General features: G+C 46.5%; 1 protein-coding gene and 1 pseudogene across 2 annotated transcripts; both read left to right on the top strand.

Moving 5' to 3' along the window:
* The first annotated feature begins 41,302 nt into the window (after positions 1 to 41,302).
* On the top strand, positions 41,303 to 47,914 carry LOC100283980 (lipid binding protein). Its single transcript, NM_001156878.1, has 6 exons — positions 41,303 to 41,725; positions 42,945 to 43,084; positions 43,743 to 44,088; positions 46,853 to 47,101; positions 47,321 to 47,446; positions 47,606 to 47,914. The coding sequence occupies exons 1-6, from the start codon at positions 41,321 to 41,323 to the stop codon at positions 47,792 to 47,794; spliced, it is 1,455 nt and encodes a 484-aa protein (NP_001150350.1). The 5' UTR covers positions 41,303 to 41,320; the 3' UTR covers positions 47,795 to 47,914.
* Positions 47,915 to 52,688: 4,774 nt separating this feature from the next.
* Positions 52,689 to 55,658, top strand: LOC100275664 (uncharacterized; annotated as a pseudogene). The gene is made up of 3 exons (NR_157585.1): positions 52,689 to 52,992; positions 54,227 to 54,364; positions 55,446 to 55,658. The product of NR_157585.1 is annotated as an uncharacterized protein (transcript).
* Positions 55,659 to 72,089: the final 16,431 nt, after the last annotated feature.

Below are 72,089 nucleotides of genomic sequence, written 5' to 3'. Positions count from 1 at the left end.
TGGAGAATGCCTGAGGGGCTGCGGTGGTAGAGCTCCTTTTCATTACCAGTAAGACGAATGACTTGGCGCGCCGCGCCAGTCGCCGAGCTTCGGCTTTGTCGAGGGGTAGCTCTCCTCGGTGGAGATATTGCAGGTACGGGATCTGCCAGTTTCGATTAGGCGTGACCCCATTCCGCTCTCCCTCGACACACAGTGCCTCACCCTCGGCGGCCGAGGGTGCCTTGGGCTGGGCCAAGGCCTCCTCGGGCTGGGCCGAGGCTTCCCCGGGCTCGGGCGTGTCGTCGGTCTTGATGGAGGGTTGATGTATGTCTCTGGAGAAGACATCCGGGGGAACCGTTGTCCGCCTCGAGGCTATCTTAGCCAGCTCATCCGCAGTCTTGTTGTACCGTCGGGCGATGTGATTGAGCTCGAGTCCGTAGAACTTGTCTTCCAGGCGCCGAACCTCGTCGCAGTAGGCCTCCATCTTTCGGTCGTGGCAGTGGGAGTTCTTCATGACTTGGTTGATGACAAGCTGCGAGTTGCCACGAGCGTCGAGGCGCTGAACCCCTAGCTCAACGGCGATGCACAACCCGTTAACCAGAGCCTCATACTCGGCCACGTTGTTTGACGCTGGGAAATGGAGGCGCAACACGTAGCGGAGGTGCTTCCCGAGGGGTGAGATGAAGAGCAGGCCCGCACCTGCTCCTGTTTTCATCAGCGACCCATCGAAGTACATGGTCCAGAGTTCCGGTTGGATCGGAGCTGTCGGTAGCTGGGTGTCGACCCATTCAGCCACGAAGTCTGCCAAGACTTGGGACTTGATGGCCTTCCGAGGAGCGAACGAGATTGTTTCGCCCATGATCTCCACCGCCCACTTTGCTATCCTATCCGAGGTCTCTCGGCACTGGATGATCTCCCCCAGGGGGAAGGATGACACCACAGTCACCGGATGAGACTCGAAGTAGTGTCGCAACTTTCGTCGCGTCTGAATTACTGCGTACAGTAGCTTCTAAATTTGCGGGTAGCGGATCTTGGTCTCGGATAGCACTTCGCTGATGAAGTAGACCGGCCTCTGGACGAGCAGTGCATGCCCTTCTTCTCGTCTCTCGACTATAATCGCGGCGCTGACCACCTGAGTGGTTGCGGCTACGTAGATCAAGAGGGCTTCTCCTGCAGCGGGGGGCACCAAGATGGGCGCGTTTGAAAGGAGCGCCTTTAAGTTTCCGAGGGCTTCCTCGGCCTCGGGGGTCCAAGTGAAGCGCTCGGTCTTCCTTAAGAGGCGGTACAAGGGTAGACCTTTTTCGCCGAGGCGTGAGATGAAGCGGAGCCGCAAGGCATCCCATGACCCTTTGTACTCCTTTCAAGTCTTTGATAGGCCCCATGTTGGTGATGGCCGCGATTTTCTCCGGGTTGGCCTCGATTGTGGCAGAACCTCCCAAGGTATCGGGCCCACATGCACCTGTCCTTGTCTCAAAGACCTCAGACGGTTATGCATGTGCACCAGAAAACTTAACAGGATCCGTCCGATTGCCCCAAGGACACCGGATAAACCACTTACAACCAGGACCACAGGATTAAGTAAACACAAATCACACACTAACAATTTTGCAGTGGAAATCTTATTACCAAATTTTACAAGTTACATCAAGTTTACTTTATGATTATCGGAGTGATTACAAAAGTATAAGTTTGAAATATATGCTAGCTCAAGTGACCATCCTCAATAAGAAGTATAGAAGGGTTACTTAGACTTATAAGAAGGCCGAGCCCACCGGCACTTAACACCATCAACAGCATCACAAAGCTAGACCTGAAAAACAACAGGGAATAAAACCCTGAGTATGGAATTACTCAGCAAGACTTACCCGACTAAAGAAAAGACTCTCAAGGGTATGCTGGCTAGAGGGATTCAAGGTATGGCTTATCAAGAATCAAAGACTCTGTTTTGCAGAAAAGCTTACTATGAGTGGATCTTTATGCCAAAATTTTACTTCACAAGTTAAGTACTTTTCCTGAATCTAGATTTGCTAGATCTAGAGCATTCACTTGTCCTGGTCTAGCTTTCTTTTACCCAAATTCTTATTTCACTTATAAACTACGATGTGTGGTCAGTGAGTCGAGTCTCCATGACCGAGGAGCAACGACGATTCGAACCGATTATACCCAGCTGGGGATCCCTAACCACACGACATATGTAGCACTTAACCCTTGCATATGCCAATCGTTCCCACAGATCCTCCACAACGTGAACCGGTCCGCGCTACCCGGGAGCACAGTACTCCTCCATCCAGCCTCTAGCCAGGAGGGTACACGCTACTCCCACCATCTCCCATGCCCAGTGCGCGGTTGTCTTTTCACGTATGGAATAGCCAGGTTCAGGCTTACCGGAGCATGTGGCTAGTTGCAAAGTCTCACCTCATCAGGCCTACATCGAACGATCCTTAATCGACACAGACGGGCAAACTTTCCCGCTCTACGTCTGGTCTCCATTACATATTATTTCCCAAAACTTGATACCTGAGAGAGGTACCCTACTTGAATGATGAAATCATCGCGGCCACAATGGCTTCATCATCACAAGTCATTTTATTTCACAAACTCCCATATCCCGTGTTACACATCATCTTTTAAAAACAATCCTAAATTAATAAGCAGGGTAAGCATCACTAAATTTTCATAAAACGTGTATTAGGGTTGTTTAATCAAGGAAGGAAATGCACCAACGGTTTAGCACACAACTCCTATCACCTAATGCATCAAACAAGGTGATAAAAAATTTTAAAACAGCAAGGAGGTGGCAAATGCACCGGGGCTTGCCTGGGTAACACTAGGTTAGTGTTTGTTAGACGTCGATCACTTAACGATCAGTCTTTGTTTTAGCACTCTTTCAGATTATCCATCTTCAGGTTGGTCCGACTGACGACGTCATCTTGCGGAAATGTCCAATCTCTGCATTATCCTGGGGTTTACTTGGGTCGTCTTCTGCATCACGTGATTAATTATCGTACCTAAATGAAATGCATAATGCACATGTATGAATATAAGAAGAACTAGCACAATACTAGACAATCATACACGGTTGAGGATTACACACTAATAACAAGTTATTAGAACCAATTACAAGAAACGTCCGCTGTCGATATAAGACTAACTATAATATTCACGCTTCTTATTTAATCAGATCTAATTCAAACATTAAGCACTCATGAACCATGCTTAAGCTCTAAATCTTCTTAACTTTACCATAACTTAAACTTATCAACCTGGGGCATCTACAACTTAGAAGAAAAAGACTTGAAGTGCCTAAATACATTTCCCTACTATAAAATTCTCGGATTTGCATAGAAACAAATTTATCTATGTTACTCACTCCTAGATACTAGGAGGAGCAAGCAACATCTATCTATGATGTTTAACCAACCATTAAACCTCAAGTATAATGATGACTAAAACAGGACATTACATTCTTTTAATTCGTTTAGCTATTTATTACATGTATAATATGATGACAATTAAAGCAAAGCATCACTTTATCATACAAGCAAAATTAACACCATAACATTGACGGAGCCTGTCGACCACTTATTCGAGATACTAATCCTATTGTTAGCTTTATAAATCCTACCACACATATTTATTCAATCTATCTAACAATGCGACTAACAGCTTAACAGGAATAACAAATCGGCTCGCCATACTAAAATCCTACTTAAACCCACGAAATCGAAGACGCTTCCCGGTCCGCGCATAATACCAAATACGGGACGAGCGACGTACTAGACTTCACTATTCTACACGATCAAATTTTATTCTTGCACTAATTCACTACTGTGATTTACGCGCACGTCACCGGCACACATTAATAGCGCAAGCATACCAAACTGATGAGAAATATTAAAACGAAGAGCGAGAGCGACGACATATCACCAATAATTTAATACGTCCTGAAGGCCACGAGCACAACTATGATATCCAATTCTACCATTTTGTCGAGCACATGGTGAGCACCACGCGGACTTCACTGACTAAATTCGACGTGGTATCCGTGAACACGGCAAGGATTCCGGTTCAGCCCGGTGATGACGAGGCGGAGATCGAGCTGGGGCCGAGCAGGGGTTGGCGAGGATGAGAACCGGTGTCTGCTAGCAGCGAGATCAAAGACCAAAGTATGACAGAGACGCAGCTGCTTGAGGGATACGGTCTGACGTCCATAGACGCGAGCTGGAGTAGTGGCTGCCATGATGGCGAGGAGCTAGAGGACCACGACGAAGTTTGAATCTGGGCGACATGCTGCGCCATGGGCCAGTAGAGGCGAGCTCCAAAGCTGAACCATGACAGCGGCAAGGAGATTGAAGCCTGGATGTTGAGCACGGTGGAGCAAGGATGAACGACTGATGGCTAGAGATACAGAGCACGGCCATGGGTGACAGCGGCTAGGCACTTGCATGGAGGGAGCAAGAGACGTGAGACATCAAAGCCAACGTGAGACCTTTGGCTACTGGCACTACCGGAATCAGCTTCTTTGCCGTGTGTTCTAAACACACGGCAAAGGCTATTTTACACTCGGCAAAGGCTTTGCCGAGTGTAACACTCGGCAAAGAACGCTCGGCGAACTGTACATCGGCAACAGCTTCTTTGCCGAGTACTTTTTGTCGGGCACTCGGCAAAGTCTTTGCCGAGTGCCATTTGGCACTCGGCAAAGAAAAGTCACCGTCACGGCGCCAAGTAACGGTGACGGATCCTTTGCCGAGTGCCTACGGCGACACTCGGCAAAGACTGGTCCAGTGGACCCCACAGTCAGTCCCTGTGCCGAGAGCCCTAATGGCACTCGGCAAAGAAGGTTTCTTTGCCGAGTGTCTGGTGGCCTGGCACTCGGCAAAGAACCCTCCAGTGGGCCCCTTTGCCAGTATCTTTGCCGAGTGTCTTGGCAAAAGCACTCGGCAAAGATATCTTTGCCGGTTCCCAGGTTTCCTTCTTTGCCGAGTGCCACTGTCAGCACTCGGCAAAGATGTCTTTACCGGTTCCCAGGTTCCCTTCTTTGCCGAGTGCCATGGTCATAGCACTCGGCAAAGCCACCCTTTGCCGAGTGTTACACTCGGCAAAGTGACCAGGATGTCCCTTTTTTATTTGCTTTTGTTGTTCCATCCAAACAAACAAAAGATATATATCATTCACATCACATTATATATCAAGCACATCACAGAATGAACACATTTATCATCAACACCATATATATCACAAAGTCTCACAAAACAGATCACACTAAAGTCAGGATCATCACAAAACAGATACAAGTCTGCATCATCACTAACATCACCAAGTATCTCACAAGATAAAGTGTAACTAACATCACCAACACTCATAAAGGTAAGTCTGGATCATCACAAAACAAATCATCAACGAGGTGGGCATCTGGACTGGTTCGGCGAAGGGCTGGACGAAGCATGAGGGTTGTTCGACGCCGCCGATTGACCCTGCACAGAGAAGAGATTGTATGTGTGAGAACATATGAATATATATCATGCAGTACTAAAATTTTGATACTCACAGGAGTAGTGAACTCTGTAGGGTCAGCTGCAGGGAACAACGGAGGTGGTGGAGCATGACCCTGTGTGGCGCCAAGGCTCTGCATGTACACGAACATCTCCGCCATCCTCTTCTCTAGCTCCTCACGTTGCCTCCTCTCATCATCTAGCTGAGTCTGTAATATTTCGCCCTAATGTTACGATAATGCAAAGAGAAGATATATAAAAATCAATGAACGATGAATAGATAAGGAATAACCTGGAGTTGCTGGATACGATGCTGTGAGGTGTCCTGCCGAGGTCGTATGGCTGGGCTCGCGCTCGTGCTCCTTGCTCGCACCTGAGAGAGAGTGGGAGTGGAGGACGAGTCGATTGCCCCGTCGGCAATCCAGTACCGCCCATGCCTCTTGCCTCCTCCGACCCTCATGAGGACATCTCCGTCGATGTCCTCGGTCCTCGGATCGTAATCTGGCCCATGGACCTCCTTGGCCATGGCGGTGTACTCACTGAGTCGGCTGTGGATGGCGGGGTTGGTGTACGCCTCGGGCCCGTCATCCGGGTTGTAGGTGACGTCGGACGTCGCCTTCCCCTTGTGGGCCATGGCATATGCCGAGAACGTGGAGCAAGGCGCGCCACCATGTGCCGCCGACTGCGAGAAAACCAACGAGATGGTTAGAAATCATGTCTAATCGAAAGTTATATACCTAAATAAAAAAGAGCGCGTACCCATGCTTCCGCGTATTTGCCCAGGCTGCGGCTGCCTTGATGGTGGGAGGGACCTTGCATCAGCAAACGCCGTTCCCGGCTAGCGTTGTGCGCCTCATCCCACTCAGCCGAGCACCACCTCTGCACCATCTGCTCCCAGCACTCAGGATGCGCGGCGCACCAATGAGGAATCATCTAAAAAAATATAAGTACACAGCATATCAGAAGAAAAAAATAAGCATATTTAGTACCAATAATAAAGTTTTGTATTTACCTGCAAGTACTGGTCCGGAGTCAACGACATGGTTCGGGCATCCTTCTTGTTCACCTTCTCCCCAAGGACGGAGCCGTGGTAAGTGACGATGGCCTGGATGCGCGCCTCGTAGTGCATGTCCACGACGAGCTTCTTACAGCATGTCGTAGACACCACATCCGCCCTGGCCTCATATCCAGCATCGCACCTGAAGAAATCCTACATACACAAAGACGATGTATCCATACATTATTTCAAGAATATGCAACAAATGCGACTTATTAAACAATATAGTGCGATGAAGACTTACCCACAGCTCTTGCTTCACCCGCTCCGCCTTGTTGTTGAATTGTCTGCCGTCCCGATCTACTGCATCGGGGGCGACGGCGTAGTGGTCGAAGGTGTATGCTGGGCTCGTCACTCCGGCGTACTCGACAAGTCCAGGGAAGTGTTCCCGGCATAGAAGGCCCAGGATGCCATTGGGGTTGCGGCCGTGACCCCCTGCAGTCTCCAAAACCATCCAAGACCTGTCCAAGTGATTAAGATGAAGTATTAGTTTCTATTATTAATTTGAACATATAATATGAAAAGGCAGCAACAATATCTAAAGTTACCTACCTCTCTCCATCGGGTCGTATCAGCGGACGTCTGTCACGAAGTATGGGTCGCTTAGGGAGGCTCGCGGGACCTCGCAGGTAGATACTCCTCGAACCTGAGGAGCCAGAACCTGAGACGTCCTGCTGAGCGGCGTCGTCGTCGTCGTCGTCCTGCTGCGCCGCATCGTCGTCGTCCTGCTGTGCCGCATCGACAGCGGCTTGCTGCTCCACCTGCTGCTGTACGGCGTCGTCCTGCTGCGCCTCCTCCTCCGTCCTACGGGTGCTCCTCCTCCCCCTCCCCCTCCCCCTCCTCGTCCTCGTCCCACCGCCCACCATCTTTGTCCAACAACCTGCAATTAAGAGTAAACAATTAAGCACAAATAAAAAATATGTATTTAGAAACATATGCAAAATAAATGAAATATAGCATTACATCGATTAAAAATAATCTTCATATGTGTCCGGGTTAGCCGGATCATAAGTGTCATCATCACTATCAACCATTTCATAGTCGACATCATCAGAAGGCGCAATTTCTTCATTGGCATTGCCTTCAAGTATTTCTAAGTCATTCTCATTTTGCACCTCATCATCCTCGTCATCAACAACCATTTCAATATCTACTTCCATTCCGATCGCTTCGGTTAAGTCTATCTCAAATTGCCCTTCGAGCCCATCTTCTTGGAAGAACTCTCCGTCATATGTGTCCGGGTCTAAGTTATAATCTTCATCGTTTGGAACAGGTAATTTAGCGTGCGGTGATACCTTATACACAACATCCCAACCCTTAAGATGTTGTTTCGTTTGGCACGCATATGGAAGATAATACACTTGTGTGGCCTGTTGGGCCACAATATAGACATCGTCTCCTGGTAAGGTGGAATCCTGTCGAATTTCGACTAGCCCAAGATTAGAATGTGTCCGTCTCGTAACATCAGGGTCAAACCAATGACATTTGAATATCACTGGAGTAAGAGGTTTGGAACCATAAAAATTGAGTTCATATATATCTTCAATTCTTCCATAATACTCGACCTCGTCAAGCCCGGGCGTATAGACTCCAGAACACGTGGTTTTTCGATTGGGCCGGCTTTGGTCGTAGCTTGTTGTGCGAAAACGGTATCCATTGATGTCATACCCAGAAAATTTCCTGACCCTATAGGCAAAGCCATTGGCTACTTGTCTCAACTCGGCACTCATAGACGGCTCTCTTTGGCCCTGCAAGTTCAAACACGCTAGATTGTTATATTATTCGCACGTAAGAGCAACTTCAAATGACAAACTAAGCACGTACCTTACGTTTAAACCAGGAAATGAAATCGGGCAATCCATTTCCTGCACCCTTTCGAAGAAGGGTATCATATTCCTGTGGAGTTGGGTCCCTTGATCGACGCCAGAATTCATGAAGAAATTGCTCCATGTATGGCGTCACCTCTTCAAGGTTGGTCAATACATATAGCATGATATGGCGCCACTCTTCATGTCTCAGGGTCTTGGTGGTCGAACCACTTGCGCTTCCGAGTTGCCCTCGAAAAATGCTGAGATTCGATTCATTGTCGCCATCATTGTAACGAGGGGGTGGATTATGCACGCTCGGCAGTTTGTCACCATAGTAAGTTGTTGTGAAGTTTGACACCTCCTCCAGTATGTATGCCTCTGCAATGGAAGCCTCGATTTTGCATTTATTTCTACATTTCTTTCGGATAGTCTTTAGACATCTCTCGATTGGATAGCACCAACGTCCCTGCACGGGCCCCCCCATTCGTGCCTCATACGGGAGATGAATAATCAAATGCTGCATCGGATTGAAGAAGCCGGGTGGAAAGATCTTCTCCAGCTTACATAGTAACACGGGTGCCATCCTTTCCAAGTCTGCAATCATGGTCCGAGCTAACTCTTTTGCACAAAGCTGGCGGAAGAAATAGCTCAACTCAGCAAGCGCTAGCCAGACATGCTCAGGGACATAGCCTCGAACCATCGCCGGAAGAATTCGTTCAATCCATATGTGGAAGTCATGACTCTTCATCCCTAAGACTCGCAGAGTAGATAAGTTCACCCCCCTACTAAGGTTAGCTGCATACCCATCAGGGAACATTAACATCTTGATCCACTCTAGTACTTCCTTCCTCTGGGCCCTGCTCAGGACAAAATCAGCCTTAGGCCTTCTCCATGTCTTACCACCACTAGGCGGCTTCATCTCTTGGTTTGGTCTATCACATAACTCTGCCAGATCCACTCTTGCCTTTACGTTATCCTTTGACTTATCAGGAATCTCCATAATTGTTGCCCAAAGTGCCTCGGCGACATTCTTTTCAGTGTGCATCACGTCAATGTTGTGTGGAAGGAGCAGGTCATCATAATAGGGGAGCCGAGTCAATCCCGACTTATGTGTCCACATATGTTGCTCACCATATCCCACAAAACCACCTTCTGGGTTGGCCACGAGACCATCTATCTCTTCGTGAACTTCGGCACCAGTCATCATTGCAGGTGGGCGGTCTGTCACCACGACACCTTTCGTAAAGTTCTTGATGTCTAGTCGGAATGCATGGTCAGGAGGGAGAAATTGTCGATGTTTATCGAATGACGAATATTTGCCACCCTTCTTCAACCAAATGAACCTAAGAGCTTCCTTGCAAACTGGGCATGGGAACTTACCGTGAACACACCAGGCGCAAAATAGCTCGTACGCCGGAAAGTCATGCATGGAGTACTGGTACCAAACATGCATTTTGAAGTTTGTCTTCGTAGCTCGGTCGTACGTCCATACCCCTTCCTCCCAAGCACGGACCAATTCATCAATCAAAGGCTCCATGTACACGCCCATTTTATTCCCCGGGTGTCCAGGAATTATCAACGACACGAATATGTTCTGTCTTTGAAAGCATACGCCGGGGGGGGAGATTGATGGGGATAACGAACACAGGCCAACATGTGTATGGGGCAGCGGTCATTCCATAGGGATTGAACCCATCTGTGGCCAGCGCAACACGAACATTACGAGCCTCTTTAGCTTTCTCATGGTGAATGACATCAAAGTGGGTCCATGCTTCACCATCGGATGCGTGAACCATCTTGTCAGGATTGTAGAGGTTATACCTAGGGTGGCGGTGGAGTCAGGCTAGTGGGGCTGTGGCGGGTCGGTGCAGTGGCGACGCGAGGCAGACCCGCAGCGGCTAGGAAGACCTCTGCAAAAAAATAAACAAGTATGTCAACAAAAAAATTCGGCAGCACCTCCCCTGCACGGGGAGGTTTCCAAAACCTGCAAATAAAAGTAACAGCACGATGGCTGACATTCACACATATATCAACGGCACGATGGCCGACAATCACATTTAATCGACATCCATATCCACCATCACACAATCATATATAATCGGCATACAACTAAAACTAGGACCCGTACACAATCATATCTATCGCCACACAAACATTATATATAAACTTTATACGTACTGCGCTACTGTGCTACTATCGCTTTTATTGTGAGGTGGAACTACTTATGTATATCAACAAATGTGAATTAGTGCATATATATTCTCTATTGCCTAGTATACGTACCTGCTGCTGGAGTGCAAAGATGTGTGCGACGCAGACGGCGACGAGCGGGCAGACGACGCGGCGCGGACGGCGGCGAGCGGGCAGACTGCGCGACGGCGGGCGGACGGCGGGCGCGACGGCTGGCGGCTCGAGCGGCGCGACGGCGGGCGGCTCGAGCGGCGCGACGGCGTGCGACGGCGGGTGGCGCAAGAACGGCGGGCGGACGGCGGGTTGGGGGCGGGCTCCGGCGGGCGCGACGGCGAGCTCCGGCGGGCGCGACGGCGGGTTGGGGGCGGGCTCGGCGAGCGACGGCGGCGCTCCGGCGGGCGACAGCGGGTTGGGGGCGGTCTCGGCGAGCGACGGCGGCGCTCCGGCGGGCGGCGGCGGGTTGGGGGCAGAGAAAGAGAGAAAGTGAGAGTGAGAGAGAGACAGGGAGTGCGGGCGTTTTTACGGTATTAAAACGTTCTTTGCCGAGTGCCCGCGATCCGGCACTCGGCAAAGATTTTTTAAAAATTAAAAAATAAACTTTGCCGAGTGCTGGATCTCGGGCACTCGGCAAAGTCTCCTTTGCCGAGTGCTAGCTGTAGAGCACTCGGCAAAGATGTGTTGTACAGGCTTTGTCGAGTGCCCAAGGAGAGGCACTCGGCAAAGTTGTCTTTGCCGAGTGTTAACTGGACAGCACTCGGCAAAGTATTTTGTATTTTTTTTATTTTTTGCAACCAAACTTTTTGTGGTGTGTTCCTACACTATGTATACCTACATGTATCATTTGTGGACAATTTTAACAGAGTTTTCAATCGTTAGTAGATTTAGTTCGTTTATTTGAATTTCTTCGGAAAATTTAGATTTGAACTGTAGGTCACTCGAAACTTGGAAAACTGTGCATGCAAAAATGATATTCATGTTACTTAGCATAAGTTACGGCCGATTCCAGGAGCGGACCAGAAACTTCGAGCAACATGCTCACTAAACATGGCCGTGAACTTGCCATACACATGTTTAAAAATTGTATAAAACACAAACAAAGTCAGAAAATCCTGAAACTTGTTCACGTGTCATGATATCATATGTACAGGCTGCGATAAAAATTTTAGAATGTTTGGAGAAAGTTGTGGGACACTATGTGTAGAAACCTAAGAGAACTACACATGAAATCTGATTTCATGTGTAGTTCTCTTAGGTTTCTACACATAGTGTCCCACAACTTTCTCCAAACATTCTAAAATTTTTATCGCAGCCTGTACATATGATATCATGACACGTGAACAAGTTTCAGGATTTTCTGACTTTGTTTGTGTTTTATACAATTTTTAAACATGTGTATGGCAAGTTCACGGCCATGTTTAGTGAGCATGTTGCTCGAAGTTTCCGGTCCGCTCCTGGAATCGGTCGTAACTTATGCTAAGTAACATGAATATCATTTTTGCATGCACGGTTTTCCAAGTTTCGAGTGACCTACAGTTCAAATCTAAATTTTTCGAAGAAATTCAAATAAACGAACTAAATCTACTAACGATTGAAAACTCTGTTAAAATTGTCCACAAATGATACATGTAGGTATACATAGTGTAGGAACACACCACAAAAAGTTTGGTTGCAAAAAATAAAAAAAATAAAAATATACTTTGCCGAGTGTCCAGTTATGACACTCGGCAAAGTATGCTTTGCCGAGTGCCTGCTATGTGACACTCGGTACAGAACATCTTTGCCGAGAGCCAACGGCGGACACTCGGCAAAGACTAACAACCGTCAGTTTTGGGACGGTCGCTGACGGCCGTTTGCCGAGTGTTTGACACTCGGCAAAGTTATCTTTGCCGAGTGCCGTTCGGTGCCGAGTGTTCAGCTCTCGGCAAAGCACGATTTGCCGAGTGCCTAACTGTACCGAGAGCGGCACTCGGCAAAGCTTTCTTTGCCGAGTGCCCGACAAAAGGCACTCGGCAAAGAAGCCCACACTCGGCAAAGCCTCGGATTCCGGTAGTGTGGTGGAAGAACTGAGAACATTTGTACGTAGAGGGGATAAGGCTGGAGATGAATGCATACAGAGGTATTCCAAATATCTATGTGAAGGAGAGAGCGGTGGGGAGATAATCCAAAGAAACACACGCTAGAAAAATGAGTATGGCTAAGCATGCCCACATCAGGTGCCGAGCTGGGAAAAGGATAAGGAGAGGTGTGAGAAATATCAGGTTGGGGATGAGCACGCCACGTGAGAGCCTAATGCGGTGGGGATAAATAGAATTAGAAATTTTCTTTCCTTTTATATGTTCTTATCCTCTTTTAAAAAAAACGGAAACTATGAATATAAATATTATGAATATAAATATAATTAAAATCTAAGCTCCCAGATTAGGATTTAGAAGAATCAAAATGAGCCGTATCAATGTGTTGTCCGGACACAATGCCTATATGGGGTCTGATTTGGTGAGTATTCACGAAGTCCGATAAACACACAGATCGAACCCAACAAAAATTGGGACCAATATTTTAAACTGTATTTGATACGACTTAAGATAAAGATAACTTCATCTGTTCTGGTTTCATTTAGTTCAAGTTTGATTTATTCTAAACAGTCCACCATAATATTATCGCTACAGAGTTCGTAGAGATCGCTCGAACAAGAGCGAAATAATTAGGTGATGTTTCTAATTCGACTTAATCGATTAATTTTCATTTGCATTCGTTTCAGTTAAATTTAGACGAATTTTGCCCGCTATCCGAACATTCGACTAGAAAGCAATTCGATTAAAAATCCATAGACGCAATGTCTCGGATAACAAAAAGTGGACTAAATTATTTTACACTGAAAGCTTAGTCGTCGAGTTCATCTTAATCTGTTGGGATAAAATCATCCGAGTAGGTCGGGCTTCCGAATTTGTATTCGTACGAGCGACGATTTTAAATAATCACCGGATGCACCGATTTTCGGAACAACTATGTTCCGAACATCACGAAAATTTAGGACAAGCCCGGATAGATAAAAACGATGTCAAACTCGCGACCGACAAAACAGATGCGATATTAAAATCGCGATAGACGAAGATATTTAAAATTTAGCATCTGTTTTATCCACTGATATTACGTGCTTAAATTTATACTCGTTGTCGAGAGGAATATAAACACCAGGGGTGTTACAGCCCTTCCCCCTTAAAAGAATCTCGTCCCGAGATTTGGAGTGAAAGACTTTTAAGAGTACAGAAGCATGTAACCCATGTCCATACCAGCGATAATCGTGAGACATTTCCAAGCAAAGGCGAGTGTCTCAGAATATGGTTTCTCTAGCGGACATAACATGTATCGTCTTAGACTAATTTAAAGATGTCCACCATTAGAGACGATATCTGCCAGAAGAACACATAAGGTTCCATGTGTGCAGTTTGCTTTTTCTGATGACACTGTACTATCTGAGTGTGTTGAGCGAGCGGCAAATACGCGATTTTACCCAAACAGAACCAGATGCAACCTCCTGGGTAAAACACACAGAAAGAGGTTTACCAACAAGTGGTCATGATAAATTCATAGCGCACGAGACGGTTGTGAATGTCAGCAACCTCACAGTTGACGTGTGGTTAAGCCCAAGAATCCAAGTCCGTGAAAGGTGACATAGATTCGAGAAAATCACCAGCGGAGGGATTTGTAGATGTTGCCTTCACAACCAATCCATTTTATCGAGCACTAATCATGGATCTACTTGATCACACATGCTGGAAAAGCACATGTGAGGCGATCGAGGCATGACTAGGGCGATGATTAGGTGGTTATCGGTCGACTTAATTCTTGCAAATACTTCCTTATGATGGGTTGAACCAAAGTGAGTTTAGACAACTCGATAAAACGACCTCTAAACTCAACCTTTGTTCACAATGTAGTTACAAGTTAGTAAAACCAACTTGTTGAACTACTTCTGACATTGAGCAGGTCCTCTCAATACCATTGGTAAGCCAAGGGTTGAGAGTTCACTTTGGTTAACAGGAGATCATGCACTTGGATAGAAATCCATTTGGTCCGGTTGTTCATTCATTTCTTCATGCCAGATAAATCATCTACTAGGTTAGGGAATACATGGATTAAATAAAAGAGCGAATGAACAAACTCCTGCATCTCAGCAGCAGGGAAAGCCAAATCTCTATTTTGAGAGCTAATCAGTTGTTTTTCAACACTAAAAAGCTCCAAGGCTTCACCTTTACCCAAAAGACGTAAAGGGAACTTGTATGAGTAGTCACTACCAAGATCAAAAGAAATAAGACCACACATGAAAGTGGTATGCCCTTTTGATCTAATGGAGATGACAGATGTTGCTTGATCACCTCGACAAACAACACCAAAATCATTTCAAGGAAGGAGTCCACGGAAGATCACACGTCAGGGTAATTCCATAATGGATCATGACTAGAGACTTCGGTACCGGCACGCGCCAAGCAGCAAAATCCTGTGTGCGCATTCACAGGAGGCCCTCAGTTTCGCCGCGGTACCATAAGTCCTTAACCATGACACCATTACAAAACTGGCACCAATAATGAATCTCACGTGGTAAGTACAAGTTGTGCAAAGATAACATATTGATATAATCTCATAATGGATTATGACTACTAATTGTGATACTAGCGTGTACCGAGCAGTACAACCATGTGTGCGCACACACAGAAGGTCCCCGGTTTGGTCACAGTATCATCAATTTTAGTCATAACACCAATACCAGACATAACCAATAAGAAATCTCGCGTGACACCAATAAACTGATCAAGGATGACAATTTACAAAGAGTTACTCTACCTGTAAGAAAGGTTACAAGTAGAGAGTCAAAGAGATTATGGCCCAATGAAATGAACAAGGCGTGGCCATAACCTAAATTGGTTGATGAAGGGAGTATGATGGGAGACTGTTAATTCAGCCCCAAGCATATTTCTATGCCCATCATAGAGATTACAACTTTACAAGGTCAAGGATTAATATCTGATTAGATACGGAGGGAAAACAATCATCAAATTAAGTTGGTATGCCTTTGATAGATATGGGAAACCAAAGGCATCAAATTCAAGAAAATACTCGGACATGTCTTTTCTGGGTTAGGTTGATAAAGCAACATGGCGATCCTTAAGAACAGGTGAATTGAATAAGGTACATCAGCTTGCACCAACTGAATAAGGATATGGTTTAGGATGGAGACATGACTCGAGATTCTTGTTTCAAGTCCGGGTACACTTTAGGTCCAACAAAGAAATTATCTAGGCATCTATTTTTATGTGTTTGGTCATGGAGTGATAACGGAAAACTTGAATTTTGGGTCATGGCTCACTAAATAAGAACATAGCCTAGTTTTGAGTTTAGGCAAACAAGTCACCAACCTTCTATCGACACATCAAGCACAAGAGCAAACACCATATAAGACCTTAACAGGTTACCTAAAGAATGGAGGACAACTATTTCACTGAAGTCCATACTATAGCATTACACCACATTATCCACAATCACGGTTTACTGGAATAAAGATAAGAAAAGCATTTTGGATGTATAGGTGACAAACAAGATGCAACAATCAAGATGCATGCTCGTCTTATACGTCCTCACGAGTTTGCCAACTTACTGTGACAATAACGTTCTATATCGGTGGCATACTTACGACTCTCCCGGTATTTTGCTAGTCGTCAGCTACACATACGTTTTCGAGGTTAGTGTACCTGCAGAAGAATCCATCACAACCCAATTTCCCAATGATGCAATTCACACAAGACAGTTTATCACAGTTTATACTCCATATATTGCTATATGGAGGCCAGCTCTTCATTAAGCGCCGAGCCACGCATAGGCGCCGTTGCCACACTTTAACCATAGGGCAACTCATTATGGTAACTTACCTTCTTATCTGAGCGTAGGTGCGTCGTTACAAGTACATTACACTTCTCAGTATTCCCATGTCTGTATACCCGTACACATTCATGGGGTACTGAATTCCTAGAAAAGTAAATACTCCACATCGCAGCCTTCATATATACATATGGGAAACATGTATATAATCAAGCGCTACAATTAAGCACTCCCCTAGACCGACGTTTGTTCGGTCATGCTCTCACATGTCACCTTACCTTGAGCGTCGATCCATTCAAAACTGAATGGCCTCAAAAATAACAATACACATGTATGCAATACCCACCCGGTTGTGGGTTAGTAGTTTTAAACTAAGCCACCTGATATTCCTTAATTTAGGGCTTAATAGAGGATGTCGCTAGCATTATAGTTTTTTTTGCAAACCAAACCATGTGTTTAGTTGAAAATAGGTTTTCTAAAACCAAAACTTTGTTTTGAAAATATGTATGTGACTGTATTATACTTATTCTTGCTCCGATACCAGCTGTGGCAGAACCTCCCAAGGTATCGGGCCCACATGCACCTGTCCTTGTCTCAAAGACCTCAGACGGTTATGCATGTGCACCAGAAAACTTAACAGGATCCGTCCGATTGCCCCAAGGACACCGGATAAACCACTTACAACCAGGACCGCAGGATTAAGTAAACACAAATCACACACTAATAATTTTGTAGCGGAAATCTTATTACCAAATTTTACAAGTTACATCAAGTTTACTTTATGATTATCGGAGTGATTACAAAAGTATAAGTTTGAAATATATGCTAGCTCAAGTGACCATCCTCAATAAGAAGTATAGAAGGGTTACTTAGACTTATAAGAAGGCCGAGCCCACCGGCACTTAACACCATCAACAACATCACAAAGCTAGACCTGAAAAACAACAGGGAATAAAACCCTGAGTATGGAATTACTCAGCAAGACTTACCCGACTAAAGAAAAGACTCTCAAGGGTATGCTGGCTAGAGGGATTCAAGGTATAGCTTATCAAGAATCAAAGACTCTGTTTTGCAGAAAAGCTTACTATGAGTGGATCCTTATGCCAAAATTTTACTTCACAAGTTAAGTACTTTTCCTGAATCTAGATTTGCCAGATCTAGAGCATTCACTTATCCTGGTCTAGCTTTCTTTTACCCAAATTCTTATTTCACTTATAAACTACGATGTGTGGTCAGTGAGTTGAGTCTCCATGACCGAGGAGCAACGACGATTCAAACCGATTATACCCAGCTGGGGATCCCTAACCACACGACATATGTAGCACTTAACCCTTGCATATGTCAACCGTTCCCACAGATCCTCCACAACGTGAACCGGTCCGCGCTACCCGGGAGCACAGTACTCCTCCATCCAGCCTCTAGCCAGGAGGGTACACGCTACTCCCACCATCTCCCACGCCCAGTGCGCGGTTGTCTTTTCACGTATGGAATAGCCAGGTTCAGGCTTACCGGAGCATGTGGCTAGTTGCAAAGTCTCACCTCATCAGGCCTACATCGAACGGTCCTTAATCGACACAGACGGGCAAACTTTCCCGCTCAACGTCTGGTCTCCATTACATATTATTTCCCAAAACTTGATACCTGAGAGAGGTACCCTACTTGAATGATGAAATCATCGCGACCACAATGGCTTCATCATCACAAGTCATTTTATTTCACAAACTCCCATATCCCGTGTTACACATCATCTTTTAAAAACAATCCTAAATTAATTAGCAGGGTAAGCATCACTAAATTTTCATAAAACGGGTATTAGGGTTGTTTAATCAAGAAAGGAAATGCACCAACGGTTTAGCACACAACTCCTATCACCTAATGCATCAAACAAGGTGATAAAAAATTTTAAAACAGCAAGGAGGTGGCAAATGCACCGGGGCTTGCCTGGGTAACACTAGGTTAGTGTTTGTTAGACGCCGATCACTTGACGATCAGTCTTTGTTTTAGCACTCTTTCAGATTATCCATCTTCAAGTTGGTCCGAGTGACGACGTCATCTTGCGGAAATGTCCAATCTCTGCATTATCCTGGGGTTTACTTGGGTCGTCTTCTGCATCACGTGATTAATTATCGTACCTAAATGAAATGCATAATGCACATGTATGAATATAAGAAGAACTAGCACAATACTAGACAATCTTACACGGTTGAGGATTACAAACTAATAACAAGTTATTAGAACCAATTACAAGAAACGTCCGCTGTCGATATAAGACTAACTATAATATTCACACTTCTTATTTAATCAGATCTAATTCAAACATTAAGCACTCATGAACCATGCTTAAGCTCTAAATCTTCTTAACTTTACCATAACTTAAACTTATCAACCTGGGGCATCTACAACTTAGAAGAAAAAGACTTGAAGTGCCTAAATACATTTCCCTACTATAAAATTCTTGGATTTGCATAGAAACAAATTTATCTATGTTACTCACTCCTAGATACTAGGAGGAGCAAGCAACATCTATCTATGATGCTTAACCAACCTTTAAACCTCAAGTATAATGATGACTAAAACAGGACATTACATTCTTTTAATTCGTTTAACTATTTATTACATGTATAATATGATGACAATTAAAGCAAAGCATCACTTTATCATACAAGCAAAATTAACACCATAACATTGACGGAGCCTGTCGACCACTCATTCGAGATACTAAACCTATTGTTAGCTTTATAAATCCTACCACACATATTTATTCAATCTATCTAACAATGCGACTAACAGCCTAACAGGAATAACAAATCGGCTCGCCATACTAAAATCCTACTTGAACCCACGAAATCGAAGACGCTTCCCGGTCCGCGCATAATACCAAATACGGGACGAGCGACGTACTATACTTCACTATTCTACACGATCAAATTTTATTCTTGCACTAATTCACTACTGCGATTTACGCGCACGTCACCGGCACACATTAATAGCGCAAGCATACCAAACTGATGAGAAATATTAAAACGAAGAGCGAGAGCGACGACATCTCACCAATAATTTAATACGTCCTGAAGGCCACGAGTACAGCTACGATTTCCAATTCTACCGTTGTGTCGAGCACATGGTGAGCACCACGTGGACTTCACTGACTAAATTCGATGTGGTATCCACGAACACGGCAAGGATTCCGGTTTAGTCCGGTGATGACGAGGCGGAGATCGAGCTGGGGCCGAGCAGGGGTTGGCGAGGATGAGAACCGGTGTCTGCTAGCAGCGAGATCAAAGACCAAAGTATGACAGAGACGCAGCTGCTTGAGGGATACGGTCTGACGTCCATAGACGCGAGCTGGAGTAGTGGCTGCCATGATGGCGAGGAGCTAGAGGACCACGACGAAGTTTGAATCTGGGCGACATGCTGCGCCATGGGCCAGTAGAGGCGAGCTCCAAAGCTGAACCATGACAGCGGCAAGGAGACTGAAGCCTGGATGTTGAGCACGGTGGAGCAAGGATGAACGACTGATGGCTAGAGATACAGAGCACGGCCATGGGTGACAGCGGCTGGGCACTTGCATGGAGGGAGCAAGAGACGTGAGACATCAAAGCCAACGTGAGACCTTTGGCTACTGGTGGAAGAACTGAGAACATTTGTACGTAGAGGGGATAAGGCTGGAGATGAATGCATACAGAGGTATTCCAAATATCTATGTGAAGGAGAGAGCGGTGGGGAGATAATCCAAAGAAACACACGCTAGAAAAATGAGTATGGCTAAGCATGCCCACATCAGGTGCCGAGCTAGGAAAAGGATAAGGAGAGGTGTGAGAAAGATCAGGTTGGGATGAGCACGCCACGTGAGAGCCTAATGCGGTGGGGATAAATAGAATTAGAAATTTTCTTTTCTTTTATATGTTCTTATCCTCTTTTTTTAAAAAAACGGAAACTATGAATATAAATATAATTAAAATCTAAGTTCCCAGATTAGGATTTAGAAGAATCAAAATGAGCCGTATCAATGTGTTGTCCGGACACAATGCCTATATGGGGTCTGATTTGGTGAGTATTCACGAAGTCCGATAAACACACAGATCGAACCCAACAAAAATTGAGACCAATATTTTAAACTGTATTTGATACGACTTAAGATAAAGATAACTTCATCTGTTCTGGTTTCATTTAGTTCAAGTTTGATTTATTCTAAACAGTCCACCATAATATTATCGCTACAGAGTTCGTAGAGATCGCTCGAACAAGAGCGAAATAATTAGGTGATGTTTCTAATTCGACTTAATCGATTAATTTTCATTTGCATTCGTTTCAGTTAAATTTAGACGAACTTTGCCCACTATCCGAACATTCGACTAGAAAGCAATTCGATTAAAAATCCGTAGACGCAATGTCACGGATAACAAAAAGTGGACTAAATTATTTTACACTGAAAGCTTAGTCGTCGAGTTCATCTTAATCTGTTCGGGATAAAATCATCCGAGTGGGTCGGGCTTCCGAATTTGTATCGTGCGAGCGACGATTTTAAATAATCACCGGATGCACCGATTTTCGGAACAACTATGTTCCGAACATCACGAAAATTTAGGACAAGCCCGGATAGATAAAAACGATGTCAAACTCGCGACCGACGAAACAGATGCGATATTAAAATCGCGATAGGCGAAGATATTTAAAATTTAGCATCTGTTTTATCCACTGATATTACGTGCTTAAATTTATACTCGTTGTCGAGAGGAATATAAACACCAGGGGTGTTACATCGATGCCCCGCTCGGAGACGATGAACCCCAGGAGCATGCCTCGGGTGACCGAAGACACATTTCTCGGGGTTGAGTTTCATGCCCTTCGCCCTCAGACACTTGAATGACGTTTCAAGGTCAGAGAGGAGGTCGGAGGCTTTCCTCGTCTTGACTACGATGTCATCGACGTAAGCCTCGACCGTTCGGCCGATGTGCTCTCCGAACACGTGGTTCATGCACCTTTGGTATGTCGCACCTGCATTCCTCAAACCAAATGGCATAGTAATATAGCAGTACATGCCAAAAGGTGTGATGAAAGAAGTCGCGAGCTGGTCGGACTCTTTCATCTTGATTTGGTGATACCCTGAATAGGCGTCGAGGAATGACAGGTTTTCACACCCAGCAGTGGAATCCACGATTTGATCGATGCGAGGCAGAGGGTAGGGAACCTTCAGACATGCTTTGTTTAGACTAGTGTAGTCTACACACATCCTCCATTTCCCACCTTTCTTTTTCACAATCACAGGGTTGGCTAACCATTCGGGATGGAATACCTCTTTGATGAACCCCGCAGCCATCAGCTTGTGGATCTCCTCGCCTATGGCTCTGCGCTTTTCTTCGTCGAATCGGCGCAGAGGCTGCTTCACGGGTCGGGCTCCAGCTCGAATATCCAGCGAGTGCTCGGCGACATCCCTCGGTATGCCAGGCATGTCCGAGGGACTCCACGCAAAAACCTCGGCGTTCGCGTGGAGAAAGTCGACGAGCACTGCTTCTTATTTGGGGTCGAGCTCGGAGCCGATCCAGACTTGCTTGCAGGCATCGTTGCTGGGGTCGAGAGGGACAGACTTAATCACCTCTGCCGGCTCGAAGTTGTCGGCGTGGCGCTTCACATCTGGCACCTCCTTGGAGAGGCATTCCAGCGGACTCGGCGAGGGCCTCAGCGTACGCCACGCACTCCACGTCGCATTCATACGCGTGTCGGTACGTGGACCCAACGGTGATGACCCCGTTGGGACCGGGCATCTTGAGCTTGAGGTAGGTGTAGTTGGGGACGACCATGAACTTGGCATAGCACAGTCTCCCCAGCACCGCGTGGTAGGTTCCTCGGAACCCGACCACCTCGAATGTGAGGGTTTCCTTTCGGAAGTTGGAGGGAGTCCCGAAGCAGACGGGCAGATCGAGTTGTCCAAGGGGCTGGACGCGCTTCCCGGGGATGATCCCGTGAAAGGGCGTCGCACCGGCCCGGATCGTGGACAGATCGATTTGCAAGAGCCCGAGGGTCTCGGCATAGATGATGTTGAGGTTGTTGCCTCCGTCCATGAGGACCTTGGTGAGCCTGATGTTGCCAATGACGGGGTCGACAACGAGCGGGTACTTTCCTGGGCTCGGCACGCGGTCGGGGTGGTCGCCTTGGTCGAAGGTGATGGGCTTGTCGGACCAGTCTAGGTAGACTGGTGCCGCCACCTTTACCGAGCAGACCTCCCGGCGCTCCTGCTTGCGGTGCCGAGCCGAGGCGTTCGCCACTTGCCCACCGTAGATCATAAAACAGTCGTGGACCTCGGGGAACTCCTCTGCCTTGTTGCCCTCATTGTTGTTGTTGTCTTGGCCTTTGCCACCTTCCGCCGGGGGCCCGACCTTATGGAAGTAGCGCCGAAGCATGACGCATTCCTCAAGGGTGTGCTTGACGGGACCCTGATTATAGGGGCACGACTCCTTGAGCATCTTGTCGAACAGGTTGGCCCCTCCGGGAGGCTTTCGAGGGTTCCTGTGCTCGGCGGCAGCGACAAGATCTGCGTCGGCGGCGTCGCGCTTCGCTTGCGACTTCTTCTTGGCCTTCTTCTTTGTGCCGCGCTGGGCGGACGCCTTGGGGACGTCTTCCTGCTGGCGTCCCTGAGACTGCTTGTCCTTCCGGAAGATGGCCTCGACCGCCTCCTGACCAGAGGCGAACTTGGTGGCGATGTCCATCAACTCGCTCGCCCTGGTGGGAGTCTTGCGACCCACTTTGCTCACCAGGTCGCGGCAAGTGGTGCCGGCGAGGAACACGCCGATGACATCCGAGTCGGTGATGTTGGCAGCTCGGTGTGCTGCTTTGAAAATCGCCGGATATACTCCCGCAGGGATTCCCTGGCTGCTGGCGGCAGCTTCAGAGATCCCAGGAGTTCTCAGGGCGCACGTATGTGCCCTGGAAGTTTCCAGCGAAGGCTTTGACCAGATCGTCCCAGTTGGAGATCTGCGTAGGAGGCAGATGCTCCAGCCAGGCTCGGGCGGCGTCGGAGAGGAACAGGGGGAGGTTGTGGATGATGAGGTTGTCATCGTCCGTTCCACCTAGCTGGCAGGCCAGCTGGTAGTCCGCAAGCCACAGTTCCGGCCTTGTTTCCCCCGAGTACTTGGTGATGGTAGTCGGGGCTCGGAACCTGGTCGGGAACGGCGCCCGTCGTATGGCCCGGCTGAAGGCTTGCGGACCAGGTGGTTCGGGCGAGGGGCTCCGATCCTCCTCACTGTCGTAGCGTCCCCCACGCCTGGGGTGGTAGCCTCGGCGCACCTTTTCGTCGAGGCGGGCTCGACGGTCGTGGCGGCGGTGCTCGTTGCCGAGGCGACCCGGGGCTGCAGGCGTCACGTCCCGCGTGCGCTCGGTGTGGACCGAGGCTTCCCGCATGAATCGGGAAGTCGTGGCGCGATGCTCCGGGGGTACCCTTGCCTTCAGGAGGCAGAGCTCTCGGCCCATCGGACCGCGGCATCCTCCAGGAGATTCTTGAGTTCTCCCTGGATACGCCACCCCTCGGTGGTGGATGGCTCCGGCATCGCTCGGAGTAGTATTACCGCTGCAGCCAGGTTCTGGCCGACTCCACTGGAAGCCGGGGGCAACCTTGCCCTGACATCGTCAGCGATACGGCGCTGGACGTCCTGGGCCTGATGACGCGCTTCTCCGGCTAGTGCTTGGCCTGCCCACTCCTGCTCGATGTTTTGCCGGAGCTGCACAAGTTGTCCTGCTTCCTCGTCGAGCTTGGCCTGCATCTCGCGGATTTGCTCGAGCTGTGTGTCCTGACCCCCCGTAGGGACTGGGACCACAGCTAGCTCCCGCAGGATGTCAACGCGAGGCGCAGGCCCAGAGGGATCATCGTCCTCCGACATACCAAGGTGGTTGCCTTCGTCGTGACCCTCTAGATCGACGTGGAAACATTCGCGACTTGGGCCACAACCTTCGTCGTCAAGGCTGTGGCCATCATCGGAGCAATCGGAGAGGCAGTAGTCGCATGCGGTCATGAAGTCTCGCATGGCGCTAGGATTACCGAGCCCGGAGAAATCCCAACCAGAGTTGAGCTCGTCGTCTTCCTCGGAACCCGGGGGCCCGTAGGTCGAGACGGCCGTCAGTCGGTCCCAGGTTGACCACATATGGTACCCCGGAAGGTTAGGATATGCCTTTATGAAAGCACTCACCGAAGCGAGATCGCTTGGTGGATCGAAGCTAAATCTAAAAGGCACAGGGTGGAAAACGGACGGTACCTCTCGATCGATGGACGGTGACGAAGTCGCGTCGGGGACGGACTACACCGTTATCTCAGGTACGAGGCTAACGCCCAGCAAGCCCTTCGCGAGCGCGCTGGCGTCATCTGTCCGCTTGGGGTTGGCGTGTTGCAGGGAAACGACGCTCGTCGTCGTCTCAGGCGCGAGATCAACGCCCGACATGTCCCCCGCCGGGGTGCCGGCGTCGTTGACTCGCTCGACAGCCAACGAGGTGCCGCCTCCTGCTTGGCCACGGTTGCCCCGCCTCCTTCTCCTGCGGCGAGGAAGACGACGGGACAAACCCGGATGCTGCTCTTCCGCCACGAGGGGAAGACGTCGCCGAGTCCGCCGCCGCTGGGCGGGCTGACGGTCATCGTTGTCGCGGCCGCGCTGCGGAAAAAGGAGTACCATGTCGTAGCTGTCGTCGAGGGACATGAACTCGAGACTCCCGAAACGGAGCAGCGTCCCAGGCCGAAGAGGTTGCTGGAGACTACCCATCTGGAACTCGACGGGAAGTTGTTCGTCAACACGCAGCAGGCCCCTACCTGGCGCGCCAACTATCGGCGTTTCAACCCCGGGGGGTCCCTAGACCGACGAGTAAAATTGTCGCTGCGTGCCCCAGCCTAGATGGGTTGGCGCGAGATGGAACACAAAGGGGGGGGGGGGAAACCGCGGCTCGTGTTATCCTGCGCCAGAGTGGGTGCGCTTGCAGTAGGGGTTACAAGCGTTCACGAGGGAGAGAGGGAGTCCCGCACGACCACCCACCCGTATGAGGGCCCTGGCCCTTCCTTTTATAGATGCAAGGAGTGGGTCCAGATGTACAATGGGGGTGTAGCAATATGCTAACGTGTCCGGCAGAGAGGAGCCAGAGCCTTATGTACATGCCAACGTGGCTGTCGGAGAGGTGCTATAGCCTTGTGTACGCGATGTCGTGGCCGTTGGAGGAGCGTTTGAGCCCTGTAGAAGCACAGTTGTCGGGTGTAGCATCCCAATTTCTAACCCAGGTTTGAAACCCTAATCTAACCCCCCCCCTTCTTATTATCTATCCCAAAACTCCCTTAGATTCTTTCCAACATATGCATACACATTGTTTGAATATGAGCACCTCACTTAGATTTTATTTTTCAGCACCTAGATTATCTATTAAATTATTTGTTCAAAAGAAAAAGATGTAAAAAGAGAAATAGGAATTAGAGAGTAAAAAGAAAAAGAGAAAAGCCTCCTCCTCCCCCTGCTGGGCCGGCTCTCGGCCCAAACCCGCGGCTCCTCCCCCCCCCTTCCGCGCCCGCACTCCTCCTTTCGGCCCACTCCCGGCCCGCCTCCGCGCGCGCGCCAGCCCGCTCTGCACTCCGCCGCCCTCTCACTGACAAGCCAGCCCCACCTGCCAGCCGCTCTCTCTTACGCGCTCGCTTCCACTGGCAGACCGGTCCCACCGGTCAGCCGCTTCGTCATCCTCCCCGCATACGACGCCCTCTGTCCCTTCACCGCCGTCCTTCACCGCCGTCTCTTCATCGCCGTCTCCTCGCCGCACAGGGAAGTTTGGCACCGCTCCGTCCTCCTCCCCTTGACCAGCGTCCTCGCCAGTACTGCCCCGCCGTAGCGTCCCCTCGGCGGCGCTGTGCGCCATTAATGGCGGCACCGGGAAGCTCGCCGGAGTCAGGGAGCTCCACCGCTCCCCTCGCCCCCGCGCGCCTATAAAAAGCTCGCCCCGAGCCCCTTCTTCCTCGCACCAGCCTCGACCACCACCCTCCTCCCCTCGCCCGAGCCCAAGCCGCGAAGCGCCGTCGTCTTTCCCCTCTCCGGTGAGTCCCTCCCCCTCTTCTCTCTCCCTCTCGGTTAGCCCAGCAAGCAATTGAGTTAGCCTAGCAGCTTCCTCACCTTGCCGCGAACACAATACACCCCTCCCCCACCTCGACGGCTCGCCCAGAGCTCACCGGCGGCAACCCCGCCGTGAAGCTCCGCCACCTCCCCGCGGGCAGCCCCCTCCCGACCTCCTCTGACCAAATTAAGCCCACCTCTAGGTCCGCCATCCCCTCCCCGTGCTAAGACACCTGCGCATTGTCCTAGAACCGGGTCACCGGCGGCGAACCACCGCCGAGCTCACCGGCGGCCGGTCCTCCCCCGCGGACGGCCGGTTCACCCCCCCCGTCAACCGTAACGCCGTTCCTTCTCTCCCCCTCTCGCTGACAAGCGGGCCCCGCGCAACGCCGTCACCCCCCTCCCACGGCCGCGCCGTTCCCCCGCTCGTGGGCCGCCGCTGGGCCGAAAGCGCCTCAGCGCGCGCGCTCGCGCCCGGGGTGGGCCAGAATTCTTGCCCCCAGCCCAGATAAGGGGAAATCCCTTCTCCTTTTCTTTTTCACCCCCTTTTTCCATTTAATTAGTATTCTTCAATATTTTATGCACCAAAAATTATCCAAATAAGTTCTAAAGGTCTCATACAACATTGATGTTAGAAAATGACACACTATAATTTGTAAATCCCTGTTGATGTATTGTTTTATTGCCTGTTTTCCTAGAAGAAGCGGGGACCGTTGATCCGGAACCTGTAGCCCCGGAAGAGGGACCAGAGCCCGAACTTCCGGAAGTAGGACTTCTGTGCCAGGAAAGCTTCGACGAAGGCAAGTCCATCCTTCCCTTGATGCATAAATTACCTATTCTCTCTACTACTACCTAGGCCGGGAATCACGGGGAAATATTGCATTGTGAGTGAGAGATGGCCCGCATTATCATATACTTTCTGGGTACGAAATGTGGTTTGGAAAGAAGGGCAAAGTGTTTCCCCTAATAAAGTCTCTTCTTGAAAAGTTTTGCGATGAAGGGTGCTCACCCTCATCACCCTGGGAGTGGGATGATCAGGGACTCCCTGGTTTAGGGGAGGGCCTAAGGTGTTGGCTCAGCTGGTTTAGGCGTGAGCAGAAGGATTGTCCCCTCATATAAGGACCGGTTTGTCAATTTCACTACCTGTACTCCTTTGTCGTACAACCACTCGAGACTGTGTGGGCAGTCACTCAATCCGAACTCGTGAGGTCCGACCCCAGGGTTAAGAAGGCTGGGGAGCACCGGGAGGATAAGGAGGGGGAAAGTTTTGTCCGGTTTGGGCATGGTGGTGGCCTGACTCCTTCCGGATAACCGTTAAGGTTAGGATACACGAGTAAGGAAAGAGATCCGGCATTCGGGTCTCGCGACGGTGAGATCGCAGAAACCGGGCTAGTGGGTAAAGTGTACCCCTCTGCGCAGAGTTGAAATCTATTCGAATAGTCCGTGTCCACTGGTATGGATGGGTCTGGTATGGTATGGCAATTAGACCTTTTTCTCTAAATTTCTTAACAGGAAAAAAAAGGTGTGTTTAAAAAGGGTTTTGAAGAAGAAACAAAGCCACTGGAGCGGGAAGCTCAGTGGTGGTTGAGTTTTTGGTTACTTATAATATCATGGGAAAACCTTCAAGCAACTGCCTCTCTCTAAGAAAATGATGAGTGACTACAACTCCACCAAATTGAGCATGTACATCATAGGTCTCTTTCTCTCTACGGGAGCGGGGTGGGCTTGCGGAATACCTAGTGTATTCACCCAGATTTATTTATGTTTTTCAGCAGCCGAGGACTTCTTTTCTGCTATGCTTGATTAAAGGGGGCTGTGTCTGCACCCAGTTCTGCCTGTGGCTTGGGCTAGTGTATTTTCCTACTACGCTTCTCTATTTGGCTCTCTCGAGCTTGTACCCCGGTATTGTAATAAATTTATCTAAACTCTGTACTATTTGAAGTAAAGAATGTGTTTACTAGCCTCCTGGGACTAGTAATTGTATCACATTTGAGTCCCAAAGGATCGGGACGCTTCAGGTGGTATCAGAGCCCATAGGACTGGCCGTAGGTCGCAGCCCTGACCCTAAAACTTACCTTAGAAAGAAAATACCCCTTACCTCAGGAAAAGTTTTTCCTTCCCTTCCCCGGTTTAACAAGACCCTTCTTTTCCTATTCCAGATGGAAGACTCTCTGGCCATTAAGTCATCCTACTGCTCAGAAGTGGAAGGGTTCCCCCGCCTCTTGCGAAGCTGTGCGCTCCGCATGGGAATCCGCAAGAAGCCGGAATACGTCTGGACGGAACATTTCGAGGGCGGAATGATCAGATGCTCTATGGCAGTCTACCTGGGGGAAAGCCAAAGCTATCCCAACCAACGTTCCTTCCAAGTCACTTTTACCGGAGTCCATTTCCTAGATGCTTGCCAAAATGTCGCCCGAAAAGCCCTCCGACAGCTGTGCCAGAACTACAACAAAGTAATCATTGAAACCCCCCTTCGCTACTTTCCACCCAGCAACAAGAATACCCCCACCTGGAGGAAAAGACTTCAGGCCCTATCAGGAGGAGATCCTATTGAGAATGATCCCACCATTGTCTACATGGCTGGATATCTTCATACCCTTGATAACCAATATGATGACCTCGCCCTCCACTGCACCTCCCTAACCTCCCAGGTGGAAAGCCTGGAACAGAAAGTCAGGGAACTGTCAGAAGAAAAAGCGTCCCTCCAAGAGAGCCTCTCGTTAGCTGAAGGCGAAGAGACCAACACCCGTGAAGCCTACCGCACCCTCAAAATGGACTACGACAAGGTACTGAAGAAGCTCGCCCCCGCAAGGAAAACCCGCAAGAAGACCAAAAGCCAAGGATGTCAGACTGAGCAGCAGGAAGAAAACCCTCCCAGAAACCAGTCCGACGCCGAGGACATGTCCCTGGCCAGCCTTGATGACCTTCTCAAGGAATTTGGGGACACTTTAGAGAAAGAGTTCAGGGGTACCCTAGGTAGCACTCGTGTGTGACGAGCTTGTGGTAGTGGTATGCTATGTAATGTAATGGCTTGATGTAATGAATAAAATAACTAGTTAAAAAAAATGGCATGTGCATAATAGTGACTCTCTTCCCATGGCAGATGGCTTCGGATAGAACCACGCCTACCGCCTCCGGGATTGGAGCAAGACTTCCCCTAGGAGCTGAGGGAGAGGCTGGCGGAGAAGGGGGTGAGACCCACCTCCCCGCACCTCCAGAACTACCACTAGACCTAGCCCAAATTCTGGCCAATCAAACCAGACTCATTGAAGTCCTCACTCGAAGCCTAGAAAACCAGCGCCCAGGCGGTGGAAGACCCCAGGACAGGATGGGAGAATTCCTGAGACTGAAGCCGCCCACGTTCGCGGGGTCCAGCAATCCCCTCGATGCAGATGACTGGCTTCACACAATCAAGAGGAAGTTGGACGCCATCGCTTGTCCTGAGAATCAACGTATTCAGCTGGCAGCTCATCAACTTTCAGGAATGGCTTTAGCATGGTGGGATACTTTCAGTGAGGCCATCAGAGACGCTACATGGGCAGAATTTGAAGCAGCCTTCCGTGAGCACCACGTACCCCAGGGGATAGTTCAACTCAAGGAGGATGAGTTCCGGGAGCTAACCCAAGGCGGAAGAACAGTCAGTGAATATGTGCACAAGTTCACAGAGTTGGCCCGCTACGCGCCCGAGGATGTCAGCACCGAGGCCAGAAAGATGGCTCGTTTTCTGAGAGGGTTAAGACCCGAGCTTAAGACCATCCTCGCCAGCCAGGACTTCCACAGCTTCTCTCACCTTTCCAACAAAGCTATTCAAGTGGAGAGAGCAAAAGAGGAAGAAAAAGGGCACATCAAAAGAAAGTTCCAGGTCCTCCGAGCACAACAGCAAGAACGTCACCAGAGAGCTCGACCCTTTGGGCTCCCACCCAGGGGTCCAAGCTTTCATAAACAATCTGGACCCTCTCCATCACGCTTCAGTCAGCAGAGTCAGAGCTCCCATCAGGCACCCTCCGTTGCAAGCAACCAGCCGCCAGCAAATGCCTGTTGGCACTGCGGGGACCCTAATCACTTCAAGAACAACTGCCCCCAGTTGAAGGCACCAGGACCAACCTACTCCAACTCGGTGAATGGCCCCAAGGTTTCATCAGCACCCGCCCCCAAGGCGTTTCCTTCCAGCAGCCAGCAGAGCAGGGCTCAGTACCAGGGCAGGGCCCGGGTCAACCACGTCGACGCTCAGGAAGCCCAGCAAGCCCCGGGAGTAGTGCTCGGTGAGTTCCTAGTCGAATTTACTCCCGCTTCTGTGCTTTTTGATTCAGGAGCATCCCATTCATTTATAGCCGCTAAGTTTGTGGAAAAGCATGGCATACCCTCTACACCTCTAGCTATCCCCTTGGTCACCCGAACCCCGGGATCAGACCTCCTGTGCAAACTCAGGTGTTCCCAAGTCAGAATTCTTTTAAGTGGGGTAGTGTTCCTGGCAGACTTAACCATCTTGCCATCCCAAGGAATTGATGTAATTCTAGGAATGGATTGGCTAGCTAGGCACAAGGGTGTTATCAGCTGCGCAAGCAAGACTATTCTTCTCATAGATCACCAAGGAAAGGCAGTTTCCTGTCAAGCCCAACCGCCCGCAAATGATCCAATGATATTTAATCTGGCAGTAGAAAGCATGTCTGTAATCAAGGAGTTTGAAGATGTATTCCCAGAAGAGTTACCCGGGATGCCACCAGAAAGAGAAGTAGAGTTCTATATAGATCTCATTCCCGGCACCGCACCCATCGCAAAGAGACCATACCGCATGGCCCCCACTGAGTTGGCAGAATTGAAGCTTCAGATTTCAGAACTACAACAGAAAGGGTACATCCGTCCCAGTTCGTCTCCCTGGGGAGCACCCGTTCTTTTCGTTACCAAAAAGGATGGGAGTATGAGGATGTGTATTGATTATCGGTCCTTGAACGAGGTTACAATCAAGAATAAGTACCCTCTTCCCCGGATCGATGATCTATTCGACCAACTGCAAGGAGCCAAGTACTTCTCCAAGATAGATCTCAGGTCAGGATATCACCAACTCAGGATTAAGGAAGCAGACATTCAGAAAACTGCATTCGTCACCAGATACGGGCAATATGAATTCACAGTAATGCCTTTTGGACTTACCAACGCACCCGCCTTTTTCATGAACCTCATGAATAAGGTATTTATGGAAGAATTGGATAAGTTTGTCGTGGTTTTTATCGACGACATCCTCATCTATTCCAAGAGTCGCAAGGACCATGAGCAGCACCTTCGAACCGTCCTCGGAAGACTCAGAGCACATCAACTTTACGCTAAGCTCAGCAAATGTGAGTTCTGGTTGGAAAAGATAGCCTTCCTAGGGCATATCTTGACTGCTGAAGGAATAGAAGTGGACCCATCTAAGGTAGAAGCTGTTTCAAATTGGAAGCAACCATCTAACGTCAGTGAAGTTCGAAGCTTTCTGGGAATGGCAGGGTATTATCGCCGCTTCATCAAGGGATTCTCCAGCATAGCAAAGCCCATGACGGAACTTCTCAAAAAAGACAATAAGTTTGTATGGACTCCCAAATGTGAAGAAAGTTTCCAAATCATCAAGGAGAAACTTACAACTGCACCAGTCCTGACCCTACCAGACATACACCAGGATTTCGTCATCTTTTGTGATGCTTCCAAGCAAGGCTTAGGGTGTGTCTTAATGCAAAATGAGAAAGTCATTGCTTATGCATCCCGTTTGCTCAAGCCGCACGAACAGAACTATCCTACCCACGACCTGGAATTGGCAGCCATAGTGCACGCCCTAAAAATTTGGAGGCATTATCTGATTGGGAACAAATGCCACATCTTCACTGATCACAAGAGTCTAAAGTACATCTTCACGCAGCCGGACCTCAACCTCCGTCAAAGAAGGTGGCTCGAATTGATCAAAGACTATGACCTCGAAATCCACTACCACCCCGGAAAGGCCAACGTGGTAGCAGATGCCCTCAGCAGAAAACCCTTCGGGGTTAAAGGAGCAAACTTTTTGGAAGATTGGAAGAAAGAATCAGCTCAGCTAAATGCATGTCTGGGAGACAACGGTAGCCTGGAAGTCAAGCCAAATCTAGAAGACCTCATATGCAAGGCCCAACGCCTGGACGCAGAAACAACCAAGCTTATGGAAAGAGCACGAAAGGAGCAACTCCCGGACCTCAGGACAGATAATCAAGGAGCCCTCTGGTTCAAGGATCGCCTGTGCGTGCCAGTGGGAGAAACACGAGAAACCCTGCTCGATGAAGCCCACAACTCAGCTTACTCTATCCACCCAGGGACCACCAAGATGTACTTAGACCTTAAGACCAGGTGTTGGTGGAAAGGGATGAAAAGGGAGATAGCACAGTATGTGGCCCGATGTGACACCTGCCAGCGAACAAAGACCGAACATCAGAAGCCTGCAGGCCTGCTTCAACCCCTCCCAATACCCGAATGGAAGTGGGAAGAAATAGGCATGGATTTCGTCACCGGACTGCCCAGATCACAAAGAGGAAATGACTCCATATGGGTAATCATCGACCGTCTCACCAAGGTGGCCCATTTCATTCCAGTAAAGACCACTTTTGGAGGAGCAGCCCTCGCCCGATTATACCTTAAGGAGATAGTCAGGCTGCATGGCATTCCACAGAAGATAGTATCAGATAGAGGAACGCAGTTCACTTCAAAATTTTGGAAGGGCCTTCAGCAAGCATTGGGCACCAAGCTGGATTTCAGCACTGCTTATCACCCCCAGTCAGATGGTCAAACGGAAAGAGTCAACAAGGTCCTTGAAGATTTACTCAGAGCCTGCGTTTTAGCCTTCAACAGAGATTGGGAGTCTAGTTTACCATACGCCGAGTTCTCATACAACAACAGCCATCAGGCCAGCATCAAAATGTCACCTTTCGAAGCACTGTATGGAAGAAAATGCCAGACTCCCCTAATGTGGTCCAATGTAGGGGAAAGAACATTAGAAGGACCCGACTTTGTTAAGGAAGCCGAAGAAAAAGTTGCCTTGATCCGCAGAAGGTTACTTGAAGCTCAGAGTCGACAGAAGAGTTACGCAGACAATAGGCGAAGGGAGCTCAGATTTGAGGTAGGAGATTTTGTTTATCTCAAGGTTTCCCCGATGCGTGGTGTCAAAAGGTTCCAAATGAAAGGAAAGCTAGCACCCCGTTTCGTCGGTCCTTACCCTGTCATTTCCCGAATAGGACCTGTGGCATACCGTCTTGAGCTACCAGAATCCATGTCAGATATTCACAATGTGTTCCATGTGTCTCAACTCCGCAAATGTCTAAAAGTACCAGAAACCCGTATCGAGGCAGAAGCAATTCAGATTCAAAAAGATCTCCAGTACCGGGAAAAGCCAGTGAAGATTCTCGACTCAGCAGTCAGAAGGACCCGCAATTCAGAAGTGAAGCTCTGTAAAGTTCAGTGGAGCAGAGATGGGGAAGAGGAAGCCACCTGGGAAAGTGAGGACTCTCTGAGGAAGGAATACCCTTACCTTTTCTCAAGCCCCGTCTGAATCTCGAGGGCGAGATTCCTTTAAGTGGGGTAGGTTTGTAGCATCCCAATTTCTAACCCAGGTTTGAAACCCTAATCTAACCCCCCCCTTCTTATTATCTATCCCAAAACCCCCTTAGATTCTTTCCAACATATGCATACACATTGTTTGAATATGAGCACCTCACTTAGATTTTATTTTTCAGCACCTAGATTATCTATTAAATTATTTGTTCAAAAGAAAAAGATGTAAAAAGAGAAATAGGAATTAGAGAGTAAAAAGAAAAAGAGAAAAGCCTCCTCCTCCCCCTGCTGGGCCGGCTCTCGGCCCAAACCCGCGGCTCCTCCCCCCCCTTCCGCGCCCGCACTCCTCCTTTCGGCCCACTCCCGGCCCGCCTCCGCGCGCGCGCCAGCCCGCTCTGCACTCCGCCGCCCTCTCACTGACAAGCCAGCCCCACCTGCCAGCCGCTCTCTCTTACGCGCTCGCTTCCACTGGCAGACCGGTCCCACCGGTCAGCCGCTTCGTCATCCTCCCCGCATACGACGCCCGCCGTCCCTTCACCGCCGTCCTTCACCGCCGTCTCTTCATCGCCGTCTCCTCGCCGCACAGGGAAGTTTGGCACCGCTCCGTCCTCCTCCCCTTGACCAGCGTCCTCGCCAGTACTGCCCCGCCGTAGCGTCCCCTCGGCGGTGCTGTGCGCCATTAATGGCGGCACCGGGAAGCTCGCCGGAGTCAGGGAGCTCCACCGCTCCCCTCGCCCCCGCGCGCCTATAAAAAGCTCGCCCCGAGCCCCTTCTTCCTCGCACCAGCCTCGACCACCACCCTCCTCCCCTCGCCCGAGCCCAAGCCGCGAAGCGCCGTCGTCTTTCCCCTCTCCGGTGAGTCCCTCCCCCTCTTCTCTCTCCCTCTCGGTTAGCCCAGCAAGCAATTGAGTTAGCCTAGCAGCTTCCTCACCTTGCCGCGAACACAATACACCCCTCCCCCACCTCGACGGCTCGCCCAGAGCTCACCGGCGGCAACCCCGCCGCGAAGCTCCGCCACCTCCCCGCGGGCCGCCCCCTCCCGACCTCCTCTGACCAAATTAAGCCCACCTCTAGGTCCGCCATCCCCTCCCCGTGCTAAGACACCTGCGCATTGTCCTAGAACCGGGTCACCGGCGGCGAACCGCCGCCGAGCTCACCGGCGGCCGGTCCTCCCCCGCGGACGGCCGGTTCACCCCCCCCGTCAACCGTAACGCCGTTCCTTCTCTCCCCCCTCTCGCTGACAAGCGGGCCCCGCGCAACGCCGTCACCCCCCTCCCACGGCCGTGCCGTTCCCCCGCTCGTGGGCCGCCGCTGGGCCGAAAGCGCCTCAGCGCGCGCGCTCGCGCCCGGGGTGGGCCAGAATTCTTGCCCCCAGCCTAGATAAGGGGAAATCCCTTCTCCTTTTCTTTTTCACCCCCTTTTTTCCATTTAATTAGTATTCTTCAATATTTTATGCACCAAAAATTATCCAAATAAGTTCTAAAGGTCTCATACAACATTGATGTTAGAAAATGACACACTATAATTTGTAAATCCCTGTTGATGTATTGTTTTATTGCCTGTTTTCCTAGAAGAAGCGGGGACCGTTGATCCGGAACCTGTAGCCCCGGAAGAGGGACCAGAGCCCGAACTTCCGGAAGTAGGACTTCTGTGCCAGGAAAGCTTCGACGAAGGCAAGTCCATCCTTCCCTTGATGCATAAATTACCTATTCTCTCTACTACTACCTAGGCCGGGAATCACGGGGAAATATTGCATTGTGAGTGAGAGATGGCCCGCATTATCATATACTTTCTGGGTACGAAATGTGGTTTGGAAAGAAGGGCAAAGTGTTTCCCCTAATAAAGTCTCTTCTTGAAAAGTTTTGCGATGAAGGGTGCTCACCCTCATCACCCTGGGAGTGGGATGATCAGGGACTCCCTGGTTTAGGGGAGGGCCTAAGGTGTTGGCTCAGCTGGTTTAGGCGTGAGCAGAAGGATTGTCCCCTCATATAAGGACCGGTTTGTCAATTTCACTACCTGTACTCCTTTGTCGTACAACCACTCGAGACTGTGTGGGCAGTCACTCAATCCGAACTCGTGAGGTCCGACCCCAGGGTTAAGAAGGCTGGGGAGCACCGGGAGGATAAGGAGGGGGAAAGTTTTGTCCGGTTTGGGCATGGTGGTGGCCTGACTCCTTCCGGATAACCGTTAAGGTTAGGATACACGAGTAAGGAAAGAGATCCGGCATTCGGGTCTCGCGACGGTGAGATCGCAGAAACCGGGCTAGTGGGTAAAGTGTACCCCTCTGCGCAGAGTTGAAATCTATTCGAATAGTCCGTGTCCACTGGTATGGATGGGTCTGGTATGGTATGGCAATTAGACCTTTTTCTCTAAATTTCTTAACAGGAAAAAAAGGTGTGTTTAAAAAGGGTTTTGAAGAAGAAACAAAGCCACTGGAGCGGGAAGCTCAGTGGTGGTTGAGTTTTTGGTTACTTATAATATCATGGGAAAACCTTCAAGCAACTGCCTCTCTCTAAGAAAATGATGAGTGACTACAACTCCACCAAATTGAGCAAGTACATCATAGGTCTCTTTCTCTCTACGGGAGCGGGGTGGGCTTGCGGAATACCTAGTGTATTCACCCAGATTTATTTATGTTTTTCAGCAGCCGAGGACTTCTTTTCTGCTATGCTTGATTAAAGGGGGCTGTGTCTGCACCCAGTTCTGCCTGTGGCTTGGGCTAGTGTATTTTCCTACTACGCTTCTCTATTTGGCTCTCTCGAGCTTGTACCCCGGTATTGTAATAAATTTATCTAAACTCTGTACTATTTGAAGTAAAGAATGTGTTTACTAGCCTCCTGGGACTAGTAATTGTATCACATTTGAGTCCCAAAGGATCGGGACGCTTCATCGGGGCTGCTGGGACCTTGCTGACGTCTCCTTGCTTCCGTAGGGGGCTGAGAACCACCGTCGTCATGGACGCACGCGGGGAGCTATCATTACTTGTTACCGGGGCGAGCCTGGATGGGACGCCGGTCTTGTTCCCTCGTAGCCTGAGCTAGCTAGGGGTAGGGTAATGATGTACCCCCTGCGGCGTGGTTGGTCCGAGCCCAAGGTTGGGCGAGGTGGTGACTCCTCCTGAGGCCAAGGCCGGGGTCGGGCGCGGACGCGATTCCTCCCGAGGTCGAGGTTGAGGCTGGGCCCTGGGGTCGGGCGAGGCGGAGACCACCTTCGGGGGTCGAGGTTGAGGCCGAGCCCTAGGGTCGGGCGAGGCGGTGACCACCTTCCGAGGCCGAGGCGGGGGTCGAGCCCTGGGGTCGGGCAAGGCGGAGCTTCCTATTGCGCCTGAGGCTGGACTCAGCTGCTGTCAGCCTCACCCTGGCGGGTGGCATAGCAGTCAGAGAGGGGCGAGCGGCGCTGTTTTCCTGTCAGGTCAGTCAGTGGGAGGGCGAAGTGACTGCGGTCACTTCGACCTTGCCGACTGAGGCACACGTGTCAGGATAAGGCACCAGGCGATCCTTGCATTGAATGCGCTTGCGATACGGTCGGTTGGTGAGGTGATTTGGCCAAGGTTGCTTCACAACGAAGCCTGCCCGAGCTGGGCTTCGGGCGAGTCGAGGGTGCGCCCGTTGCTGAGGAGGCCCTCGGGCGAGGCGTGAATTCGCGTGGGACTACTGTTCTCGCCCGAGGCTGGGCTCGGGCGAGGCGAGATTGCGTCCCTTGAGTAGACGAAGCCTTGACCTGAATTGCGCCCATCAGTCTCTGCAGTTTGCGCTGATGGTGATTACCATCCGAGTTTAGGAGTGTTGGGGGTACCCCTAATTATGGTACCTGACAAAACCCAAGCCAAATTTCCTAGATCTGCGTTGTTGTTTAGTCGAGCACCCATTAGACCTTTACCCCCCTCCTTTCGCGTGTATATATGTGATCCTCGATGGTCTCCTCGTCCATCTACCAAGCATGTCGCGGCGTCGAGATGTGAAGCAGGGAGAGGGAGATGACGTGCCGCCATAGCCAATAGCCACTGATGACCGTATTCCGTCTCCCAGGAGTGGTCGTGGGTATGGAACTAAGTGTAACGAACCCATACAGACAATCAGCTGGGCGCGGAAGCAATGGAGGTGTGAATAATTTATCGCCGTACTTCACCCCACGCCGCAAGCTACTGGGATGCGTGGACATAATCATGAGTGTTTTTGTCTCCAGTAAGAGGTCCTCTACCAATTTAGCTTGTGTCTTCTCTTCGTTTTTCACCACCGTTTGTCAAGGATGAAGCACCTTTGCACTAGTGCGCATTCGACGGTCATGGCGCCACTGCAGAGAAATATTGTGCCGTCGATGTTGGTCGTTGGGGGGGAAGAAGATGGGGTACTAGTCATCGGATCTAAGTGAATGGCCATGATTAGATCTGGCCATACCGATTCGAGGAGATAAATCCGGACCGTTGGGCGGCCTATACACGGACATGATTAGATCTCAGGGGTTCTAGATCATGGTCGTTGATCGACGATCCGAAGGCCACAAATGCATACCAGTTCGGTTTTATTTAAAATCTAATCCGAGCCATTAACGTTTGATCGGACGGCTAGAATTCACCAATACCCCTTCGCTGTGTGATTTTTCTAAAAGAGACCCTGCCTTATTTCAAAATCAACCGTCGTCCACCATATTCAGAGAACATAACATCTAGGTCCTAAAATTTATAAAATGAACCCCGAGACTTCTGTTTTTCTCACCCGCGGTCCAAAAGGTATAGAAAATCGATTTTAAAATATAAAAATAGATCTATAAACTTAGATACTCCATATCTTTTATATTTTAACTCCTTTTTGATCTATTCCAGTTGCATTAAATTCATATTAATATTGTTTATCATCTAGTAACTCTATTTTATTATGAAACATATGGTTAAATTCATACACTTAATTTGTTTTATATCTAACACTTAAACCTTTAGAAAATCATAACTCTTGGACCATAACTCTGATTTTTATGGTTCTCGAACCTACGGTATCATAACATCACGTAGAATATTCTTACGCTGTTTGCTCTCATTTTCTATAGAACTCTCATTTTGTATAGAACTCCCAGTCAACTATGGTTGCTGGATCATTGTATTCGTATGATGTAATTATTTAACTATTTTGTATAGAACTCCATTATATATTAAAGATGTGACATTCGTTTCTGTACCATAAGTCATCATATGTGTGAGACTTGATCCTATCACACATGTGAGTCGCACTCGGGTTTGCCCCCCTAAATCCAGGTGTGACACAACACCAACCAAAGCCTAGATTCAAAGCACCGACTAGGCCAGAAAAGTCCCTCTAGACGCCTTAGTACCAAATCAGATAGTATTAATCAGCGAAGATCTCACCCAAGATAGAGAGGCCAAGCTTTTATCCTACCTGTCTCGCAACAAGGAGTCTTCACTTGGTCGGCCCTAGACCTCGTCGGCGTCAGCCGCTCAATCATCAAGCATGATCTAAGCATAGACCCTTCGGTCCAGCCCAAAAAGCAAAAACCCCGCAAAATGTTAGACGAGAAAACCGAAGCAGCCAAGGCCCAAAAAGAGAAGGAGCGAAGGCAAAGCGCTTACAAGTATCAAAATTTGGGATGATTCTTCAAACAAAGATGATCCTCTAAGGACTCGCAGTTACCGCTCTTCATCACACTCCTCACAACCATCACACAAATGTCTTACGACAAGAGGTAATTCTAGTATCCCATCCTCTAGTGATGATAATAATGATGAGTGTGAGGGAGAGAGAAAGCCCTCCTTAGATGAACTTGCATATGTCGTCAAGTTTTTTGAGGATGTGTGTACTCAACAAAAGGCTCAACTTAAAATCTTTAAAAAATAAGTTGATTAACTCTCAAAATGATTATAAATGTTTGATAGAAAATTTAAAACATTTGCAAATTTGAATTGCGAGCTAACAACTAAAATTGAGCAATTAGGGTCTAAAGCTCCATCCTCAACTATCGATGATAGTCTTGTTAAAAAGAATGAAAAACTTAAAGCTAAATTAGCTAGCTCTCAGGATACAATTGAAAACTTGATAGAGAAAATGAAAATTCTTAGCATTCACAATAATGAGCTAATTAATAAGCTAGAAAACATCGGTAGCACCCAAGGGCATGTTTAGTTGAAATTAGTAAAATTATTAAAAAAAGATGCTTCTACTTCTTGCCTTAACTTAATTGATGATTCTAATCCCTACAATCAAGTTCTTGTTAAGAATGTTATTATAGAAATATATTCGGATGAGATTGCGATGTTGAATGAGCAACTAAGATAAGAGGTGACTCGTCTAGGAAAGACTTTGTATGATAAGAAAAACAAAGCCAACTATATTAAAGTTTGAAATAAGAGATGAATAAAAGATGAAATAAGAGAGCTGCTGGAAATAGCACTAAAAATACACTTCTTTGATAATTTTATTAAATTTATTATGAAATATATTTAAGTAGTGTATAATTATCGGATATAGATAGCCTTAAAAAGCACTTCTTTGATAATTTTATTAAATTTATTATGAAATATATTTGAGGAGTGTATAATTACATGATATCTAGTAGATCGTAGATGCTAGTATATTTTTATGTGTTTCGTCGTGCGTCGTCTGCTCTAGTGAGCATAGCGAGTGGATAAACTTTCTCTCTTCCGCGAGGATTCGAACCCTACTTCCTTGGTATAAAGTGTTTGACTTCTACCACTGTAACTTATGTCTATTTGTGCTATATAAAAATCTACCTATATGATATATAGAAACATAGAAATGTCTGGACAACTAGTTCAACTAACTAGTTAGAACTATAATAAAGAAGTTCAAATAAATTAGGAGAAAAAACGACCTACATCCACAAGTTTAATACACAACGAAAAAGGAGCTAAAACCTGCTACCCATTACCTAAAATCGATTTTGCCTGAACTCAGATCCGATTTATCCGACCTGATTTACCGGATCACTAATTTAGATAGCATGTCTAAAAATCAGATTGGGTAATTCGAAATACTTGTATTGTTGTAATGTAATTGTAAATTTATGATGTATCAATATATAAAAAATGAACTTTAGTTAATAGGTATGAGACTTGCACGTAGTGTGGTGTGTTTGTGCGGAACTAAATGAGTTCGATTTTTCGGGTATCCAAATTTTAAGTAAAAATTATAAACAAGTATATTTCAGATCTTAATTCTCATTAGGTAAATTTCAATTATGTAAAAGAAAATATCGGGTAAACCTACCGCGCAGCGTCTACTCAATCACTACTTCACCTTCCTTCTACGCTCCCACAGTCCAGGCGTCCACCCCAAAACAATCATGACTCGTCTCTGTCCCCTTCACCTCCTCCTCATCGCTGCCGCGGCGGCGTCTGCCAGCGGTGCCGACGAGGCGCACGTCTCCATCGCGGTCGCGGAGAAGGGCCTGGCCTTCGCCAAGGACGTGCTTATCAGCGAGGCCGTGCGGTCGCTGACCCCTCTTCGCCTCCCCGGGGTGGAGAAGGCCGTCCGCGTGCCCTTCCTTGGCGGCATCCGCGTTGCCGCCTCCAACATCACGCTATTCCACCTAGACGTCGGGGACAACTCCACTATCTTCCCCGGAGACTCGGGCCTTCTCGTCGTCGCCTCCGGCATCACCGCCAACATCAGTATGCATTGGAGCTACTGCTACGATTCGTGGTTGTTTCCCATAGAGATCACCGACAGCGGAACGGCCTCAATCCTGGTAATTGGGAGGGGGAGGGGTGTCCATAGCTGTTGCTGATTGTGCTTAGATTTTTATGTGAATTGTACAAACGTTGTATTGTATAGTTGGCTGTGATGGTATGCATGCCTACTATCACCACCGCTCTACCCCATATGTCTCATTAATTACCTAAACTGCCACCGAATACTAATCAGTTTCACACCTGTCCTATTCTTCGCTTGGAATTGAGGTTACCTTATATAGTTATATTTATATATATTTAAATGTTTGACTTGTTATGCTGTTGCAAGCGAAGGGACAATTTTGCTTCTTGTAGAAAACTGAGCATATAGAGTTAACAAGGACGGATATACTCTCTTGATGAAGTTTCTTCATATCAAATTCTAACGATGGTCTTGTGAACCTCTCTTAATAACATCTTGACTAAATTTTGGGCTTTAGTAGGACAGTTATCTCCTTAGATCCTTTATTAGTTCAATCACAACTAATGGTGGCACAGAACGTTTCGTCAGTTGATATTGGTTTACGTTGGATAGGAATGACATCATGAGTTTACATGCTTCTATCAAATTAGCGTGGCTGCCTTTCTTCCAGGGATCTTCATTAGTTTTCATATTTAGTTAAGTTGTAGTTCCCCTTATTTCTATCAAGAATAGTCTTCCGATAAGGCAGTAACACAAATGCTACATGGCATCTCCTGTTTGAAGTCAGAATGGTGCATCATGCTGCAAATCTTCTGGTATCAGATTTTTTTTTCAAGATACCAATCATCAATCAGTTCTAGATAGGCTTGTATGTTTCAACTTTAACAAAAAAAATGATGGACTATGTAAATAAATATTTGAATGATCATGAACTCACGGTATAAAACAATTGTGGGTATCATTGTTTCTAGGTCGTTATTTGGCTGGTTACTTTCGAATACTATTAGTTTGGGAACCTATCATGACACGGTACCGGCTGGACATCGGTAACTTGTCAGTTCTGGTATTTATGGCTATTCCAATCTTTATTTACCCCTTAATTGCACTTCTTTAATAATTTGACCCCCATCGGGAAAAATCTAATTCTTTTGTATTTCAGCAACAACTCTTGATGGATAGTTTTTTTTTCTTTATTGAGGATTTATCTAGCCACTACTTATGCTACACAGTATGCTTAGTGCTCTAGCTTTAAAGTTTTGACATCTTTTATTCTGCTTACTGAGAGGAAGAAACTATCCCTCTTTATTTGTAAGGTTCAAGGAATGGAAGTTGGGATAACCATGGTTATAAAGAACAAGAATGGGAGTTTGGCTCTGTCTGTTTCACAGTGTGGTTGTTATGTGAAGGACCTAGTGATATCCCTGGATGGTGGAGCATCTTGGTTTTATCAAGGGTATGCTTTCCTTTTGCAACTTTGTAGATGGATTCATGTACTGCTTTTTAAAAATATGGCGAGGTAAAATTTTATTAATGTCTGATGATTGACTATTTGGTGTATTTGTTTGGACATGAAAAAACAGCAGGGGAAGCCCCCACTGTTAATGTCTGAAAGTGATCTCTCATTTAGTAAAGAATACTTATCTTTTGCTGCAATACATGGTTGTTTTGATGGTTTTACCTACATTCCAGTGAGGTCTGCATGTTTTATGTGCCTTCTGGCATGCGCTACATCTCAAGCTCCTGGACAAAAATTATGATATCTACTGTATTTATTTTTGCATTGCATTGATTTCACTATCCTTTAAATTCAGTAAATGTGTCATATTAACTAAACTGAGGGTAATGTATCGAGTAAAGATAATCTATTCTATTGAGGGTTTATGTTTAGGTTTGAGCCCTTTCCTTGGATGCTTACACTTAAATGTCATCTGCAAAGAGATGATATTGATGTTTTGTATTGGTAACTATGATGTGTTCGCACTGTACATACGCATGTAAAAACATATATAGTTTACTAGAGTTCCCTGGATTTTATATAATTGTACTTGGACACATCAAGAAGCAAAATTTCATACTTAATCCACTATGTTGTATTGTCTACTTGTCTGAAGGTTTATAAATGCTTTTGAAGATCATATTAAAGCTGCAGTTGAGAAGGCAGTACCTGAAAATATCATTGAAGGCGCTGGGAAACTGGACTCCTTTCTGCAAGGTCTCCCCAGGACCATCAGTTTGGACGACGTCGCGGCCTTCAACTTGACTTTCATTAATGATCCACACTATGGCAATTCTTCAATTGAGTTCGATATCAATGGGTTGATTACTTCAGCGGTTGCTGAGACAGCCAATCTGCAGAAGCATCCACAACTTTCTTTGGCTTGTGGTGGTGCATCAAAAATGCTTTTGCTCTCACTTGATGAAGATGTATTCAATTCAGCACTAGAAGTTCATTTTAAGGTAGGAAAGAGCAACATCATGTAGGATACCATTTTGCTTCTAGAATGTTCCATATTTGTATTCTACGATTATATATTGAGCTCTGGAAATTGCTGGCGCTCCAAATCCAAACCTTCCAGAGCTGGACAACCCCATAACTGAGCAAGAAGTTTGCAATGCTATAATTTGTTTGCCCTCGGATAAATCTCCTGGACCGGATGGATTTACTGGCAGATTTTATAAGACTTGCTGTTCTGTTTATAAAGATGATCTTATGGCTGCGGTGTTGGCATTTGGAACAGAAGATTTGATAATTTCTATAAACTCAACTCTGCATTCATCACTTTAATCCTAAAGAAAGATGGAGGCATGGAGCTGATCAGGTCAGAGATTTTAGACCCATTAGTCTTGTTCACAGCTTTGCAAAGCTAATCACCAAGCTATTAGCTAGTCGTCTAGCATCAAGACTTAATGATGTGGTCTCTCCAAACCAAAATGCCTTTATTAAAGGTCGCTTTATCTAGGATAATTTCATGTTGGTTTAGCAAACAACTAAGTTTCTTCACCAACAGAGACATCCACAATTGATGCTCAAGCTGGATATTACTAAAGCTTTTGATTCGGTCTCATGGCCCTTTCTCATTGAAGTCTTGCAAAATTTAGGCTTTGGGCAAGTCTGGAGGGATGTCATCTCTGGGCTGCTCCTCACCTCCTCCACTCGTGTGCTTTTTAATGGACACCCGGAAAGCCTCATTTCACATAAAAGAGGGCTGCGACAAGGAGACCCTCTTTGTTCGACGTTGTTTGTTCTTGTCATGGATGTGCTTAGTCAACTTTTCTCTAAAGCAAATGAAGAAGGTTTGTTGCAACCTCTTTCTTCTAGGTGGTTGCAACACCGGGTTTCTCTTTATGCTGACGATGTGGTTCTTTTCATCCATCCTGTGGCGGAGGACATCAATATAGTTTCAGACATCCTTCACCTTTTTGGAGAGGTTTCTGGTTTATTTAATAATAACCAGAAATCTTGTGTCTATCTCATCAGGTGTCACAAGGACAATCTAGAGGCGATTCAACATTTTTGGCCTTGTGAGATACCCCCTCTGTCCCATTATATTGGTTGTCTCAGCAGTGTTTGGGATTGTCTAAATTCATAGATTTTTTTATGTATCTGAAGCCCACTTATGTCCTGATTCAGAGAATATGTCATGTAGGTGATTGAATGCTAGAGCGACTAATATAATGGAATAGAGGGAGTATCTAGTTTTCTTTGCAAATATCTTGGTTTGCCCCTCTCTTTGCATAAATTAAAGAGTGAGCAAATACAACCCATTGTGGACAAAATAACTAATCAACTCCCAGGATGGAAAACTAATCTGTTGACTAAAGCAGGAAGAAGTGTTATGGTGCAATCTGTTTTGACAGGGATGCTGATTTACATTGCCATGACTGTGGATTTGCCTTCTGCAACGATGAAGGACATTGATAAAATTAGAAAAGGGTTCCTTTGGTGTGGTCGAAAAAATGTCATGGGTGGATATTGTGTTGTGGCCTGGGGAAGAGTGTGCAGACCCCGCGAGCTTGGAGGGCTGGGCATTTTCAAGTTTCAACATCACCGAGTTAGGTTGGGCTTTAAAAATGCGTTGGGCTTGGCTGCAAAAAACTGAGCCAAATCGGCCCTGGTCTCCTCTGCCTCTTCATGTCCCAAGAAAAATCCGCGATTTTCTAAAAATGGCCATGAATTCTGAGGTTTGAAATGGGGCCTCTACCCTTTTCTGGAGTGATCGATGTCTGGGAGGGCAGCAGGTAGTGGATATTGCTCCTCGCCTTCTAGGGACCATTCCTAAGAAGCTGATCAACAAAAGGATAGTTCATGAGGTGATCAGAGATAATGTATGGATTAATGATATTAGTGAGAGTTTATCACTTGGAGCCCTTGCAGACTTTCTGCGCCTTTGGGACATAGTGACCCAAGTTGATCATGCCTTGATAAAGAGGACAAGCGCATATCTTTCGGCTGGCTGCTAATGGTAAATATTCGGCTAAAGCTACTTATCAGGGACTCTTTTTTGGATCAGTGGAGTTCGAGCATTATGAGAGGATTTGGAAAACTTGGAATCCACCCAAATGTCGGTTCTTCTTGTGGTTGGCTACTCATAAGAAGTGTTGGACGGTAGATAAACTTGAAAAAGCGGGGTTTGGATCATCTGGAAAGATGTCCTCTTTGTGACCAGGAAAGGGAGACAATTGACCATCTGCTTGTGGCTTGTGCCTTCAATAGGGAATGCTGGTTTCTCTTGCTCAGGCAGTTCGGGCTGCAAGTTTTTGGCACCGCAACCATCTAGTACAATTTTCATGGAGTGGTGGCATGAAGCCAATGAAGCTATTCATGGCCCCTTCAGAGATGGTCTAAACTCTCTTATTGTATTAGGTGCTTGGGTCCTATGGAATCATAGAAACAGATTCATCTTTGATGGCCTCTCCCCTAATATTGCTACTGTCTTAATTCAAGTTGGGGACGAGCGCCGTCTGTGGGAGTTCGTTGGGGCCAAGGGATTGTCCTCCCTTGCTGCCTCCCTCTCAGATTTGGAGTAGATTTCTTTTTTCTAGATGAATCAGTTTATGTTTGTTACGTTTAGACCGTCGTAAGACGTCTCTTATACCCGGTCTATTTTGCACCTTGTTTCTTTCTTCTTTTAATATAATGATGTACAACTCTCATACGAGTTCAAGAAAAAATACAATTATATATTGACTGAAATTTACGTGAACACCTTTTTGGTTTCAGGCTGGTTCAATGCATTGGGTTGTTGACAAAGTCCCTGATCAATCTCTACTGAACACAGCTAATTGGAAATTTATCATTCCTCGTTTATACTGGAATTACCCAAATGACGATATACTGCTAAATATCTCAATGGCCTCATCCCCGGTGATAAGGGTTACATCAGAAAAAATTGAAGCTACCATTAATGGAGACATGATAATTGATGTTGTAGATAACAAGGAGATAGTTCCAGTTGCATGCATCTCAGTGGTAAGAGCCACTAAATGCTAAAATCAGTCTATAATGTTTTTTAACCATTGCTCTGAGAGAGAAAGAAACAATTTCTTTTTCATTAATACATACTTCTAAAAGATCATCATAATTTCAGCCTATATTTTTTTACCTTTTTAACCAATCTCTTTGTTATTTATTATCATATATTTATATTGTATCTTCCGATAGTGTTTATAATTATATAATTCCTTGCAGATTGTCAGTGCTTCAGGTGTTGTGGATGCATCAGGCAATAAAGTATATGGTAGAGTTGGATTAGATAATTTCTCCCTTGCGTTGAAGTGGAGTAAAATTGGCAACTTCCATATGTCTTTGATTCAGGTAGTCAACCTGCAACCTTTGTGCATTTTTCTCTTGTTTATTTGACTTGTTTTTACGGTCATGATTGTTCTAGTCATCAGAAGATTGTTTTCAAAGAATTATTTGTTTTAATCATGTTTGGTTTGCTGAACTGATCAGAACAAAATGTTACCTTTTCAGGGAGTGATTCGGGTTCTCCTGAACACAGTATGCATGCCGTATTTGAACTCACGGCTTGGGAATGGATTGATCTTGCCCGTGGTCCATGGTTTCACACTTCAAGACGTCTACGTTTTAACCTCTGCTGAGCAGCTGACGCTTTGTTCGGATGTCACCTTCAACGCAAGCAGCATGGCGAGTTTATTATGATACAGGGAAGTGCGTGTCTGGCGTATTTCATTTAGCGTTGAAGTACAACACTCGCACATATGTGTACATTATATTGTACATACTACACAACATCTCGTTATAAATATTGTTTACATTCAATTCTACCAATCCATGAATTCAAACATCTGTGTACAATATCTTAGGTAATCAAAGTTATCCACAGCACAAAATCCTGTACAGCTCTGGAATGGGGGCTGGATAAGATAAACAGCTTATATTAATCCTTATGAAACTAGGAGTAAAGGAATCGTAAAAAAAAGTGGAGGAATTTTATTTAAAATAAAAATGATTGCATTAAAAATCCATCGGTCAGGAATTTTCTCCATATTTATATAAAAGGAAATGAAAGTGAGGTTTGAGTTCCCTGCTGTAAATTTGTGTTCAAGTGTGTGGACAATCCTCAAATTTGTCATGGAACATCATCAGCTCTATCAATTTTAGAACTGTAAATCAGGGTATAAACTCGTTAAAATAGTTAGCGTTTCACTGTAAAAGCGTTTCACTGTAAACCATTTCCGAACATTAAAGGCTGAAGTGGTTCATTTGGCATTTCTAAAAACTTTACGAGGGGAGGGGAGGTGGCTGGTCACTGGTGAGATCAGTTTGCAATAAACTCTACTTACCGGGTGTTTGGTTCATAATGACTAATTTTTAGTCCTTACATTTTATTCCAATTTAGTTCCTAAATTGTCAAATAGAGTTTTAGTTTCTCTATTTGACAATTTAGAGACTAAAATAAAACAAAGCAGATGGCTAAAAATTAGTCTCTAGAAACCAAACACTCCTTTAACCTCCTTAATTTTTAGTTGTCTGCTTTACCTCATCACATATAAAATCAGATATTCTACTCTTTCTATACTACTCTATTAAAAACATAATGTGGGCACCTGGTGCTACACGACTACACCCTCTATGCGCTGACATTCTGGATTCGCCCCACACGTCCCAACTGGTTCTCCCGCCCCACGTGTCCCGTCTAGGTGGAAAAATAGTACAAAACGAGCACTCGAGCCCATGCTCACTACCAAACCACACATACTTTAGTGTTTAGAAATAAATAATAATTATATTTAAAGAAATATCTTAATATCTATTTATATGATATATAAAAACTGTAGCAAAGCATAGGCAACTGACTAGTAAACTATTAAAAACAGTATAAGTATTGTTTGGTTGAACTCTGATTTTTGTAAAAGCTTCCACGAGCTATGGGTCATAGAAAAACAGTCGTGGATTATGGCCTATGCGAAAGTAAAAAATAGTTTAGTTTAACAAATGTGGTTTTAAAAAAACGATGTCAGCTTCTCACAATGATAAGCACATTTCATTCGTCAGCCTCATCTTCTTTCTCTGATGCATATATTAGATCACGACCATCCATCATAGGTCTAATGTCCCTTAGACCCCGTTTATTTCGTTGAAATTGAATTCCATTTTAATAATTATAATTAAGACAAAACTAATTAAGTTCATATATTTATATATGTAATATATTTGTATATTATCTTAAATCATATGAGAGAGATAGTTATATACTACATTCATGTTATAACGAAGCAAGTAAAAGAATGTGCTATAAGTTATACATCAGAAAAATAGCATTTAAATCTATAGAATCAATTTCCACTTCTCACCTCATGAATTTGAGATAGGCTTATATGATAACTTTGGAAAGTGGTGGAATGACACATTCTAAAAAATAGCCTATTCCAATAGTAAGATTCCAATTCCTCAAAATGAAAGGAAACAAACAGGGCCTTATTGTTTTGTATATTTTCATAATAACAACCTTCACTATTAGCCTCCACCACTTCCATCTTGCTCTGTGCACGAAGGGGTAAGTATGAGAGGTCGTTGAATTTGAGATGGATAGTCGTGATCTAATATATGCACCATATGCACCAAAGATCCATGTGCATATGATATGTATCCCTAGATGAATTCACGTCTCAGGTCATGCTCACCGGCTGCGACGTACCTATGCTCATGTAGGATCAAGGACACCGGCTAGAGGAGGGAAGGAGGTTTCCACTAAAATCAAAGATAGTTAGGAAATTTAATTAGTACAATAAGGCATTTAAGTAATCTAGCCTAGGTTCATCTCAGCGAGTTTGCAATCTATGGTGATGAGGAAAATCAAACATTATACTTTGACAAGCTTAATGTAAAAGCAAGAACATAAATTGAATGAGAAAGTTACTGTAACACCCCTGGTGTTACGATAATTAAAACCTTGTCATGTCATCATCTGCACTTGCATTAACTGCTTGATGCACCTAGAATGCATTCACTAGGTCAAAAAAAAATTCAATGAATGTGGTGTTGTGTATAAGAGTATAGGGCTCAGATTAAGAACTTTGCTTAAGAGATCGGAAGTGAAGTCGTCTCTTGAGCAAGTAATAAGTTGGCTTGGAATTTAATGTATTAAAGGTAAGACTTAGGACCTAGAACAACTTTGCTTTCAAAGGTGGAAGAATTAATTGCGAAACTGGATTAACCTTAAAAACCTTAAGTGAGATTTGAAAACCTTGCTTGGAACTGTGGATAAACAAAACAACTCCTAAACTAGGGACACTTTGAACATGAGCTTCATATACTAGAGTTGGATTTGAGATTAAGGAGTCACTCGTCTTTTAGGAGTATGGATTGAGTTGATAAATCACTAGATGAGAAGTCACATTTGAAACCCTCAACTAGCCCAAAAGTGGAGTTTTAAATCTAGAGAGAATTTGCTAGTGGTCCATATATCAAAGTTGTAGATTTTGGGAAGTTGAACAACTTTCATGTATGGAGAATTCCAAGTTTTAGAGGAAAAGTTGGACTAAAAAGTTTAATTCAGTTTTGAATCAGATTTGAAGTTTGCTGAAAATAATATCAACTAGCTATTTTTAGGCCTTCATAACATTTGATCTATAAACAGTTTTAAGATGATCATTATAACAAAGTTATAGAGATACATGAGGAGTATAAGTTTGGTTAAGTCATCTAGCTCTAAAACGATTTGGAACTTGGGATAAAACCGGTCTAAAGTAAAGCTGTCAGATTTTGTAGATTTCAGACTCAGTGAAATTCAGATTCTGAATTTCAGTAATTTGGTCAAACTTTGGACCTTTGTAGTTTGGAATCCAGGAGTATTTGGCTATGGCTCACTGTATAAAACTTTTAGAGTAACTGTTGGAGAACAATCCTTATTAAGTGTGATAGCCCTAAAACTATATGCTACTAGCAGAAAAGGTAGTCCAAAGAGGGGTTAACAGATCTTTGCATTTTCAGATTCAGAACAGTACACTAAGTCTGAAATTGCAGTGTTTTGGCTGATTTTGAAACTCATTTGTGCCTAATACATAGGGTGTTGGGCTGTAGAATATATAGAGAAATTAAAGACCATATGATGGTGAATAAGTCTCCTTAAGTAACTTTGGTTTGATCCTACACAAAAATTGGAGAGAAAGCTTGCTCAAGGTTGGACTGACAGATAGTACGTTAACTGCATTTGGTTCAGTTCTGAAATCTGAAAATTTCTGTATGGTGCCAAGTTTGGAGCCCTTTTGTGGCTATTCTATAAGGTTTTGTGCTGTGGTGTTTGTAGAATAAGTGAAGACCATATAAGTGGAACAACTTTCTTATAGAGTGGTGAACCTGATCCCATACAAAAAGTGCAGAAATAGTTGCTCAAAGATTGGATTGTCAGGTTGGTTAATAACTGAATTTTAATTCAGTTCTGAACCCTGAATGGTAGCAAGTTGCCCAGTTTGGAGTTCTATGATAATTAATCTATGGAGATTTTGGTTAAGAGTTCTGTAGTAAAGTAAAAGTCCATATAAAGGGGAACAATTTTTATGCAAAGGGTTGACTTGTTACTGTGTATAATTTGGAGAAAAAGGAGTGACAAAACCCTCTGTCAGACTCGGTGTGATGCTGTTTCAGATTTCTGAAACTGAATTTTCAGTGACATTGGCTGTACTTTGGGGCACTGTAACTTTTGATCCTTTCATTTTTGGTCTTGGACTGCTGCAACAAACTAATAGAGCTGTAGTTGGAGAATTCTTTTGGTTGAAAGGGGTGGGTTTGTTGCCATGGTGATTTGTGCAATAACAAGGCTTCAATAGGGAGGTGCAGATGGTGCAGTAGGGCTGTTTCAGTCACGTTTAGAGTTTGGTTTGGAAACTGAACAAGATCATCCCCTGCTGCTCGCCCTTGTTTGTGTTTATAAGTTGAGATGTGTATGGAATGGATGCCTGATATCTAGAAGCCTCACTCCCAACTGAAAGTATCTAGTTTTGGATTAATTTGTGCCTGCTCACAGGTGCACAATTATCTATTGCCCTGGACAAAGAAAAATAAAACAGGATCTAGTAACCTTATCCCAGCAGAAATATCAAGTATTGGACCACTTTGTGCTTAGCCACAAGTGATGTTCCCAGCTGCGTTTCTTTTGTTTGCAGTAGAAGACAAAATGGATATTTTGGCTTTGGGGAAGGGACCAAATTCAGTGTCTCTGACTGGTGCTGTGAACCAGACCAGGTGCAGTGACTGCAGTATGGATCGGTTGTGAGTGCAACAAATATCTTCTCTCCCTGCTGTCCTCCACTTATGTGCACAAACTGGGATAGACTTGGGGTGGACAATATGGAGCTCGAGATTCAGTCACCCCCTCTACAGAAAAATATCAGTTTTCACCATTGAGCCTATCCACAAGGGAAATCCCTATCTGTTTGTTACTGTCTTCAGAACTGGACATAATTAGATAATTGTGTTGTACCTGTGCTATTGGACCAGGTTCGGTGTCTCAACTGTGCAGATGAACCAGTGTGAAATTGATACTTGAGAGCCACGTTTGTAAGCCCCTGTTGTGCTGGCGCACTGGGAAACACTCCCCACAGCATGGTTGCCATGTGCAGGGACACCTGCCCCTATATTCAGTGCCTTGGGGCTGAATTTAGTGAAGTTCTCCTCCCCTACCCTCAACCTCTAGCCAAAGTAGTTGCGTGTGCGTTGTAGTTCCTGTGTCCACGACAGTTTTAGCTCCCCTCCTCAGCCACTAGATCGATCTGCCCTTGTTCATCACAGCCAACTCATGTGTCTGGTGACCACAACAGCAATCCTTCAACCTCACCATGGCCAGGGTTCGTGGAGATTGTCTCGGCCGTGTTGTGCCCGTTCCTTGTTCCTCACAGGTCAGTGAAGATCACACCATTTACTGCTTGAACTCTACCACTATTGGTTGCCTGGAACTAGGTGTGAAATTTGCTCAAACATAGGCTGTCAGGTTTCTGGATCCCAGACTTAGTGCATAAGGCTGAAACTAGGTTTTAGTGTGTTGAGCTCCACTTTGGTGCTTCATAAAAATTGTTGTGAATGTTTTCAACCTAGGGGTACTACACCAAAGTATTAGAGCTATATCTAAGGAATAACTTTGGTAATGTGAGTTTGGTCTGTTGCTGTGTAAAAATTGGAGAAAAGGTTGGTTAAATTTGGTCTGTCAGGATGGACACAACTGAATTTTTATTCAGTTCTGAGAACTGAATTGCAGCAGGATGCCTAGTTTGAAATTCATTGTGACTGATTCATGGGGTTTTGGATTAAGGGTTCCATAGCAAAGTTGTAGACCATAGTAAAGTGAACAAGTTTGCTAAAGTGAGATGGACCTGGTTCCACATAAATTTGGGAGTAAAAGTGGCCAAAAGTTTGACTGTCAGGTGGTTGGTGACTTAGTCTATTCAGAACTGAAAGTCTGAAATCAGTAATTTTAGTGCAGTTTTGGAGCTGTGTAGTGCCTGTTCTAGGTGGTTTTGAACCAAAGTTTCTACAGCAAGTTTGAAGAACATGTGTTAGAGAACAACATCCTTTAGGTGAGTTGGGATTGATCCCACACACAAAGTGGTGTAAATACTGCCCAAAAATGGACTTTCAGTTGCAGAGACTGAATTTCATTCAGCTGCCTAAAAACTGAATTTGCAATGTGTATTTTCAGTCTTGGAGTGTTATACCAAAGTGGAAGAGCAATACTTAGGGAATAGATTTGGTTAAGTAAGTGGGGTCTCTTGTCATGTGAGTTTATGAGATAAAAGGCATTGAACAGAGGGGAGAGGAATGGAGCAATGGAAGATGCTTTCAGAGAACTGAAAGCAGGTTCAATGAATTGTGGCTGATTCTTGGACACTATAACTTGTAGTTCATGCAGGTTGGATCCTTGCTTAAGGCATAAATGAAGTACTTGGTTGGTTATGGAGGCAAGGTTTTCTAGTTTGGTTGGTGAATTGAGTTGTGATATTAGAGTATTTAGCTCTCTTAAGGTTTTGTTAGTTTTTGTGTGCACCTTTAGCGAGGTGTAAGTCTTGTGATGCTTTTTAGTATTTTCTTTTCAAGTTGCATCAGCATAAGCATTTATGTTCATATCTTTACATGTAGAAATTCCCAGAAGAAGATGATAAAATTCAAGAAGTCGTTTCTGAAGAGGAGTCTGCTTCAGTGCCTGCTCATCAAGTGATGGGAGCCATCTAACTGGGGTTTAATAGAGGGATTTAGACCTCCGTCTCTGCAACAAAGGCAAGCCCCGGTGCATTTACCCCTTCCTTGTATTTTTAAAAAGACTTTTATACATTTAAGTCTAGTGAAATGAGCATTAAGTTTATAGGAGTTGCTTGGAAATTATTGGATGCATTGCCTACCTTGATATCCATACCTTTATAGATACTTCTGGTGAAGTATCAAAATATGATATACAAAAATGCTTAGCCCTGCTCAGATCTTGTGGATAGAGGTTGTCTTTTGCATTGAGGCCTAGCTCAGGGGTTATCCTGAGGAAAGACGGCTTCTACCTGCAAGAATATTTTCATTGGGAGCATGGTGGGATCTTACTGCAAAGTTCCCTATAATGCTCTTTTCATCCTAAGGAACACAAACAATCCTAAGGATGGAAGTACTTAAATCGAGACTTGGGCTAGGAACAAGTGATGTTCTACCTAGGTTAATTAAGGATTGGATGCGTATGTAGGCCTGTATGATCAAGGACTATCTTAACTGGCCACATGCCCTGGATATGGGACAGGGTAAGCTTGAACCTGGCTATTCCATACATGAAAAGACAATCGCGCACTGGGAGTGGAGAGATGGCGAGAGTGGCACGTACCCTCCTGGCAAAGGACCGCCTAAAAGGGGTGGTGCTCTCTCGGGTGGCGCGGACCTGTTCATGCAGTGGAGGATCCGTGGGAACGGTAGACATATGCAAGGGTTAAGCGCTACATATGTCGTGTGGTTAGAGATCCTCAGCTGAGTAAATCGATTCGGATCGCCATTATATCCCCGGAGAGTGGAGACTTGATCGCTGCCTTGCAACCTAAGTCAGGATGTAAACATTATGAATAAAAATGATGTTGTTTGATGAGATGGTGAAATTAGACTAGATGCTACCAGAGTCTATTAATATTTAATATGGCATTAAAATATTGAAAGTAAGGACTCACTTTAGTAAGCTATTTCTGCAAAAGTATCTAAGTTGATTCTTGCTAAAGCCTTTTCCTTGATTCCTACTTAACCAGCATATCCTTGAGAGTCATTTTTCCTTAGTCGGGTAAGACTTGCGAAAGTACACTCCGTACTCAGGGTTTTCGAACCCATGTTGTTGTAGGTGATGAGGAGTACTCTAGATGTTCCTGAGGCTGGAGAGCGTTTCTAGTTCTGGAGGAGGACTAGCTAGGTTTATGTGTAAGCTTTGGAGGGTTTCTACCTTCCTGCTTTTGTAATAAGTTATGCACTTTGAGTATATCAGTACTTGTAATAAATATTATTCTTTCAAAACATGTAAAACTTGAGTTTTGAAAAGGTAAAGAATGTTTGTAAAGTCTTCCGCTCTTTATCTCCGAAGTGTGTGTATCGAATGTGATTACTGTAATATGCATGTATGGTGGGAGATCCTTGGGATGGTGAGTTCAAGTTGTTGAACTCGTGATAGCCTTGTTAAGTTACCTGGTACACGTGCATAGCCATCTGAGGCCATCAAGGCAAGAATTGGTGCAAGTGGGCCCGATAACTTGGGAGGGCTGCCACAGATTGGTATCGGAGCGATCCCCCATTATCATGGATATTAAAGTAATCCTTTGATATATTTCAAAAGGATTTTGAGTCCAAACTATTTTGGAAAAATTTAAGAATATGAGCAAATCCTGATAGTCGAAGTGCAAATAGTATATGGTTAAGTTAAGGACTATAAGGTGGCTTAGTTTAGGATGCTAACCACTAACCCACAACTATAATGCAATTTTCTGCAGGTACACTAACTAAACCCTAGAAAAGTGCGACTAGTATTCAATGACGGAGTGTAGGTATGCCACCGCCATAGAGCATGAACGCCACTATATGTTGGCAAGAATTGTGAGGACGAATCGGTCGAGCATGCATCATGACATACAATTTTAAATTAAGCCCCCTATGTAGCAGTATTAGTACATGTTTCGTCCACCCTATTCCTGCTATCTGTCTTTGCCTTTCTATGCTACCATTTCCTGTTCATGAAGACTACCAAGCTTCGAAACAAAGGTTTTGGTGAACCTGTGGCTTATAAGGAACAATTGTCAGAAGATCTTCCAATAGTGCCCAACATGTTCCACGTGTCTCCGTTAAAGAAATGTCTTCGAGTCCCCAAATATGTTATTGAGATTTCAGATGTTAGCCATAAACCAGGTTTAACCTCCTCGCAATATCCCATAAAGGTGTTAGATCAAAAGGATCAGGACACTCAAAGATGAGTTATCGAGTTTTACGAGATAAAGTGGAACCAATACACACGAAAGATGAAGCCACATGGGAATCGAAGGAGTATTTGGAAGAACATGTGCTTGAGTTCCTAGGTTCTTGTAAGTCCTAGGTTTTGTGTAGTTTGTCTTTGGTTTGAACCAATAGGGGCACACCCCTGCTTTGTAGGAGTAATGGGGAAATAAGCCAGTGACACATTTCCTTTTCCATTATCTAGCCTAGAGTTTTAAATCTTGGGACGAGATTTCTTTTTAGGGGGGAAGGCTGTAACACCCCTGGTGTTACGATAATTAAAACCTTGTCATGTCATCATCTGCACTTGCATTAACTGCTTGATGCACCTAGAATGCATTCACTAGGTCAAAAAAAATTCAATGAATGTGGTGTTGTGTATAAGAGTATAGGGCTCAGATTAAGAACTTTGCTTAAGAGATCGGAAGTGAAGTCGTCTCTTGAGCAAGTAATAAGTTGGCTTGGAATTTAATGTATTAAAGGTAAGACTTAGGACCTAGAACAACTTTGCTTTCAAAGGTGGAAGAATTAATTGCGAAACTGGATTAACCTTAAAAACCTTAAGTGAGATTTGAAAACCTTGCTTGGAACTGTGGATAAACAAAACAACTCCTAAACTAGGGACACTTTGAACATGAGCTTCATATACTAGAGTTGGATTTGAGATTAAGGAGTCACTCGTCTTTTAGGAGTATGGATTGAGTTGATAAATCACTAGATGAGAAGTCACATTTGAAACCCTCAACTAGCCCAAAAGTGGAGTTTTAAATCTAGAGAGAATTTGCTAGTGGTCCATATATCAAAGTTGTAGATTTTGGGAAGTTGAACAACTTTCATGTATGGAGAATTCCAAGTTTTAGAGGAAAAGTTGGACTAAAAAGTTTAATTCAGTTTTGAATCAGATTTGAAGTTTGCTGAAAATAATATCAACTAGCTATTTTTAGGCCTTCATAACATTTGATCTATAAACAGTTTTAAGATGATCATTATAACAAAGTTATAGAGATACATGAGGAGTATAAGTTTGGTTAAGTCATCTAGCTCTAAAACGATTTGGAACTTGGGATAAAACCGGTCTAAAGTAAAGCTGTCAGATTTTGTAGATTTCAGACTCAGTGAAATTCAGATTCTGAATTTCAGTAATTTGGTCAAACTTTGGACCTTTGTAGTTTGGAATCCAGGAGTATTTGGCTATGGCTCACTGTATAAAACTTTTAGAGTAACTGTTGGAGAACAATCCTTATTAAGTGTGATAGCCCTAAAACTATATGCTACTAGCAGAAAAGGTAGTCCAAAGAGGGGTTAACAGATCTTTGCATTTTCAGATTCAGAACAGTACACTAAGTCTGAAATTGCAGTGTTTTGGCTGATTTTGAAACTCATTTGTGCCTAATACATAGGGTGTTGGGCTGTAGAATATATAGAGAAATTAAAGACCATATGATGGTGAATAAGTCTCCTTAAGTAACTTTGGTTTGATCCTACACAAAAATTGGAGAGAAAGCTTGCTCAAGGTTGGACTGACAGATAGTACGTTAACTGCATTTGGTTCAGTTCTGAAATCTGAAAATTTCTGTATGGTGCCAAGTTTGGAGCCCTTTTGTGGCTATTCTATAAGGTTTTGTGCTGTGGTGTTTGTAGAATAAGTGAAGACCATATAAGTGGAACAACTTTCTTATAGAGTGGTGAACCTGATCCCATACAAAAAGTGCAGAAATAGTTGCTCAAAGATTGGATTGTCAGGTTGGTTAATAACTGAATTTTAATTCAGTTCTGAACCCTGAATGGTAGCAAGTTGCCCAGTTTGGAGCTCTATGATAATTAATCTATGGAGATTTTGGTTAAGAGTTCTGTAGTAAAGTAAAAGTCCATATAAAGGGGAACAATTTTTATGCAAAGGGTTGACTTGTTACTGTGTATAATTTGGAGAAAAAGGAGTGACAAAACCCTCTGTCAGACTCGGTGTGATGCTGTTTCAGATTTCTGAAACTGAATTTTCAGTGACATTGGCTGTACTTTGGGGCACTGTAACTTTTGATCCTTTCATTTTTGGTCTTGGACTGCTGCAACAAACTAATAGAGCTGTAGTTGGAGAATTCTTTTGGTTGAAAGGGGTGGGTTTGTTGCCATGGTGATTTGTGCAATAACAAGGCTTCAATAGGGAGGTGCAGATGGTGCAGTAGGGCTGTTTCAGTCACGTTTAGAGTTTGGTTTGGAAACTGAACAAGATCATCCCCTGCTGCTCGCCCTTGTTTGTGTTTATAAGTTGAGATGTGTATGGAATGGATGCCTGATATCTAGAAGCCTCACTCCCAACTGAAAGTATCTAGTTTTGGATTAATTTGTGCCTGCTCACAGGTGCACAATTATCTATTGCCCTGGACAAAGAAAAATAAAACAGGATCTAGTAACCTTATCCCAGCAGAAATATCAAGTATTGGACCACTTTGTGCTTAGCCACAAGTGATGTTCCCAGCTGCGTTTCTTTTGTTTGCAGTAGAAGACAAAATGGATATTTTGGCTTTGGGGAAGGGACCAAATTCAGTGTCTCTGACTGGTGCTGTGAACCAGACCAGGTGCAGTGACTGCAGTATGGATCGGTTGTGAGTGCAACAAATATCTTCTCTCCCTGCTGTCCTCCACTTATGTGCACAAACTGGGATAGACTTGGGGTGGACAATATGGAGCTCGAGATTCAGTCACCCCCTCTACAGAAAAATATCAGTTTTCACCATTGAGCCTATCCACAAGGGAAATCCCTATCTGTTTGTTACTGTCTTCAGAACTGGACATAATTAGATAATTGTGTTGTACCTGTGCTATTGGACCAGGTTCGGTGTCTCAACTGTGCAGATGAACCAGTGTGAAATTGATACTTGAGAGCCACGTTTGTAAGCCCCTGTTGTGCTGGCGCACTGGGAAACACTCCCCACAGCATGGTTGCCATGTGCAGGGACACCTGCCCCTATATTCAGTGCCTTGGGGCTGAATTTAGTGAAGTTCTCCTCCCCTACCCTCAACCTCTAGCCAAAGTAGTTGCGTGTGCGTTGTAGTTCCTGTGTCCACGACAGTTTTAGCTCCCCTCCTCAGCCACTAGATTGATCTGCCCTTGTTCATCACAGCCAACTCATGTGTCTGGTGACCACAACAGCAATCCTTCAACCTCACCATGGCCAGGGTTCGTGGAGATTGTCTCGGCCGTGTTGTGCCCGTTCCTTGTTCCTCACAGGTCAGTGAAGCTCACACCATTTACTGCTTGAACTCTACCACTATTGGTTGCCTGGAACTAGGTGTGAAATTTGCTCAAACATAGGCTGTCAGGTTTCTGGATCCCAGACTTAGTGCATAAGGCTGAAACTAGGTTTTAGTGTGTTGAGCTCCACTTTGGTGCTTCATAAAAATTGTTCTGAATGTTTTCAACCTAGGGGTACTACACCAAAGTATTAGAGCTATATCTAAGGAATAACTTTGGTAATGTGAGTTTGGTCTGTTGCTGTGTAAAAATTGGAGAAAAGGTTGGTTAAATTTGGTCTGTCAGGATGGACACAACTGAATTTTTATTCAGTTCTGAGAACTGAATTGCAGCAGGATGCCTAGTTTGGAATTCATTGTGACTGATTCATGGGGTTTTGGATTAAGGGTTCCATAGCAAAGTTGTAGACCATAGTAAAGTGAACAAGTTTGCTAAAGTGAGATGGACCTGGTTCCACATAAATTTGGGAGTAAAAGTGGCCAAAAGTTTGACTGTCAGGTGGTTGGTGACTTAGTCTATTCAGAACTGAAAGTCTGAAATCAGTAATTTTAGTGCAGTTTTGGAGCTGTGTAGTGCCTGTTCTAGGTGGTTTTGAACCAAAGTTTCTACAGCAAGTTTGAAGAACATGTGTTAGAGAACAACATCCTTTAGGTGAGTTGGGATTGATCCCACACACAAAGTGGTGTAAATACTGCCCAAAAATGGACTTTCAGTTGCAGAGACTGAATTTCATTCAGCTGCCTAAAAACTGAATTTGCAATGTGTATTTTCAGTCTTGGAGTGTTATACCAAAGTGGAAGAGCAATACTTAGGGAATAGATTTGGTTAAGTAAGTGGGGTCTCTTGTCATGTGAGTTTATGAGATAAAAGACATTGAACAGAGGGGAGAGGAATGGAGCAATGGAAGATGCTTTCAGAGAACTGAAAGCAGGTTCAATGAATTGTGGCTGATTCTTGGACACTATAACTTGTAGTTCATGCAGGTTGGATCCTTGCTTAAGGCATAAATGAAGTACTTGGTTGGTTATGGAGGCAAGGTTTTCTAGTTTGGTTGGTGAATTGAGTTGTGATATTAGAGTATTTAGCTCTCTTAAGGTTTTGTTAGTTTTTGTGTGCACCTTTAGCGAGGTGTAAGTCTTGTGATGCTTTTTAGTATTTTCTTTTCAAGTTGCATCAGCATAAGCATTTATGTTCATATCTTTACATGTAGAAATTCCCAGAAGAAGATGATAAAATTCAAGAAGTCGTTTCTGAAGAGGAGTCTGCTTCAGTGCCTGCTCATCAAGTGATGGGAGCCATCTAACTGGGGTTTAATAGAGGGATTTAGACCTCCGTCTCTGCAACAAAGGCAAGCCCCGGTGCATTTACCCCTTCCTTGTATTTTTAAAAAGACTTTTATACATTTAAGTCTAGTGAAATGAGCATTAAGTTTATAGGAGTTGCTTGGAAATTATTGGATGCATTGCCTACCTTGATATCCATACCTTTATAGATACTTCTGGTGAAGTATCAAAATATGATATACAAAAATGCTTAGCCCTGCTCAGATCTTGTGGATAGAGGTTGTCTTTTGCATTGAGGCCTAGCTCAGGGGTTATCCTGAGGAAAGACGGCTTCTACCTGCAAGAATATTTTCATTGGGAGCATGGTGGGATCTTACTGCAAAGTTCCCTATAATGCTCTTTTCATCCTAAGGAACACAAACAATCCTAAGGATGGAAGTACTTAAATCGGGACTTGGGCTAGGAACAAGTGATGTTCTACCCAGGTTAATTAAGGATTGGATGCGTATGTAGGCCTGTATGATCAAGGACTATCTTAACTGGCCACATGCCCTGGATATGGGACAGGGTAAGCTTGAACCTGGCTATTCCATACATGAAAAGACAATCGCGCACTGGGAGTGGAGAGATGGCGAGAGTGGCACGTACCCTCCTGGCAAAGGACCGCCTAAAAGGGGTGGTGCGCTCTCGGGTGGCGCGGACCTGTTCATGCAGTGGAGGATCCGTGGGAACGGTAGACATATGCAAGGGTTAAGCGCTACATATGTCGTGTGGTTAGAGATCCTCAGCTGAGTAAATCGATTCGGATCGCCGTTATATCCCCGGAGAGTGGAGACTTGATCGCTGCCCTGCAACCTAAGTCAGGATGTAAACATTATGAATAAAAATGATGTTGTTTGATGAGATGGTGAAATTAGACTAGATGCTACCAGAGTCTATTAATATTTAATATGGCATTAAAATATTGAAAGTAAGGACTCACTTTAGTAAGCTATTTCTGCAAAAGTATCTAAGTTGATTCTTGCTAAAGCCTTTTCCTTGATTCCTACTTAACCAGCATATCCTTAAGAGTCATTTTTCCTTAGTCGGGTAAGACTTGCGAAAGTACACTCCGTACTCAGGGTTTTCGAACCCATGTTGTTGTAGGTGATGAGGAGTACTCTAGATGTTCCTGAGGCTGGAGAGCGTTTCTAGTTCTGGAGGAGGACTAGCTAGGTTTATGTATAAGCTTTGGAGGGTTTCTACCTTCCTGCTTTTGTAATAAGTTATGCACTTTGAGTATATCAGTACTTGTAATAAATATTATTCTTTCAAAACATGTAAAACTTGAGTTTTGAAAAGGTAAAGAATGTTTGTAAAGTCTTCCGCTCTTTATCTCCGAAGTGTGTGTATCGAATGTGATTACTGTAATATGCATGTATGGTGGGAGATCCTTGGGATGGTGAGTTCAAGTTGTTGAACTCGTGATAGCCTTGTTAAGTTACCTGGTACACGTGCATAGCCATCTGAGGCCATCAAGGCAAGGATTGGTGCAAGTGGGCCCGATAACTTGGGAGGGCTGCCACAGTTACTACATAAGACACCAAAATATTTCGTGGTGTTAATAACTTGCCGGTCACTTCTAGTCCACGTTGAGGTGGATTTAATAACTTCTAACCGCTCCTGAACCAAAAATTCACTTGGTCTATGAGTCAGCTTGGATCGAAGAACCTCCTCAAATCTCGATTCCACTAGGGATACTTTTCACCCCACCGATGAGGCAAACTCAAGGTTTCTCACAATTAAACAAAGTGCTTCTTCACAATCTTTTCTGGAGAGCTCAACGGTGCTACACCACCAAACCGTCTAGGAGACGACAACCTCCAAGAGTAACAAGCTAATGACCTTGCTTGATGATATCGCTAGTGCCCCAAAGCTCAAACAATTTATGCAATGTATTGGGACGCTCTCAATTTCACTAGGAATCAACCACTCTGTAATATGAGTGAGAGATATGGAATAGATTAAATATGCTCACAAGTTATCCGAAAAGCCAAGAGAGAATGCCCAGCCTCATACACCAAGCATATACTTTCCACCTCACAAATTCTAGCCATTACAGTAGTGTTGTAAGCAGACTGGACAATCCTAAAGAGTCCACAGTACAAGCCCAAACCATCCACATTTAAATAAGAGAACCACATGTGGTCATCCATTCAATAAAAACTTCGAACATGGGGACTGTCTGATTTTTTACTACGAACAAAGAAGACATGCATGTTGTTGTTGGAGATAGTTATTGTTTTTGCAATTTTGCTCAAAATCAAGATTGTGAATGTGTTGAAAATTGTGGGAGATGCTCTAAGCACAGTAAATCTAGGAGCTAGTGGATGGCTTTGTTTTACAACAAGATATTCATGATCAGTGGTAGATATAGGATTCTCTGAAGCCCCGGGCCAAGTTTAATATGACAAAAGTACAATTGGAAGTAACATAGTTCAAAAGCTACATCAAAACATTAGATAAAGATAGATAGAATACTAAACATGTCGTTGTGAAGCAATATCTTCACTCTTCATCGATTGTTCTAAGTGTAGAGGTAGAATCTACCAAAAAATTAAATCATAAGATGCATAATAAACATAAATTCTAACAACACGATATTGTATGTCTCTGTATTTCATAGCAACCACTAACACCAATCTAACATTGTAAAAAGATTTGATGGCTACAATGTTGGTGAAGCTATCTAGGGTGTGTTTCAGCTTATTCATTTCCTCGAGCATCTTGGGTCCCTCGCCCAGCACCATCGGAAGAACATGATACTTTATGTTCACGCGACCAAACATTGCCTCTACTTCCTTGACGATCCCACATTTGTAGCATGTGTCCAACAGAACATTGAGTGTGTCAGTCTTTAGCGGCATACACATCCAAACCAACCGCTGTGCGTGAGATGCTTCTCTGTGCAGCAGCGTAGGATGTCTAGAAGGTCCTCAAGCGGCACTGACTTTGGGCCAAGGTGCTTAATGTGATCGAGCATGTTGTATAGGACACCGATCTAGCGACTCTTGATGAGGACATCACTTCCATACAAATAATGTATAGGCCAACAACACAATCACGTGCACGACATCTAAATCTCGGTTCGTTCTTACCTAGTCAATTGTATTTTAGAGCTTACGCTTTGTGCCATGGATGTTTTTTATGATTAGAAACCTTGGAGAGGACCATCAAGGACTTGTGAAATATCAAGATGTCAAGGAGGAGAAGCTAGGACGTTCACAACAACAAGAGAAAGCCAAGTCCGACTCAACTTCGTCTCCACCTCGGAGTCTAGGACCAGCAATAAAACAGACGCTCAGAATGCATCCAAACTCCGATTAGGTTGGGCATTATATGGATGGAAAGATAAGGATATATTCTTTCAACCTCAACTGGAAGCACCTAAAAATTCATCCGGAGTCAACGGGAATCGTCGAAACAAGTCAGTGTTCAAATTTTGTTTTGGTATTGCGACACCGTCTGTTGGGCTGTTGGGACGTGTATCGTGTTGTAGCCCATTATGGGTGCGACCAGGGGTCATGCACGCCCCTAACCTCTATTTTAACAGCAGCCGCCAGCACATTAGGGTTTGGATTTTGCTTAGATCATATATATCATCAAGCAGTGTCGTCGTTCATCGGTTTGTGAGTCCCCACCTTGTGATCAATGCAGTTTTGATTGCATTCTTCATGTTCTTGATTGTGTTCTTGATTACGCTTGCAGGTATAAGGCTTCATGGCAAGGTCACTCGTGTGTCACAGGTGATAACCAAAGGATCAATGGTGTCGTGATTGCGAGGATTCGTTCGCTCGAAGCCTTGGATCATCAACGTCGAGATCTCCACCCAATCAAGTTATCGTACTTCATGGGAAATCGGGCCTTGTCCTCTATCAACTCTTGTACCACATGCCAAAGAGAATGTTGATGATGCTGAGCCCCTAGGCACCGAACCTGACCATTGAGCCCCTACGCGTCGAACCGACCGCTGCTCACCGGCCACTGTCACACCCGATTTTGAGGACAAAAACCGAATGCATAACATATGTGTTTCTGGATCCATTTTTACACATATGTTGGCATCATCAGTGTAATATACCATAAACATTGTTGAAAAAGCACAAGTAAAGATTATAATAACATTATTACACTATGAAAGGACATAAATGACTTAAAATAGTTTATCACAAAGCAACAAAAACAGTGATCTCCCACAGGAAGATGACCGAGGAACGCAAGCTTCAAAATTCCTCGAACTTTACATCAAACTCATCTCCATCACAACCTTCTGATCAATAATGTAAGCAATGGTGAGTACACTTACAGTTGGTACTCAACAAGTGGGTGAATATGCAAGGTTAACGAGGAAAGGCTAAGGATTAATGCAGTTAGCATTTTAGTTGGTCAAATTTTATTAGCAACACCTGATTACTAGATGTAAGTATATACCATCCCAATTAATCATAAAGGAATCTTAAGTCAACATAAATCTCATAACCAAAGAGCACAATTTAGTTTCCATCTTCAAGTTCAATTATCATATGAGGGTCCAAGTCACTCTTAACTGTGAGCACGACTGGTATATTATTTTTGCACTACAAAGGTTGTACACTTTCACCACAAGCCATTTTCCCCTTCTAGTCTTGGTTTGCAAGGCATGTAAACACTTCCGAGATGAATGTCCAAGGATACACTTTGAGGTTTTCACAGAATGCACTTAATACAAAACAACCTGTTGAGGTTCAGGTCAATGTAGTGCACAATTCTAGGTGAGGTACCTTAGCTAAGCATACCACTCCAAAAGAACCGAGCTATACCCCCATCATTTCCGCTACTCTTTACCACCTTTAAGGAAAGGTTGCTAAGCACTAAGCACATTAAGCTAATTGCCAAAGTTAGAGCCATAACAACACTAATGGTTGTATTATTTTCTTGGGTGGTTCTTCATGTTCCAATTAACATGTATGATCTTGTTATAATCAACAACATAACATAAACTTGGGAACATCAATAATCTTTAATGAGAACCAACATAAAGCTAAGTTTAAGCAACTAGCATGGCTACTTGTTTAACAACATTACCAATGTTAACAAGGAATGGTTGGTCAAGCTAGGTGCATCTAATAGGACCCATCAAATTATGCATATAACATAAATATAAAGTTTATTATTGTCGGGTACCGTAATTAGGGGTACCCCCAACACTCCTAAACACGGCTGGTAACCACCATCAGCACAAGCTGCAGAGACTGATGGGCACGGTTCAGGTCAAGACCTCGCCAACCAAGGGACGCAATCTCGCCTCGCCCGACCCCGACCTCGGGCGGGAACAGTAGTCCCGGATGAATTCACGCCTCGCCCGAGGGTCTCCTCAGGCAGCGGGCGCACCCTCGGCTCGCCCGAGACCCACCTCGGGCAGGCTTCGTCGAGAAGCAGCCTTGGCTAAAATCGCCTCACCAACCGACCGTATCGCAGGCGCATTCAATGCGAGGATCGCCTGACACCTTATCCTGACACGCGCGCCTCAGTCGTCTAGGTCGAAGTGACCGCAGTCACTTCGCCCTTTCACTAACCGATCTGACAGGAAAACAACGCCGCTCAACCCGCTCCGACTGCTATGCCAGCCACCCGGGCAAGGCTGACAACAGCAAGTTCAGCCTCGGGCGCGATAGGAAGCTCCGCCTCGCCCGACCTTGGGCCTCGGCCTCGGGAGGAGGTCTCCGCCTCGCCTGACCCCAAGACTCGGCCTTAGCGTCGGCCTCGGGAGGAATCACGTCCTCGCCCGATCCCGACCTCGGCCTCAGGAGAAGTCTCTGCCTTGCCCGACCTTGGGCTCGGACCGACCGCGCCACAGGGGATACATCATTACCCTACCCCTAGCTAGCTCAGGCTACAAGGGAACAAGACCGGCGTCCCATCTGGCTCGTCCCGGTAACAGGCAATGATGGCTCCCCGCGTGCGTCCATGACGACGGTGGTTCTCAGCCCCCTACGGAAGCAAGGAAACGTCAACAGGATCCCAGCAGCACCGTCAGCTGCGCTTCTACAGGGCTCAGGCACTTCTCCGACGGCCACGTTATCGCATACGCAGGGCTCTAGCACCTCTCCGACAGCCACGTTGGCATGTACACAAGGCTCAGGCACCTCTCTACCAGACACGTTAGCTCATAAGCTACACCCCCCATTGTACACCTGGACCCTCTCCTTGCATCTATTAAAGGGAGGTCTAGGCCCTCCCTGCGAGAGGGTCGGAAAGGGGGTCACGCGGGGGAACGAGCTAACGAACAGGCTCACTCTCTCTCCCCCTCGCGAACGCTTGTAACCCCTACTACGATGACACCCCCCTGGTGCGAGATAATACGAGCCGCGTTTCTCCCTTGTGTTCCATCTCGCGCCAACCCATCTAGGCAGGGGCACACAACGACAAATTTACTGGTCGGTCCAGGGACCCCCCGGGTCCGAAACGCCGACAGTTGGCGCGCCAGGTAGGGGCCTGCTGCGTGTTAACGAACAACTTCCCGTTGAGTTCCAGATGGGTAGTCTTCAGCAACCTCTTCAGCCCGGGACGGTGCTCTGCTTCGGGAGTCTCGAGTTCATGTCCCTAGACGGCAGCTACGACATGGTACTCCTCCCCCCCGCAGCGCGACAGCAACAACGACGGTCGTCAGCTCGCCCGGCGGCGGCAAACTCGACGACGTCTTCTCCCCATGGCGGAAGAGCGGCATCCGGGTTCGCCTCGCCACCCTCCTCGCCGCAGAAGGAGGAGATGGGGCAACCGTGGCCATGCAGGAGGCGGCGCCTCGTCGGCTGTCGAGCGAGTCGACGATGCCGGCACCCCAGCGGGGACATGTCAAGCGTTGTCCTCGTACCTGAGACGACGACGAGTGTCGTTTCCCCGCAACGTGCCAACCCCAAGCGGACAGACGACGCCAGCACTCTCGTGAAGGACTTGCTGGGCGTTAGCCTCATACCTGAGATAACGATGCAGTCCGTCCCCGACGCGACTTCTCCACCGTCCATTGACCAAGATGTACCATCCGTTTTCCACCCTGTGCCTTTTAGATTCAGCTTCGATCCACCAAGCGACCCCGCTTTGGTGAGCGCTTTCGTAAAGGCATACCCTAACCTTCCGGGGTACCATATGTGGTCAACCTGGGACCGACTGACGGCCGTCTCAACCTACGGGCCCCCGGGTTCCGAGGAAGAAGACGAGCCCGACTCTGGTTGGGATTTCTCCGGGCTCCGTGATCCTAGTGCCATGCGAGACCTCATGACCGCATGTGACTACTGCCTCTCCGATTGCTCCGATGATGGCCACAGCCTTGACGACGAGGGTTGTGGCCCAAGTCGCGAATGTTTCCACGTCGATCTAGGGGGTCACGACGAAGGCAACCACCTCAGTATACCGGAGGATGACGATCCCCCTGGGCCTGCGCCTCGCATTGACATCCTGCGGGAGCTAGCTGCGGTCCCAGTCCCTGCGGGGGGTCAGGACACACAGCTCGAGCAAATCCGCGAGATGCAGGCCAAGCTCAACGAGGAAGCAGGGCAACTTGTGCAGCTTCGGCAAAACATCGAGCAAGAGTGGGCAGGCCGAGCACTCGCCGGAGAAGCGCGTCATCGGGCCCGGGACGTCCAACGCCGTATCGTTGACGACGCCAGGGCAAGGCTGCGCCCGGCCTCCAGTGGGGTCGGCCAGAATCTAGCTGCAGCGGCAATACTACTCCAAGCAATGCCGGAGCCATCCACCACCGAGGGGCGGCGTATCCAAGGAGAACTCAAGAATCTCCTGGAGGATGCTGCGGTCCGACGGGCCGAAAGCTCTGCCTCCCGAAGGCAAGGGTGCCCCCGGAGCATCACGCAATGACTTCCTGACTCATGCAGGAGGCCTCGGTCCACATTGGGCGCACGCGGGACGAGACGCCTGCAGCCCCGGGTCGCCTCGGCGACGAACCACACCATCGCAACCGTCGAGCCCACCTCGGCGAGAGGGTGTGCCGAGGCTACCACCCTAGGCGCGGAGGACGCTACGACAGCGAGGAGGATCAGAGTCCCTCGCCCGAACCACCAGGTCCGCAAGCCTTCAGCCGGGCCATACGACGGGCGCCGTTCCCACCTCGGTTCCGGGCCCCGACTACCATCACCAAGTACTCGGGGGAGACAAGGCCGGAGTTGTGGCTTGCGGACTACCGGCTGGCATGCCAGCTGGGAGGGACGAACGACGACAACCTCATCATCCGCAACCTCCCCCTGTTCCTCTCCGACGCTGCCCGGGCCTGGCTGGAGCATCTAACTCCCGCACAGATCTCCAACTGGGACGACCTGGTCAGGGCCTTCGCTGGAAACTTCTAGGGCACGTACGTGTGCCCTGGGAACTCATGGGATCTCCGAAGCTGCCGCCAGCAGCCGGAGGAATCCCTGCGAGACTACATCCGACGGGTTTCAAAGCAGCGCACCGAGCTGCCCAACATCACCGACTTGGATGTCATCGGGGCGTTCCTCGCCGGCACCACTTGCCGCGACCTAGTGAGCAAACTAGGGCGCAAGACCCCCACCAAGGCGAGTGAGTTGATGGACATCGCCACCAAGTTTGCCTCTGTCCAGGAGGCGGTCGAAGCCATCTTCCGGAAGGATAAGCAGCCTCAGGGATGGCAGCAGGAAGACGTCCCCGAGGCGTTCGCCCAGCGTGGCACGAAGAAGAAGGCGCAAGCAAAGCGCGACGCCGCTGACGCGGATCTCGTCGCTGCTGTCGAACACAGGAACCCTCGGAAGCCTCCCGGAGGGGCCAACCTGTTCGACAAGATGCTCAAAGAGTCGTGCCCCTACCACCAGGGTCCCGTCAAGCACACCCTTGAGGAGTGCGTCATGCTCCGGCGCTACTTCCATAAGGTCGGGCCCCCGGCGGGAGATGGCAAAGGCCGAGACGACAACAAGAAAGAGGGCGATAAGGAAGAGGAGTTCCCCGAGGTCCACGACTGCTTCATGATCTACGGTGGGCGAGTGGCGAACGCCTCGGCTCGGCACCGCAAGCAGGAGCGCCGGGAGGTCTGCTCGGTGAAGGTGGCGGCGCCAGTCTACCTAGACTGGTCCGAAAATCCCATCACCTTCGACCAGGGCGACCACCCCGACTACGTGTCGAGCCCAGGAAGGTACCCGCTCGTTGTCGATCCTATCATCGGCAACACCAGGCTCACCAAGGTCCTCATGGATGGAGGCAACAGCCTCAACATCATCTACGCCGAGACCCTCGGGCTCTTGGAGATCGACTTGTCCACGATCCGGGCCGGTGCGGCGCCCTTTCATGGGATCATCCCCGGAAAGCGCGTCCTGCCCCTTGGGCAGCTTGATTTGCCCGTCTGTTTCGGGACTCCCTCCAACTTTCACAGAGAAACCCTCACGTTCGAGGTGGTCGGGTTCCGAGGGACCTACCACGCGGTGTTGGGGAGGCCGTGCTACGCCAAGTTCATGGCCGTCCCCAACCACACGTACCTCAAGCTCAAGATGTCAGGCCCAACGGGGTCATCACCATCGGATCCACGTACCGACACGCGTACGAATGTGACGTGGAGTGCGTGGAGTACGCTGAGGCCCTCGCCGAGTCCGAGGCCCTCATCGCCGACCTCGAGTGCCTCTCCAAGGAGGTGCCTGATGCGAAGCGCCACACCGGCAACTTCGAACCGGCTGAGGCGGTTAAGTCCGTCGCCCTCGACCCCAGCAACGACGCCTGCAAGCAAGTCCGGATCGGCTTCGAGCTCGACCCCAAATAGGAAGCAGTGCTCGTCGACTTTCTCCACGCAAACGCCGAAGTTTTTGCGTGGAGTCCTTCGAACATGCCCGGCATACCGAGGGATGTCGCCGAGCACTCACTAGATATCCGAGCCGGTGCCCGACCCGTGAAGCAGCCTCTGCACCGTTTCGACGATGAAAAGCGCAGAGCCATAGGCGAGGAGATCCACAAGCTGATGGCTGCAGGGTTCATCAAAGAGGTATTCCATCCCGAATGGTTAGCTAACCCTGTGCTTGTAAAAAAGAAAGGTGGGAAATGGAGAATGTGCGTAGACTACACTGGTCTAAACAAAGCATGTCCGAAGGTTCCCTACCCTCTGCCTCGCATCGATCAAATTGTGGACTCCACTGCTGGGTGCGAAACCCTGTCATTCCTCGACGCCTATTCAGGTTATCACCAAATCAAGATGAAAGAGTCTGACCAGCTCGCGACTTCTTTCATCACACCTTTTGGCATGTATTGTTATACTATTATGCCATTTGGCTTGAGGAATGCAGGTGCAACATACCAAAGGTGCATGAACCACGTGTTCGGAGAGCACATCGGCCGAACGGTCGAGGCTTACGTCGATGACATCATTGTCAAGACGAGGAAAGCCTCCGACCTCCTCTCCGACCTTGAAACAACATTCAAGTGTATGAGAGCGAAAGGCGCGAAACTCAATCCTGAGAAGTGTGTCTTCGGAGTCCCCCGAGGCATGCTCCTGGGGTTCATCGTCTCCAAGCGGGGCGTCGAGGCCAGCCTGGAGAAAATCGCGACCATCACCAACATGGGGCCTATCAAAGATTTGAAAAGAGTACAAAGGGTCATGGGATGCCTTGTGGCTCTGAGCCGCTTTATCTCGCGCCTCGGCGAAAAAGGGCTACCCTTGTACCGCCTCTTAAGGAAGGCCGAGCACTTCACTTGGATCCCCGAGGCCGAGGAAGCCCTCGGAAACTTAAAGGCGCTCCTTACAAACGCGCCCGTCTTGGTGCCCCCCGCTGCGGGAGAAGCCCTCTTGATCTACGTAGCCGCAACCACTCAGGTGGTCAGCTCTGCGATCGTAGTCGAGAGACGAGAAGAAGGGCATGCACTGCTCGTCCAGAGGCCGGTCTGCTTCATCAGTGAGGTGTTATCCGAGACCAAGATCCGCTACCCACAAATCCAGAAGCTACTATACGCAGTA

The sequence above is a fragment of the Zea mays genome, chromosome 9 (assembly GCF_902167145.1).
Source record: "Zea mays cultivar B73 chromosome 9, Zm-B73-REFERENCE-NAM-5.0, whole genome shotgun sequence".
Classification (NCBI taxonomy): Eukaryota; Viridiplantae; Streptophyta; class Magnoliopsida; order Poales; family Poaceae; genus Zea; species Zea mays.
This window is presented reverse-complemented; position numbering and strand designations above follow the sequence as displayed.

Excerpts from the sequence above, each read along its gene's own strand:
- LOC100283980 (NM_001156878.1), top strand. The coding sequence starts at position 41,321 with ATGACTCGTCTCTGTCCCCTTCACCTCCTCCTCATCGCTGCCGCGGCG. Across the intron at positions 43,085-43,742 it reads GCATCTTGGTTTTATCAAGG|GTTTATAAATGCTTTTGAAG; the intron begins GTATGCTTTCCT and ends ACTTGTCTGAAG. Across the intron at positions 47,102-47,320 it reads CAGTTGCATGCATCTCAGTG|ATTGTCAGTGCTTCAGGTGT; the intron begins GTAAGAGCCACT and ends AATTCCTTGCAG.